The sequence below is a fragment of the Salvelinus namaycush genome, unplaced genomic scaffold, assembly GCF_016432855.1.
Source record: "Salvelinus namaycush isolate Seneca unplaced genomic scaffold, SaNama_1.0 Scaffold66, whole genome shotgun sequence".
Lineage (NCBI taxonomy): Eukaryota > Metazoa > Chordata > Actinopteri > Salmoniformes > Salmonidae > Salvelinus > Salvelinus namaycush.
The window spans coordinates 480-72,568 of NW_024061375.1; the positions used below are offsets into that span (position 1 = coordinate 480).

The 72,089-nt window shown below is 43.0% G+C and overlaps 1 protein-coding gene across 1 annotated transcript; it reads left to right on the plus strand.

The window, feature by feature from the left end:
- Positions 1-16,690: 16,690 nt before the first annotated feature.
- LOC120042347 (prostaglandin D2 receptor 2-like) lies at positions 16,691-23,063 on the plus strand. Its single transcript, XM_038987158.1, has 4 exons — positions 16,691-16,869; positions 18,881-18,993; positions 20,671-20,819; positions 22,149-23,063. Exons 1-4 carry the CDS (start codon positions 16,691-16,693, stop codon positions 23,061-23,063), a joined length of 1,356 nt encoding a protein of 451 aa, XP_038843086.1.
- Positions 23,064-72,089: the final 49,026 nt, after the last annotated feature.

The window sequence follows — 72,089 nt, forward strand, 5'->3', positions numbered from 1 at the left end:
ACAGTACTCCCCCCAGTGTCTCTCTAGCTACCTGTAGTGTGTACAGTACTCCCCCCAGTGTCTCTCTAGCTACATGCAGTGTGTACAGTACTCCCCCCAGTGTCTCTCTAGCTACCTGTAGTGTGTACAGTACTCCCCCCAGTGTCTCTCTAGCTACATGCAGTGTGTACAGTACTCCCCCCAGTGTCTCTCTAGCTACATGCAGTGTGTACAGTACTCCCCCCAGTGTCTCTCTAGCTACATGTAGTGGTGTACCGTACTCTCCCCCGTGTCTCTCTAGCTACATGTAGTGTGTACAGTACTCTCCCCAGTGTCTCTCTAGCTACCGTAGTGTGTACAGTACTCCCCCAGTGTCTCTCTAGCTACCTGTAGTGTGTACAGCTCCTCTCCCCAGTGTCCTCTAGCTACCTGAAATGTTTGCATATCCCCTCTTTCACCCCCCCCTCCTCCCCCTCTCTCTTCCTCTTACCTGTAGTGTGTGTAGTACTCTCCCCAGTGTTCTTGGCAGCCAGGAGTTCTCCTTTTGTCGTGACCTTGATGCTGGCCACCCCATCAGTGATAAGGCGCCGGCCCAGAGCAAACGCCTCAGAGTTGAAGTGATGGTCTGGGCTGTAGAATAAATATTATGATCAATTGGTTTTATATAGAAAACGACTGAAGGAGTGATATACCAAATGTTCACTTGGGCTGGCACATAATGACAATGATTAAATGTTTATATAGTTCAAATATTAGATACGCTAGAAGAAGGGTATAGGAGAGATGCACATCCTAAATGTTTACAATAATGAGCTTAGGAATACTAGTTAAAACTAGTTGAATTAAGATTTTAAAAAACGTAAAAAGAAACGTCAATTTTTTCAGGACCCTGTCTTTCAAAGATAATTCGTAAAAATCCAAATAACTTCACAGATCTTCATTGTAAAGGGTTTAAACACTGTTCCCATGCTTGTTCAATGAACCATAAACAATGACTGAACATGCACCTGTGGAACGGTCGTTAAGACACTAACAGTTTACAGACGGTAGGGCAATTAAGGTCACAGTTATGAGTTTATGCTGCTTTTCCTTTGCTACTTCCAAGCATTTTACATAATAAGGGAACCTCATCCTCTATCAATGTAGCACCAACCTGTTGACATAATAAGGGAACCTCATTCTCTATCAATGGAGCACCAACCTGTTGACAATAATAAGGGAACCTCATCCTCTATCAATGGAGCACCAACCTGTTGACATAATAAGGGATCCTCATCCTCTATCAATGGAGCACCAACCTGTTGACATAATAAGTGAACCTCATTCTCTATCAATGGAGCACCAACCTGTTAATAAAATAAGTAAACCTCATCCTCTATCAATGGAGCACCAACCTGTTGACATAATAAGGGAACCTCATTCTCTAAAAATGGAGCACCAACCTGTTGACATAATAAGGGAACCTCATCCTCTATCAATGGAGCACCAACCTGTTGACATAATAAGGGAACCTCATCCTCTATCAATGGAGCACCAACCTGTTGACATAATAAGGGAACCTCATCCTCTATCAATGGAGCACCAACCTGTTGACATAATAAGGGAACCTCATCCTCTATCAATGGAGCACCAACCTGTTGACATAATAAGGGAACCTCATCCTCTATCAATGGAGCACCAACCTGTTGACAAAGTCTCTGTCCACCTGAGCATTCTGTACGTAGATCTCGTTCAGGCAGATTTGAACTTAGCTGCTGACACTTCACCTGTTGCTTTGGGTCCCAGGCAGGCCTGGACCAGCTCCTCTGCAGAATTGCCCTACATCGAAAGGTCAGAGGTCAAAGAGTAGAGGTTAGAAATCAGCCAATCAGAATTGAGGGAAAGGTAGATAAAAGAAAATCTTAACACTCATTCTGACACACAACTTCCCTCTCTCTCTCTCTCTCTCTCTCACACACACACACATGCACACTCACACGCAGATGCACATGCACACACACACACACACACACACTTACCGTGGGGGTGAAGTCTCGTCGCTCTGACTCTGCGATGGCTCGGCACACCTCTGTGACCTTCTGTAGCACGGCTTTTTCTGTGATGCTGACGTGGGTGGAGGCTCCGTCCCCAATGGGAGAAAACGCCCAGGCTCCTCCTGATAGGACTAGGGCCAAGAAGGACATGCCTAGCACTGGTGACATCATCAGTCTGTGGGAGTGGGTGGTGGGTGGGGGGTGTGAGTGAGAGTGAGAGTGAGAGAGCAAGAGACAGAGAAAAAGAGAGAGAGTGAGACTGCCATCCTCATCATCATGAAGTGGGATTTCATTATCAACAACTGTAAGGAAATCCCTGACCCAGCCCCTGTTGTTAAATCTCTTGGCCACATCCCAATATATATCTACTATATTAAAGTTAGTAGACAGAAGCATCTTCACGAAACATGATTAAAATATAACAAGACATTGGCATACCTAATTAGAGACCGGTTTTTAGCCCCTGTCCTGGCACATAGTACATTCCCTGTTACCACACTTCAATCAGTGTAGATGAAGGGGAGGAAACAGGTTAAAGAAGCCTTGAGACAATTGAGACATGGATTGTGTATGTGTGCAAGACTAAGTGCCTTTGAACAGGGTATGGTAGTAGATGCCAGGTGCGCCGGCTTGTGTCAAGAACTGCAACGCTGCAGGATTTTTCACGCTCAACAGTTTCCGGTGTAAATCAAGAATGGTCCAACACCCAAAGGACACACCTTGACTTCTTAAGGCTGCTCTGAGGGCATCTCAGTATTCCTAATGTTTGGTTTTATCTGTGAATATCCTTTAGCTGAATAGCTATTTATTGATCACCTTTAGTTCCTCAAGGACTTGAACCCGATTGAACATCTCTGGAGAGACCTGACAGTTGCTGTTTAGTGACGCTCCCCATCCAACCTGACAGAGCTTGAGAGGATCTGCAGAGAAGAATGGGAGAAACTCCCCAAATACAGGTTTGCCCAGCTTGTAGTGTCATACCCAGGAAGACTCAAGGCTGTAATCGCTGCCAAAGGTGCTTCAACAAAGTACTGAGTAAAGTGTCTGAATACTTATGTAAATGTAATATTAAAGTTTTTTATTTTTAATAAAAGCTGTTTTTGCTTTGCCATTATGGGATATTGTTTATGGATTGATTGGGGGGGGGGACTATTTAATACATTTTAGAATAAGGCTGTAACGTAACATAATGTGGAAAAAAGTCAAGAGGTCTGAATACTTTTCGAATGCACTGTATGTATATATATATAGATACAGTACCAGTCAAAAGTTTGGAAACACCTACTAATTTATTATTTATTATTTATTTTTACTGTTTTCTACATTGTAGAATAATAGTGAAGACATCAAAACTATGAAATAACACATATGGAATCATGTAGTAACCAAAAAAGTGTTGAACAAATCATTTCATTTGTGAGATTCTTCAAAGTAGCCACCCTTTGCCTTGATGACAGCTCTGCACACTGTTACTCAGCTGTAAATCCATAGCAAGGTACATTTATGGTTTTAGTTTCACAGGAGGTCTGATGAGATTACTATTGATTTTAGAGAAACGGGATTACATTGATTATGAAGGGTATTTTTGTTGTTGTTGTCACGATGGTGACCAAACTAACTCTGGATGGTAACATCATTCTTCAACCAGGAAGTGGAGACCGATGACTAGGGAGTGGATGATTCCAACTTTATGGTGTAATATGGTTTCCTTTACTTCACAAGGCAGACGGTGACAGTATCAGAGGGTTCTGCCCCCTGAGTGAGGTGTATCTGTTATGTTGTCATGGTAACATAGTAGGACTCAAAGGGGATTTTATAAGGGATGGTGTTGGGCAGGTCACAGGGTCAGAGGTCACAGGGTCAGGGATAGCAGTTGATAACTGATAACAGTATATTCACTTGATACAGTGAAGCTACTAATAACCACCACTAGATGGAGTCAGAGAGGACATTTTTCCATTAGTTTCAGTGAAGCTACTGATAACCACCACTAGATGGAGTCAGAGAGGACATTTTTCCATTAGTTTCAGTGAAGCTACTGATAACCACCACTAGATGGAGTCAGAGAGGACATTTTTCCATTAGTTTCAGTGAAGCTACTGATAACCACCACTAGATGGAGTCAGAGAGGACATTTTTCTATTCAGTTGATACAGTGAAGCTACTGATAACCACCACTAGATGGAGTCAGAGAGGACATTTTTCCATTAGTTTCAGTGAAGCTACTGATAACCACCACTAGATGGAGTCAGAGAGGACCTTTTTCCATTAGTTTCAGTGAAGCTACTGATAACCACCACTAGATGGAGTCAGAGAGGACATTTTTCTATTCAGTTGATACAGTGAAGCTACTGATAACCACCACTAGATGGAGTCAGAGAGGACATTTTTCTGTATCATTATAATGGGCGTGGTGGTGCATGTTTTTGGTTGTTTTTTGGGGGGGATTTTCTGCTTCTTTCTAAACGACACATATAAATAATATGTTTAATTCATAACACATCCTTTTAATTTTAAACTCTTAAACTGTTGATGAACGTATTTCTTCCTGTGTATTGATTTTCAAATCTCCTGACCCTCATATTATCTGGTCTTGCATCGAATAAACATTTGTTCTGCCTATTTTCCATGCCTAGTACAACAACAGTGTGTGTACACATTACTGTTCCCATAATGTAAAGATGAGAACATTGAAAAGGGGACAACATTTAAGTTTAAAGCTAAATTCTGTGATTGGTACATCATCATGAGAATTACTTTAAATACGTTTTTTTTGTTTTTACAATGGCAGACTGCCCCTTTAATCTCATGAAACTGTCCCAGTATTTTGTTTCTGTACTGTAATGTGTCCTAGAGCAACAGGACTCAAGCCATATGACTGCAGTGCACTTTGGCATTCATATACAACATTGATTTTGACATTTGCAAAAACGCATGACGAGCATCATCTAACACAATTAAAATGAAATTATTCACACGGTCCTTATTTCTCCCTTCAAAAGACACGTGAAACCTGAAAACCCTCCTTCACACATGTACACGTTACACACCATCTGTCAGAATTAAAACATGTTCATTTTCCATCTTAAAATGCACAAACATTCATCCTTACCTTGTTTTTCACGCTTTTACTTCCTCTAAACCCCTTCAATCTCTACCCATCCCCACACACACAGACCACGCCCCCTCTTTCACACATACCACAGCCCCTCTTTCACACACCCACCCCTCACCCCTCTTTCACACACCCACCCCTCACCCCCATTTTCACACACCCACCCCCTCATTCTCTCATTGGTCTCTCTCCCTCCTTTCCTCTCTCCCCCTCCTTCCCTCTCTCGCTCCACCCCTTATGGTGACGAGCCCTGAAATAATGAGTGAGTGTCTGTGTGAAACGGGGTAAGAGAAAGAGACAGAGGTGTAGAAAGAGACAGAGGTGTAGAAAGAGACAGAGGAGTAGAAAGAGACAGAATAGAAAGAGACAGAGGAATAGAAAGAGACAGAGGTGTAGAAAGAGACAGAGGTGTAGAAAGAGACAGAGGAGTAGAAAGAGACAGAATAGAAAGAGACAGAGGTGTAGAAAGAGACAGAATAGAAAGAGACAGAATAGAAAGAGACAGGTGTAGAAAGAGACAGAATAGAAAGAGACAGAGGTGTAGAGAGACAGAGGAGTAGAAAAAGACAGAATAGAAAGAGACAGAGGTGTAGAAAGAGACAGAGGAGTAGAAAGAGACAGAGGTGTAGAAAGAGACAGAATAGAAAGAGACAGAGGTGTAGAAAGAGACAGAGGTGTAGAAAGAGACAGAGGAGTAGAAAGAGTCAGATGTGTAGAAAGAGACAGAGCAGGAACCATAGATGTCTGTGACAGAGCGAGCAGGATCATCATGCACTGAGGAGGGGGACGACTTTAATCAAACCACCTGAATACTGGAATGACTGAAAGAAGACAACATTCCTACAACTGAGAATACTACAGTTTGCTTGGTGAGTGTAACCAGAGCTAACTCATCATCAGTAGCTACAGGTACAGAGAGATAGTCTCAGAAGGTACAGTAGTTAGTATGACTACACTAGTTATTATTCCAGGTCTCAGTATCAACAGTAGTTAGTATGACTACACTAGTTATTATTCCAGGTCTCAGTATCAACAGTAGTTAGTATGACTACACTAGTTATTATTCCAGGTCTCAGTAGTAACAGTAGTTACTATGACTACACTAGTTATTATTCCAGGTCTCAGTAGTAACAGTAGTTAGTTGCCAGATAGCAGTATTATGACTAGCAGTGTTAAGGTGTTGTTTATAAGCAACCTTTAATCTGAACACTTTCATTCTACCTATTTAAAACAACATATAAACAAAGTGTAGATATAGAAAACACAAAGATGTAATATAAATCTGGTAGCATTTCCACCCTGGCCCGTTAGACACCCGGCTGCTCTTCTATAAACTGGTTGATACACTACTGATGACGGAATATAACCCTATTGTAATGAGAACCATGATGTTATGTAATAACTATTACATGATGCAATAATATCTGCCACTTAGCAGACGCTTTTATCCAAGGCGTACGTGTGGGTGGCCATGGGAATCCTGCCACAATCCTGCCATTGTAAGCTCACTACACCATGTGCAGTGCTGTATTCCGTCATCTGAAGTTCATTAGGGATGCCAGGCAGTGTACATTTTGCAGTAGCTTGGTGGTAGTTAAAATAGTCAATTAAAATCTAGTTAGTGTTTTCAGTAGTTAATTGCTTTATGGGTGAAGTAGGCAATAATTTCCTTTCAGACCTGGCAAATTCTCACTCGAATCATTGTTTTCAAGTTAAATAGGCTAAATTACACGTTCTGTTAACAGACGACCTCAAAGGGTTCTGTTCTTGCAATTTGAATAGTATGACATTTCAGATTTACATATGATAATCTTTCACTGAGTATTTTGGATGTAGTGAACTTCCTTTTCAGTGTAACTTCAGTTAAGGAAACTATACTGAACAAAAATGTAAACGCAACATGTAAAGTGTTGGTCCCATGTTTCATGAGCTGAATAAAAGATACCAGAATTTTTCCAAACGAACAAATAAGTTTACATCCCTGTTAGTGAGCATATCTCTTTTATCAAGATCATCCATCCACCTGACAGATGTAGCATATCAAGAAGCTGATTCAACAGCATAATCGTTACACAGGTGCAACTTGGGAGCATTGGTAGCCAGCAGCATCCCACCCTGCATCCCACTGCTGGCTTTCCTCTGAAGCTAAGCGGGGTTAGTCCTGGTCAGTCCCTGGATGGGAGACCAGATGCTGCTGGAAATGGTGTTGGTGGGCTGGTAGGTGCCACCCTTTCCTCTATTCTAAAATTAATATTCCAATGCCCTGGGACATTGCAAGGTGCTGTCTTTTGAATGGGACTTTAAACAGGTGTCCTGACTCTCTGTGGTCACTAAAGATACCATGGCACTTATTGTAAGAGTTGGGGTGTTAACCCTAGTGTCCTGGCTAAATTCCCAATGTGGCCCTCATACTGTCACCTTATCACCCCCAGCTTATGACTGGCTCATTCATCCCTCTCCCCTGTAACTATTCCCCAGGTTGTTGCTGTAAAGGAGAATGTATTCTCAGTCAACTTACCTGGTAAAATAAGGAATTTAAAAAAGTGGCTTATGGTAGAGAAATGAACATTCAATTCCCTGGCAACAATGTTGTTTTAGAGAATTTGGGAGTACGTCCAACCGACCTCACAACCGCAGACCAAGTGTAACCACGCAAGCCTAGAACCTCCACATCCGGCTTCGTCACCTGCTGGATCGTCTGAGACCAGCCACCCGGACAGCTGATGAAACTGAGAAGTATTTCTGTCTGTTATAAAGCCCTTTTGTGGGGAGAAACTCATTCTGGTCGGCTGGGTCTGGCTCCCCTGCCCAGTCATGAAATCTATAGATTAGGGCTTATGAATTTATTTCATTTGACTGATTTCCTTATATGAATTGCAACTCATTAAAATTGTTTCATGTTGCATTTATATTTTTGTTCAGTATACATTTTTCTTAAGGGTAGCTTTAGTGTAGCTTAACCTCTTCAAGTGTGAAGAAATTGGTAGCTTGGTAAACTATACTTTCAGAGTAGCTTCTCCAACAATGCTGCCAGGTTAGGAGAAGTGTGGATGATGGGATGTTACTCCCGAGTGGTGATGTCATGTTGTTCCAGAGTGGTGATCTCATGTTGTTCCCGAGTGGTAATGTCATCTTGTTCCAGAGTAGTGATGTGATGTTGTTCCACAGTGGGAATGTCATTTTGTTCCAGAGTGGTGATGTGATGTTGTTCCAGAGAGGTTATGTCATGTTGTTCCAGAGTGGTGATGTCATGTTGTTCCAGAGTGGTTATGTCATGTTGTTCCAGAGTGGTGATGTCATGTTGTTCCAGAGTGGTGATGTCATGTTGTTCCAGAGTGGTGATGGGATGTTGTTCCAGAGTGGTGATGTCATGTTGTTCCAGAGTGGTTATGTCATGTTGTTCCAGAGTAGTGATGTGATGTTGTTCTAGAGTGGTGATGGGATGTTGTTCTAGAGTGGTGATGGGATGTTGTTCCAGAGTGGTGATGGGATGTTGTTCCAGAGTGGTGATGGGATGTTGTTCCAGAGTGGTGATGTCATGTTGTTCCAGAGTGGTTATGTCATGTTGTTCCAGAGTAGTGATGTGATGTTGTTCTAGAGTGGTGATGGGATGTTGTTCCAGAGTGGTGATGGGATGTTGTTCCAGAGTGGTGATGTCATGTTGTTCCAGAGTAGTGATGTGATGTTGTTCTAGAGTGGTGATGGGATGTTGTTCTAGAGTGGTGATGGGATGTTGTTCCAGAGTGGTGATGGGATGTTGTTCCAGAGTGGTGATGGGATGTTGTTCCAGAGTGGTGATGTCATGTTGTTCCAGAGTGGTTATGTCATGTTGTTCCAGAGTAGTGATGTGATGTTGTTCTAGAGTGGTGATGGGATGTTGTTCCAGAGTGGTGATGGGATGTTGTTCTAGAGTGGTGATGTGATGTTTTTCCACAGTGGTGATGTCATGTTGTTCCAGAGTGGTTATGGGATGTTGTTCCAGAGTGGTGATGTCATGTTGTTCCAGAGTGGTGATGGGATGTTGTTCTAGAGTGGTGATGTGATGTTTTTCCACAGTGGTGATGTCATGTTGTTCCAGAGTGGTTATGGGATGTTGTTCCACAGTGGTGATGTCATGTTGTTCCAGAGTGGTGATGGGATGTTGTTCCAGAGTGGTGATGTCATGTTGTTCCAGAGTGGTTATGTCATGTTGTTCCAGAGTGGTGATGGGATGTTGTTCTAGAGAGGTGATGTGATGTTTTTCCACAGTGGTGATGTCATGTTGTTCCACAGTGGTGATGTCATGTTGTTCCAGAGTGGTGATGTCATGTTGTTCCAGAGTGGTTATGTCATGTTGTTCCACAGTGGTGATGTGATGTTTTTCCACAGTGGTGATGTCATGTTGTTCCAGAGTGGTTATGGGATGTTGTTCCAGAGTGGTGATGTCATGTTGTTCCAGAGTGGTGATGTCATGTTGTTCCAGAGTGGTGATGTCATGTTGTTCCAGAGTGGTGATGTCATGTTGTTCCAGAGTGGTGATGGGATGTTGTTCTAGAGTGGTGATGTGATGTTTTTCCACAGTGGTGATGTCATGTTGTTCCAGAGTGGTTATGGGATGTTGTTCCAGAGTGGTGATGTCATGTTGTTCCAGAGTGGTGATGGGATGTTGTTCTAGAGTGGTGATGTGATATTTTTCCACAGTGTTGATGTCATGTTGTTCCAGAGTGGTTATGGGATGTTGTTCCACAGTGGTGATGTCATGTTGTTCCAGAGTGGTGATGGGATGTTGTTCCAGAGTGGTGATGTCATGTTGTTCCAGAGTGGTTATGTCATGTTGTTCCAGAGTGGTGATGGGATGTTGTTCTAGAGAGGTGATGTGATGTTTTTCCACAGTGGTGATGTCATGTTGTTCCACAGTGGTGATGTCATGCTGTTCCAGAGTGGTGATGTCATGTTGTTCCAGAGGGGTGATGTCATGTTGTTCCAGAGTGGTGATGTGATGTTTTTCCAGAGTGGTGATGGGATGTTTTTCCAGAGTGGTGATGTCATGTTGTTCCACAGTGGTGATGTCATGTTGTTCCACAGTGGTGATGTCATGTTGTTCCAGAGTGGTGATGGGATGTTGTTCCACTGTGGTGATGTCATGTTGTTCCACAGTGGTGATGTAATGTTGTTCCAGAGTGGTGATGGGATGTTGTTCCACTGTGGTGATGTCATGTTGTTCCACAGTGGTGATGTAATGTTGTTCCAGAGTGGTGATGGGATGTTGTTCCACTGTGGTGATGTCATGTTGTTCCAGAGTGGTGATGTGATGTTGTTGTTGTTCCAGAGTGGTGATGTCATGTTGTTCCAGAGTGGTGATGTCATGTTGTTCCAGAGTGGTGATGTCATGTTGTTGTTGTTCCAGAGTGGTGATGTCATGTTGTTCCAGAGTGGTGATGTCATGTTGTTCCAGAGTGGTGATGTCATGTTGTTGTTGTTCCAGAGTGGTGATGTCATGTTGTTGTTGTTCCAGAGTGGTGATGTCATGTTGTTGTTGTTCCAGAGTGGTGATGTCATGTTGTTGTTGTTCCAGAGTGGTGATGTCATGTTGTTGTTGTTCCAGAGTGGTGATGTCATGTTGTTGTTGTTCCAGAGTGGTGATGTCATGTTGTTGTTGTTCCAGAGTGGTGATGTCATGTTGCTGCAGAGTAGGTGGATTTATTTAAGTCAACTAACCAGGATGTCTAGCTGTTCATGTACAGGCATGGCATGCTAACATGTATTTAGTCTGGGTACTTTACATCGCAATTTGACAGGATTGTGGGGGAGGTGTGTGAGAGAGATGAAAGACTTGTGTGACAGAATTAATGTTTATATGTTTTAATCTAAGTGAGATTTTTTTAAATATATACGCTGCCTTCAATGCTGATTGGCTGACATCTAACCTCTAACCTCGTGCGTACCTCCCATCCCATCCCCACCTCACCCCAAATGGACTTGCCATGGCACAGTTCTACTGTTGTTATCTTGATTTCATAGTCTGATTAAATCATTAAATGGTATCTTTAAACCACTGGCTTTCACCCCCCTGACTTTGGCTTTGGCATGCCTGTGTGTTTTTAACACTCCCTGTCTGTCGGAATTGCACAAGTGCTCAGTCATACCAAGACCTGGTCTGGTATGCAGCTAGGGGATATACTACAGCAACAAGTTCTGACATGTTGTTGCCACAGGAGGGAAAACCAAATGTTTTGACAGAGATCAGATCATCCACTGATATTCTACTCCTCATGAAGCGCTAGAGAAAACACGAGGAGGATATAGAGACAGGAAGTGGTGCTTCAACAGTAGTAAGAGGCTATATATAGTAGAGGGGTGGGATTCATATTCACACACTCCTCATGTTTTCTCTACTTCTACATCATCAGAGTTAACAGAGACCTAACAGCTGGGGAGAGTTAACAGCACATGTTTCATTTGCAGTGGGCATTACTGTCAGTCCTCAAAGATTAAATGACTCTACTGTTTGAGAATGTTTGACATTTTCATCACGTTTTCTCATCAAAGTAGATAAAAACCCCCACAGTCAGGATGATCTGATCTCTGTCAAAACAGACCTTTTTAAGGAGTTTTTGAAAAGATTTGTTTTTCCCCACTGTGACAACATGTCAAAACATGTCACACACTCCTTCCCTGCTTCCTCGGTAGCCAACAGTAAGACGTCACGACATAGAGAGAGATACAGAGTAATACAAATACTTGAATCACCTTTTACTGTCAAACTGATGTTCATTTCTTTGTCTGAGTAGATCTTTTTCCAGTTTGCATATTTCATGTTTCAGATTATTACATGATTTACATATTCAGGTTACTTGGTACAGTTGCAGACAGTTAGATGGGTCATGATTTACATATTCAGGTTACTTGGTACAGTTGCAGACAGTTAGATGGGTCATGATTTACATATTCAGGTACTTGGTACAGTTGCAGACAGTTAGATGGGTCATGATTTACATATTCAGGTTACTTGGTACAGTTGCAGACAGTTAGATGGGTCATGATTTACATATTCAGGTTACTTGGTACAGTTGCAGACAGTTAGATGGGTCATGATTTACATATTCAGGTTACTTGGTACAGTTGCAGACAGTTAGATGGGTCATGATTTACATATTCAGGTTACTTGGTACAGTTGCAGACAGTTAGATGGGTCATGATTTACATATTCAGGTTACTTGGTACAGTTGCAGACAGTTAGATGGGTCATGATTTACATATTCAGGTTACTTGGTACAGTTGCAGACAGTTAGATGGGTCATGATTTACATATTTAGGTTACTTGGTACAGTTGCAGACAGTTAGATGGGTCATGATTTACATATTCAGGTTACTTGGTACAGTTGCAGACAGTTAGATGGGTCATGATTTACATATTCAGGTTACTTGGTACAGTTGCAGACAGTTAGCTGGGTCATGATTTACATATTCAGGTTACTTGGTACAGTTGCAGACAGTTAGATGGGTCATGATTTACATATTCAGGTTACTTGGTACAGTTGCAGACAGTTAGATGGGTCATGATTTACATATTCAGGTTACTTGGTACAGTTGCAGACAGTTAGATGGGTCATGATTTACATATTCAGGTTACTTGGTACAGTTGCAGACAGTTAGATAGGTCATGATTTACATATTCAGGTTACTTGGTACAGTTGCAGACAGTTAGATGGGTCATGATTTACATATTCAGGTTACTTGGTACAGTTGCAGACAGTTAGATGGGTCATGATTTACATATTCAGGTTACTTGGTACAGTTGCAAACAGTTAGATGGGTCATGATTTACATATTCAGGTTACTTGGTACAGTTGCAGACAGTTAGATGGGTCATGATTTACATATTCAGGTTACTTGGTACAGTTGCAGACAGTTAGATGGGTCATGATTTACATATTCAGGTTACTTGGTACAGTTGCAGACAGTTAGATGGGTCATGATTTACATATTCAGGTTACTTGGTACAGTTGCAGACAGTTAGATGGGTCATGGACACTCAAGGTCATGGACATTTTTACATCGTACAAAGGCAGTGTTTCTCAATCCTGGTCCCGGGGACCAAAAGGGGTGCGCGCACCTCTGCCTCCGTCCCGCCACACACCCAACCTCAATGAAAGGCTTTAGGATTAGTAGAATAGAGAGTGTGAGATGTGTAAATATAATCAATTCGTCTCAAAGTTTATGAGACAAAATCAAATGTTTTCAAAGACAGAATAAAACAAATGTTTTGACAGAGATCAGATCATCCACTGACTGTGGGTTTGTTTTTACTTTGATGAGAAAACATGATGAACATTTCAAACATTCTCAAACAGTAGTCATTTCATCTTTGAGGACTGACAGTAAAACTGATATTTGAAAATAAAAGAAACCTTAACCTGACAACAAATGAGATATTGGCAAAACAAACTTGTGAACTTGCAAATGAAACATGTGCTGTTAACTCTCCTCAGCTGTTAGGTCTCTGTTAACTCTCCCCAGCTGTTAGGTCTCTGTTAACTCTCCCCAGCTGTTAGGTCTCTGTTAACTCTCCCCAGCTGTTAGGTCTCTGTCAACTCTCCCCAGCTGTTAGGTCTCTGTTAACTCTCCCAAGCTGTTAGGTCTCTGTTTACTCTCCCCAGCTGTTAGGTCTCTGTTAACTCTCCCCAGCTGTTAGGTCTCTGTTAACTCTCCCCAGCTGTTAGGTCTCTGTTAACTCTCCCCAGCTGTTAGGTCTCTGTTAACTCTCCCCAGCTGTTAGGTCTCTGTCAACTCTCCCCAGCTGTTAGGTCTCTGTTAACTCTCCCCAGCTGTTAGGTCTCTGTTAACTCTCCCCAGCTGTTAGGTCTCTGTTAACTCTCCCCAGCTGTTAGGTCTCTGTTAACTCTCCCCAGCTGTTAGGTCTCTGTTAACTCTCCCCAGCTGTTAGGTCTCTGTTAACTCTCCCCAGCTGTTAGGTCTCTGTTTACTCTCCCCAGCTGTTAGGTCTCTGTTAACTCTCCCCAGCTGTTAGGTCTCTGTTAACTCTCCCCAGCTGTTAGGTCTCTGTTAGGTCTCCCCAGCTGTTAGGTCTCTGTTAACTCTCCCCAGCTGTTAGGTCTCTGTTAACTCTCCCCAGCTGTTTGGTCTCTGTTTACTCTCCCCAGCTGTTAGGTTTCTGTTAACTCTCCCCAGCTGTTAGGTCCCCGTTAACTCTCCCCAGCTGTTAGGTCTCTGTTAACTCTCCCCAGCTGTTAGGTCTCTGTTAACTCTCCCCAGCTGTTAGGTCTCTGTTAACTCTCCCAAGCTGTTAGGTCTCTGTTTACTCTCCCCAGCTGTTAGGTCTCTGTTAACTCTCCCCAGCTGTTAGGTCTCTGTTAACTCTCCCCAGCTGTTAGGTCTCTGTTAACTCTCCCAAGCTGTTAGGTCTCTGTTTACTCTCCCCAGCTGTTAGGTCTCTGTTAACTCTCCCCAGCTGTTAGGTCTCTGTTAACTCTCCCCAGCTGTTAGGTCTCTGTTAACTCTCCCCAGCTGTTAGGTCTCTGTTAACTCTCCCAAGCTGTTAGGTCTCTGTTTACTCTCCCCAGCTGTTAGGTCTCTGTTAACTCTCCCCAGCTGTTTGGTCTCTGTTAACTCTCCCCAGCTGGTAGGTCTCTGTTAACTCTCCCCAGCTGTTAGGTCTCTGTTTACTCTCCCCAGCTGGTAGGTCTCTGTTAACTCTCCCCAGCTGTTAGGTCTCTGTTTACTCTCCCAAGCTGTTAGGTCTCTGTTAACTCTCCCCAGCTGTTAGGTCTCTGTTAACTCTCCCCAGCTGTTAGGTCTCTGTTTACTCTCCCCCGCTGTTAGGTCTCTGTTTACTCTCCCCAGCTGTTAGGTCTCTGTTAACTCTCCCAAGCTGTTAGGTCTCTGTTAACTCTCCCCAGCTGTTAGGTCTCTGTTAACTCTCCCCAGCTGTTAGGTCTCTGTTTACTCTCCCCAGCTGTTAGGTCTCTGTTTACTCTCCCCAGCTGTTAGGTCTCTGTTAACTCTCCCCAGCTGTTAGGTCTCTGTTTACTCTCCCCAGCTGTTAGGTCTCTGTTTACTCTCCCCAGCTGTTAGGTCTCTGTTAACTCTCCCCAGCTGTTAGGTCTCTGTTTACTCTGTCTTCTTCTCTGACTATCGGTCTGTCTCTGAGCGTGCGGACGTGCAGATGTGCATGACTGTGTCTGTCTCACTGACTCACTAAATTAAATCAACTCACTGGTGCAATTAGGCAACAATCTCTGTCTTCCAATGAATTAAAATGTTACATTCAATTCTGTTCAAAATCCGTCAAGACAGAAATTCCAATGATTCCAGCAGCAAATAATTTGTAAAAGTATGGATGTCACCAGTTCTGGTCAGTCAGTACACAGTTGTCCAAAATAAATAATCCACATGATGAAACCACAAATATATTGAGCCACCGTAGCAACAGCATAGCCAGAAATAGCCAGAAACAGCATAGCCAGAAGCACTTCCTCAAAATTAATCTAAGCTAAATCAAGAAATCTGGAATTAATTTGGATGTTTTTGCCGAAAAGGTCTTAGTTGCGCAATTTTACATCGAGGTAACACTTCATGTTCCCCCACTTCTACTAGGAGTAGTACTGCTGACCAATCACCAATGACTTCGGTTACCTAACCCTAATCCTAACGAAAAAAATGTAAGTGCACGAACAGCGGAAGACCAAAACTAACAAAAACGTCACAAAATGTTATCATAATACATGCCCAAACTGTTTCAAATGTAAAGCAGACGGTAAGCTTAAGAAACAGCCATCCAAACTTGCAGTAACAGTAACAGGTGTGAGCAATCAGTTGGCAAAGTCATTCCCATGAAGGACTACAATACTTGCCATTGTTTTCGAGTACAGTATTTTTCCCAGTAAGGTTTTGCAAGCAGGATAATAAGGGTTCCAAGGTTTCCAAAACACATGAACAGGAAAAGACTTGGTCCACCCCACATCAATGATGAGGATCTTAAAGTTGTTAATACTGTAGATGAATGTTATCACAGTTAATGTCGTGAGTCATGAGTACCCTATTTACAAGCCACAAGTGGATTATTTCATGTAATGGAAAAAATATAGGCCCAGTAGTGGCTTTCTGCCCACTACAGTACCTGTATGGTACCTGTCTGTCTGTCTGTACATGGAAAAGACTCATGGTTAATGTCACCAGATGCCACAATGACATTACATGTCACTCATCTAATTCTCCCTCCCACCTCTTTCTGTCACTCTCTCTCTCTCACTATTTCTCTCTTTCTGTCACCCTTTATCCTTATCTGTGTCTCTCTCTGTCTCTCTGTCTCTCTGTCTCTCTCTCTCTCTCTCTCTCTCTCTCTCTCTCTCTCTCTCTCTCTCTCTCTCTCTCTCTCTCTCTCTCTCTCTCTCTCTCTCTCTCTCTCTCTCTCTAGAGCCTTACTGTCTAGCTCCTCCTCCTCTCTGGTCTGCCCTTTCTACAACAGCATATATACCACCCATTCATCCCTCCCTCCCTCTTTCTTTCCCTCCAGAGCCAAGACTTCAAACTCTCCTCCACTTCCTCATCACTCTCCTCCAGGATGTTCAACTCCTCCTCCTCTGCGGTCTGTCCTCTCCTCCAGACCATGCTGAACCACTCTCTAAACAACAACACGGGGGTCAACCTGGTGGTGGTGTGTGTCCATGGCCTGGTCTCCTGTCTGGGTATCCTGGAGAACGCTCTGGTCCTCTGGGTGGTCGGCTTCCGCCTGCACCGCCGGTAGGTTGGCTGGTGGTGTGTGGTTGCTGTGTGTGTGTGGTGGGGGGTTTCTTTATGTGTGGGGGCTTGCTGTGTGTGTGTGGTGGGGGGTTTCTTTGTGTGTGTGGGGGCTTGCTGTGTGTGTGTGGTGGGGGGTTTCTTTGTGTGTGTGGGGGCTTGCTGTTTGTGTGTGGGGGGCTTGCTGTGTGTGTGTGGTGGGGGGTATCTTTGTGTGTGTGGGGGCTTGCTGTTTGTGTGTGGGGGGCTTGCTGTGTGTGTGTGGTGGGGGGTTTCTTTGTGTGTGTGGGGGCTTGCTGTTTGTGTGTGGGGGGCTTGCTGTGTGTGTGTGGTGGGGGGTTTCTTTGTGTGTGTGGGGGCTTGCTGTTTGTGTGTGGGGGGCTTGCTGTGTGTGTGTGGTGGGGGGTATCTTTGTGTGTGTGGGGGCTTGCTGTTTGTGTGTGGGGGGCTTGCTGTGTGTGTGTGGTGGGGGGTTTCTTTGTGTGTGTGGGGGCTTGCTGTTTGTGTGTGGGGGGCTTGCTGTGTGTGTGTGGTGGGGGGTTTCTTTGTGTGTGTGGGGGCTTGCTGTTTGTGTGTGGGGGGCTTGCTGTGTGTGTGTGGTGGGGGGTTTCTTTGTGTGTGTGGGGGCTTGCTGTTTGTGTGTGGGGGGGGGGTTTCTTTGTGTGTGTGGGGGCTTGCTGTTTGTGTGTGGGGGGCTTGCTGTGTGTGTGTGGTGGGGGGTTTCTTTGTGTGTGTGGGGGCTTGCTGTTTGTGTGTGGGGGGCTTGCTGTGTGTGTGTGGTGGGGGGTTTCTTTATGTGTGGGGGCTTGCTGTGTGTGTGGGAGGGGGGCTTGCTGTGTGTGTGTGGGGGGCTTGCTGTGTGTGTGTGGGGGGCTTGCTGTGTGTGTGGGGGGCTTGCTGTGTGTGTGTGGGGGGCTTGCTGTGTGTGTGGGGGGCTTGCTGTGTGTGTGTGGTGGGGGGTTTCTTTGTGTGTGTGGGGGCTTGCTGTTTGTGTGTGGGGGGCTTGCTGTGTGTGTGTGGTGGGGGGTTTCTTTGTGTGTGTGGGGGCTTGCTGTTTGTGTGTGGGGGGCTTGCTGTGTGTGTGTGGTGGGGGGTTTCTTTGTGTGTGTGGGGGCTTGCTGTTTGTGTGTGGGGGGCTTGCTGTGTGTGTGTGGTGGGGGGTTTCTTTGTGTGTGTGGGGGCTTGCTGTTTGTGTGTGGGGGGCTTGCTGTGTGTGTGTGGTGGGGGGTTTCTTTGTGTGTGTGGGGGCTTGCTGTTTGTGTGTGGGGGGCTTGCTGTGTGTGTGTGTGGGGGGTTTCTTTATGTGTGGGGGCTTGCTGTGTGTGTGGGGGGGGGCTTGCTGTGTGTGTGTGGGGGGCTTGCTGTGTGTGTGTGGGGGGCTTGCTGTGTGTGTGGGGGGGGGGCTTGCTGTGTGTGTGTGGTGGGGGCTTGCTGTGTGTGTGTGGGGGGCTTGCTGTGTGTGTGTGGGGGGCTTGCTGTGTGTGTGTGGGGGCTTGCTGTGTGTGTGTGGGGGGCTTGCTGTGTGTGTGTGTGTTGGGGGGTTTCTTTGTGTGTGTGGGGGGCTTGCTGTGTGTGTGTGGGGGGCTTGCTGTGTGTGTGTGGGGGGCTTGCTGTCTGTGTGTGGGGGGCTTGCTGTGTGTGTGTGGGGGGCTTGCTGTGTGTGTGTGGGGGGCTTGCTGTGTGTGTGTGCATGTGTGTTCACAGCAGGGTTTGGCTCAATTCTAAAGGAAGGCAGTCAGTTCAGGAAGTGATTTGAATAAACAATGCAGAAATGTAAATCCTTTTGAAAGAAATAGCTTCTGCTTTTCAGTTTATTGAGAAGTTACTGAAAATAAATGTCCTTATTTTATACTATTGAATTGTAATTTTAGTTGACTTCCTGAATTGGCTGCTTTCTACCCTGGTTCACAGGTAGTCTCAGTGTAGTGTTTTCTGCTTAGACAGTGTGTGTGGCGTCCGGAGGGACCAGAATAATGTTGGCAATAACGTGAATCCCCTTCTTTTTTCTTCACAGGACCGTGGCCTCTGTCTGGGTTCTCAACCTGGCCCTGTCAGACTTCCTGGCTACGCTGACTCTCCCTCTCTTTACACACTACCTGCACTCCTCTCACAGCTGGGAGCTGGGAGGTAGGCCCATAGACCATATATCAGTCACCATTGCCAACAACCAGTTTTCAGGGATATAACCTAGTTTCCTTTTCTGCTCAAATCCAGAGGTGGGAACTCTGCTCAGGCATTTTATTCTATAACCGCTGCGTTGGGTAGATGTGAATTCTACTTCTATGTGACGTCCTAATAATAGCGGGTCCCAGATAAAATGGCTGACAAATTCTGCCATTCTGATGACTAGGGGCTTTATGACATCAGCCTCTCCATTGTTGTGTCTATAGGTACGCCTACGTTGAAATACATGAACAGCAATACGTAGGAGCTAAACTAGTAAGCCACTGACAGTGTGCATTAAATATATATGTATACTGTATGTACAAGATATGTATGGCATGGGTATTGGTAATGGGACACTACATACACAAAAGTATGTGGACACCCTTTCAAATTAGTGGATTTGGCTATTTCAGCCACACAGGTTTATAAAATCAAGAACACAGCCATGCAATCTCCATAGACATTTGCATTAGAACGGCCTTACTGAAGAGCTCAACGTGGCAACGTCATAGGATGCCACCTTTCCAACAAGTCAGTGTCACATTTCTGCCCTGCTAGAGCTGCCCCGATCCACTCTAAGTGCAGTTATTGTGAAGTGGAAACGTCTAGGAGCAACAACGGCTCAGTCACAAAGTGGTAGGCCACACAAACTCACATAACGGGACTGCTGAGGCGCGAAGCGCATAAAAATTGCCTCTGGAAGCCACTTCAGCACAAGAACAGTTAGTCGGGAGCTTCATGAAATTCGTTTCCATGGCAAAGCAGCCGTACACAAGCCTAAGATCACCATGCGCAATGCCAAGCATCGGTTGGAGTGGTGTAATGCTCGCTGCCATTGGACTCTGAAGCAGTGGAAACGCTTTCTCTGGCCTTATGCATCACGATTCAACATCTGGCAGTCTGATGGACGAATCTGTGTTTGGCAGATGCAAGGAGAACACTACCTGCCCCAATGCATTGTGCAAACTGTACAGTTTGGTGGAGGAGGAATAATGGTCTGGGGCTGTTTTTCATGGTTCGGGCTAGGCCCCTTAGTTCCAGTGAAGGGAAATCTTAACGCTACAGCGTAAAATGACATTCTAGATAATTCTGTGCTTCCGACTTTGTGGCAAATGTTTGGGGAAGGCCCTTTGCTGTATCAGCATGACAATGCCCCCGTGCGAGCGGAGGATGTTATAGCAGCAAATAGGGAACCAACTCCATATTGATGCCCATGATTTTGGAATGAGATGCTTGATGAGCAGGTGTCCACATACCTTTGGTCATGTAGTGTATAGATAGATATGCAAAATAATAGTGTATGTGTCACATTTTTTATTTAACCTGTATTTAACTAGGCAAGTCAGTTAAGAACAAATTCTTATTTACAATGACGGCCTACACCAACCAAACCCTCCCCTAACCCGGACGACGCAGGGCCAATTGTGCGGCGCCCGATGGGACTCCTGATCACGGCCGGTTGTGATACATCCCGTGATCGAACCCGGGTCTGTAGTGACGCCTCTAGCACTGCGATGCAGTGCCTTAGACCGCTTCGCCACTCGGCCCCACATGAGATACGCCATTGTTGTTTACTATACAGCAGTATAGCAGTACTGTTTTCCCTTCAGGAACAATAAAGTTGATCCTATCCTCTAGGTCCGCTGTGCACCGCCCAGTCCTCAGTCTTCTTCCTCAACATGTTTGTGTCAGCCTTCCTCCTGGCGGCCATTTCTCTGGACCGCTGTCTCCTGGTGGCGCGGCCCGTCTGGAGCCAGAACCACCGCTCCATTAACGCCGCCTGGAAGGTTTTACTTTCTGTTTTGTTACGTCATAAGTTCTGTTACGTCATTAGTTCTGTTACGTCATTAGTTCTGTTACGTCATTAGTTCTGTTACGTCATTAGTTTTGTTACGTCATTAGTTCTGTTACGTCATTAGTTCTGTTACGTCATTAGTTCTGTTACGTCATTAGTTTTGTTACGTCATTAGTTTTGTTACGTCATTAGTTCTGTTACGTCATTAGTTCTGTTACGTCATTAGTTTTGTTACGTCATTAGTTCTGTTACGTCATTAGTTCTGTTACGTCATTAGTTGTGTTACGTCATTAGTTCTGTTACGACATTAGTTCTGTTACGTCATTAGTTGTGTTACGTCATTAGTTGTGTTACGTCATTAGTTGTGTTACGTCATTAGTTCTGTTACGACATTAGTTCTGTTACGACATTAGTTTTGTTACGTCATTAGTTTTGTTACGTCATTAGTTCTGTTACGTCATTAGTTGTGTTACGTCATTAGTTCTGTTACGACATTAGTTCTGTTACGACATTAGTTTTGTTACGTCATTAGTTTTGTTACGTCATTAGTTCTGTTACGTCATTAGTTGTGTTACGTCATTAGTTCTGTTACGACATTAGTTCTGTTACGTCATTAGTTTTGTTCCGTCATTAGTTCTGTTCCGTCATTAGTTCTGTTACGTCATTAGTTCTGTTACGTCATTAGTTCTGTTACGTCATTAGTTCTGTTACGTCATTAGTTGTGTTACGTCATTAGTTCTGTTACGACATTAGTTTTGTTACGTCATTAGTTCTGTTACGTCATTAGTTCTGTTACGTCATTAGTTCTGTTACGTCATTAGTTCTGTTACGTCATTAGTTTTGTTACGTCATTAGTTCTGTTACGTCATTAGTTTTGTTACGTCATTAGTTCTGTTACGTCATTAGTTCTGTTACGTCATTAGTTCTGTTACGTCATTAGTTTTGTTACGTCATTAGTTTTGTTACGTCATTAGTTCTGTTACGTCATTAGTTCTGTTACGTCATTAGTTTTGTTACGTCATTAGTTCTGTTACGTTATTAGTTCTGTTACATCATTAGTTCTGTTACATCATTCGTTTTGTTACGTCATTAGTTCTGTTTTCGTACGTTGATGATGTAATTATATAATGTATTATGATGACCTGTGAGCGTTTCCAGTGTCTCTGTGTTTAATCATCAATAGGGTGTTGCCCGTTGTTGTAATATTGTGGACACTTTAATAATAACTATGTCTAAGGGGCATAAAGCAGAAGACGTTCTGTTAGACATCCATGCACTGGACAATAAAGTCATCTTCTAATCTTCTTTCTCTTCTTCCAAGGTGTGTGCTTTGGGCTGGTTGTGGGCGGCGGCCAACACCTTCCCTTACTTCCTGTTCCGGGCGGTGACGGAGAAGACGGACGGAAGGAAGCTCTGCTACCACCATTTTGGATTGTACTCGTCGCCAGGGACGCTAGAGAGGGACTGTAGGGTACGGCAGGCGGCAACCGCCGTGTCCAAGACGTTCCTGGCGTTCCTACTCCCCCTAGTGGTGATTGCAGGGAGCTACGCTCTCTTTGGCATCAGTCTGAGCCAGAGGAGGAAGAGGAGGAGGAAGGACAGCAGTAGTAGACTCACCGGGGCTTTGATTGTTACCAATGTGGAACGCAGAGAGTCAAAACCCAACACAAACACAAACACCAAACGCTCCACCCCCAACCCAAAAGGCTCCACCCCTACCTCCACTTCCGAGCCCGGCCTATCCCGTGGCTTCACCAAAATGGTGACATCAGTCATCGCGACGTTCGCCCTCTGCTGGGCGCCCTATCACGTGTTCTGCCTCATCGAGGTTGCCGCCCAGTACTGGCCGACCAAGGTCGTGTTGGTGGAGGTGGGGTTGCCAATGGCGACGACCTTTGCCTTCCTGAACCCGGTGTTAAACCCGGTGCTGTACGCGTTCAGCTGTCCCAACTTCTGCGTCCGGATCAGACAGAGTCTGGGGGCGCTGATGGAAGGACTGGTGGAGGAGGGAGGGATGGGTGGAGCAGGAGGAGGGGGGCTGGGGCTGAGTATCAGGAAAGGGTGGAGGAAGGGAAGGGGGAGCCTGGGGGGGAACTCATCATCGTCTCCAAGCTGTCTGGGGACTCCAGGTTCTCCGTGTCTCCAGGTAGACCATCTGCCCTCGTCTGCCTCCATCAACCACAACTCCAAAGCCAGTTGTGGACACCTGGAGCAAGGAGAGGACACTCTGAACTGACTATATACTCTGAATGAGAAAACGTTATTGACATCAACTGAGACAATAAGAATCACCTCTGTTGTTCTGTTGGCCTCCAGGAGTCCTTCCTGTGCTGTATGTTACTACATCCTGTCCTAATGTTTAACTGGTCCTCAACAACTGTGAGTGTTTAACTAGTTGTTTCTGTTTAACTTGAATTCGATTTTTTTTGTGACCGTTTATAGAATATTAATATGATAACTAAATGATCTGGCACTTCACAAAGAGTTCATTCTCTGAAATCATTTTGGTGGATATTGTGTGTGTGTGCGTTCTTGAAAGCAGTTGTCTATCAATAAAGGAATCAATCAGAATGTGATAATCAATCCCTTTTAACATCAGCAGTTTCACTCTCCAGAGCGGTCTGTTTTCTGTATTTATATTGTGTATGATGCTGTTGACCATGTTGACTGCGTGTCTGTATTCTGTCTGTGCATTGTCTGTTGCTGGCAGCACCTGGCCACTAAGTCACATTCTGGGTTTGTGTTAATGTTCTTGGCAAATAAAGTGATTGTGATTGTATCACACCCAGAGAGCAGTAGATACATACAAGTAGGACCTGTCACATCCCAGACCTGTAGGCTAACAACACTCACTGATTGTGATTGTATCACACCCAGAGAGCAGTAGATACATACAAGTAGGACCTGTCACATCCCAGACCTGTAGGCTAACAACACTCACTGATTGTGATTGTATCACACCCAGAGAGCAGTAGATACATACAAGTAGGACCTGTCACATCCCAGACCTGTAGGCTAACAACACTCACTGATTGTGACTGTATCACACCCAGAGAGCAGTAGATACATACAAGCAGGACCTGTCACATCCCAGACCTGTAGGCTAACAACACTCTCAGTTCAAACAGATGAACCTTTCATCACATTTCAGCACCGTTGGTTTGGATCAATTAAATATATGATCCTCTTTAGCTCTTACCTGTTTCATCCTGCAATTGCTTTCTGCTTCACCTCTAGATAATGTAAAACATGTTTTGATAAGGTATTGAATTTGGCCTTTACTACTAAAGCCTATAGACACACATTAAATAATCCATTCATCTTGTCAAAACAGAAGGTTTTAATGTGTCTGTCCTATATCTAGGAGATGTAAGAAAGCTCAGGGAATACAGTACCAGCCAAATGTTTGGACACACCTACTCATTCCAGGGTTTTTCTTTATTTTTACTATTTTCTACATTGTAGAATAATAGTGAAGACATCAAAACTATGAAATAACATATATGGAATCATGTAGTAACCAAAAAAGTGTTACACAAATCAAAACATATTTTATATTTGAGATTCTTTAAAGTAGCCACCCTTTGCCTTGATGACAACTTTAGACACTTGGCAAAGAGTCTGGTTTTGGGGATGTCTTCTAGTCTGATTAACAGCGCTGTAGCTCTGCTATTTTCCACCTCAGATGTGAAGGCCGGTACAGGATTGAGACGTATTCCAAACCCCTGATATGTCTAGTTTAAACTGACAGATTTTGATGGGGATTGTTGCATTATGTTCAATAGATTCTTCATCAACACTATCGCTTCTCTCTCTCCGCCTCTCTCTTTCTGTCTCTCTCTGCCTCTCTCTCTCCGCCTCTCTGTCTCTCTCTGCCTCTCTCTCTCCGCCTCTCTGTCTCTCTCTGCTTCTCTCTCTCCGCCTCTCTGTCTCTCTCTGCCTCTCTCTCTCCGCCTCTCTGTCTCTCTCTGCCTCTCTCTCTCCGCCTCTCTGTCTCTCTCTGCCTCTCTCTCTCCGCCTCTCTGTCTCTCTCTGCTTCTCTCTCTCCGCCTCTCTGTCTCTCTCTGCCTCTCTCTCTCTGTCTTTCTCTGCCTCTCTCTCTCCGCCTCTCTCTCTCTCCGCCTCTCTGTCTCTCTCTGCCTCTCTCTCTCCGCCTCTCTCTCTCTGTCTCTCTCTGCCTCTCTCTCTCCGCCTCTCTGTCTCTCTCTGCCTCTCTCTCCGCCTCTCTGTCTTTCTCTGCTTCTCTCTCTCCGCCTCTCTGTCTCTCTCTGCCTCTCTCTCTCCGCCTCTCTCTCTCTGTCTCTCTCTGCCTCTCTCTCTCCGCCTCTGTCTCTCTCTGCTTCTCTGTCTCTCTTTGCCTCTGTCTCTTTGCCTCTCTCTCTCCGCCTCTCTCTCTCTGTCTCTCTGCCTCTCTCTCTCCGCCTCTCTGTCTCTCTCTACTTCTCTCTCTCTCTCTCTCTGTCTCTCTCTCCGCCTCTCTCTCTCTGCCTCTCTCTCTCCGCCTCTCTCTCTCTGCCTCTCTGTCTCTCTCTGCCTCTCTGTCTTTCTCTGCCTCTCTGTCTCTCTCCGCCTCTCTCTCTCCGCCTCTCTGTCTCTCTCTACCTCTCTCTCTCCGCCTCTCTCTCTCTCTACCTCTCTCTTGCGCCCCTCTCGTGCTCTCTTCCTTTCTCTTTCTCTATACAAGTAGTGCACCATTGAGGGAATAGGGCCATTTAGGACACAGGCAGACAGAGAGTGGAATCTCTAATCCCTGTGGAGGCAAGCCAGGTCAACACAACACAGAACCATGTTCACTCCACTCTGCTTTCACCCAGCATGGACAGATTATCCTCTCTCTCTCAATTCAATTCAATTTCAATTCTCTCTCTCTCTCACATGCCCTCTCTCTCTCTCCCTCTTTCCTTCCCTCCCTCCCTCCCTCTCCCTCTTTCTTTCTCTCTCTCCCCATCACCCCTTCTTTCTCTCTATTATCCACCACATGCACACAATGATCACTCGTTCAAGGAAAGAAGTAATTTCTAGTCGATATCATATTTCTGGGTTCCAGGAAAGAGCTAGGGATGACAGAGGAGTATGTTGTTATGAAGCCAGTCTCTCGTGACAGAGGGGAACATGCAGAGATTATTAAAACAACGGCAGTAAAACTCTTCCAGACCCTGGGGGTTGTCTGTTCCTAGGGGTGTGAGGTTGAGGGCAAGAGCTTACTCAAGGGTCTGTTACGAAACCACTCAGCCAGCCGACTGATGAACCCAGCCTTACTATGTATAGATCTTAGTATTGGACAAAGAATAAACACTTTCAATGGAGAATCTGCTTTGAACATGCTTTTTAGTCTAGGATTAGGTTTAAATCTGGGAGACCCTAGGTATCCTAGCCCTTTTTACATCGACAACCGCCGAAACATCTACTCTATAACAACAGTGCTGAATGTCACTCTGAACTACCCATTCTAACCATGGCAGAGACAGAGAGAGGGCGGACAAACTCTCCAACAGAAACTAACTTTCCAACAGAGATCAGGATGAAAAACTGAGCGTAAATATATATATTGATTGCAATTATTCCCGAATGAGTGAGCGTTCATGTGCAAAGGATTAGCATTTAAATTGTTATAATTATCAACTTTGTAGTGTCTCATCTCAGTCGACCCCCACTTCCCTTTTGTTCACCAAGCCGCGATGCCGGTTTAGCCCACTAGGGCACATTCCCCTATCATTTCCTTGTAAGCATATCTACTGTTTGATTGTGCATTCCTGTGATTATTTTGTTAGTAAATAAATTATTTAAGACAATGGTATTGATGACTCATAGTGAAGACTGGGTTCGTGCAGATAACCAACAATTTACGACGTTTGGAATGAGACTAACGTGAGGTAAAGAATAATTCATTAATGAGAAGACTAATTGATCAGATATTAAAATATCTGAAAGTTATATTAGGAAGATTATAACTTTGTAATCTGAATATTTTCCTTGGTGCCCCAACTTCCTAGTTAATTACATCTACCTGATTAGTTAATCACGTAATAATAATTACAGAGAATTGATTTGATAAACTACAAATAAGTCTTCAGTTTAATGATGCCAAAGACATGACAGAAGTTAACTAGTTATGAGCTCTAGTTAGTTAACTAGTTATGAGTTCTAGTTAGTTAACTCGTTATGAGCTCTAGTTAGTTAACTAGTTATGAGTTCTAGTTAGTTAACTAGCTATGAGTTCTAGTTAGTTAACTAGCTATGAGCGCTAGTTATTTAACTAGCTATGAGTTCTAGTTAGTTAACTAGCTATGAACTCTAGATATTTAACTAGCTATAAGCTCTTGTTAGTTAACTAGTTATGAGTTCTAGTTAGTTAACTAGCTACAAGTTCTGTTAGTTAACTAGCTATGAGCTATTGTTAGTTAACTACTTATGAGCTCTTGTTAGTTAACTAGCTATGGGCTCTTGTTAGTTAACTAGTTATGAGCTCTAGTTAGTTAACTAGTTATGAGCTCTAGTTAGTTAACTAGTTATGAACTCTTGTTAGTTAACTAGTTATGAGCTCTAGTTAGTTAACTAGCTATGAGATCTAGTTATTTAACTAGTTATGATCTCTTGTTAGTTAACTAGTTATGAGCTCTTGTTAGTTAACTAGCTATGATCTATTGTTAGTTAACTAGTTATGAGCTATTGTTAGTTAACTAGTTATGAGTTAGTGTTAGTTAACTAGTTATGAGCTCTTGTTAGTTAACTCGTTATGAGTTCTAGTTAGTTAACTAGTTATGAGCTCTAGTTAGTTTACTAGTTATGAGCTCTTGTTAGTTAACTAGTTATGCATTCTAGTTAGTTAACTAGTTATGAGCTCCTGTTAGTTAACTAGTTATGCGCTCTAGTTAGGTAACTAGTTATGAGCTCTTGTTAGTTAACTAGTTATGAGCTCTTGTTAGTTAACTAGTTATGAGCTCTTGTTAGTTAACTAGTTATGAGCTCTTGTTAGTTAACTAGTTATGAGCTCTTGTTAGTTAACTAGCTATGATCTCTTGTTAGTTAACTAGTTATGAGCTATTGTTAGTTAACTAGGTATGAGTTAGTGTTAGTTAACTAGTTATGAGCTCTTGCTAGTTAACTAGTTATGAGTTCTAGTTAGTTAACTAGATAGTAGTTATAGTCAGTTAACTAGTTATGGGCTCTTGTTAGTTAACTCGTTATGAGCTCTAGTTAGTTAACTAGTTATGAGCTCTTGTTAGTTAACTAGCTATGAGCTTTTGTTAGTTTACTAGTTATGATCTCTTGTTAGTTAACTAGTTATGCATTCTAGTTAGTTAACTAGTTATGAGCTCTTGTTAGTTAACTCGTTATTAGCTCTAGTTAGTTAACTAGTTATGAGCTCATGTTAGTTAACTAGTTATGAGCTCTTGTTAGTTAACTAGTTATGAGAATTTGTTAGGTAACTAGTTGTGAGCTCTAGTTAGTTAACTCGTTATGAGCTCTTGTTAGTTAACTAGTTATGAGCTCTTGTTAGTTAACTAGCTATGATCTCTTGTTAGTTAACTAGTTATGAGCTCTTGTTAGTTAACTAGTTATGAGCTCTTGTTAGTTAACTAGTTATGAGCTCTTGTTAGTTAACTCGGTCATCTCTTGTTAGTTAACTAGTTATGAGCTCTAGTTAGGTAACTAGTTGTGAGCTCTTGTTAGTTAACTAGTTATGAGCTCTTGTTAGTTAACTAGTTTTGAGCTCTAGTTAGGTAACTAGTTGTGAGCTCTTGTTAGTTAACTAGTTATGAGCTCTTGTTAGTTAACTAGTTATGAGCGCTTGTTAGTTAACTAGCTATGATCTCTTGTTAGTTAACTAGTTATGAGCTCTTGTTAGTTAAATAGTTATGAGCTCTTGTTAGTTAACTAGTTATGAGCTCTTGTTAGTTAACTCGTTATGATCTCTTGTTAGTTAACTAGTTATGAGCTCTAGTTAGGTAACTAGTTGTGAGCTCTTGTTAGTTAACTAGTTATGAGCTCTTGTTAGTTAACTAGTTATGAGCTCTTGTTAGTTAACTAGCTATGATCTCTTGTTAGTTAACTAGTTATGTGCTCTTGTTAGTTAACTAGTTATGAGCTCTTGTTAGTTAACTAGTTATGAGCTCTTGTTAGTTAACTAGCTATGATCTCTTGTTAGTTAACTAGTTATGAGCTCATGTTAGTTAACTAGTTATGAGCTAGTGTTAGTTAACTAGTTATGAGCTCTTGTTAGTTAACTAGTTTTGAGTTCTAGTTAGTTAACTAGATAGTAGTTATAGTCAGTTAACTAGTTATGGGCTCTTGTTAGTTAACTCGTTATGAGCTCTAGTTAGTTAACTAGTTATGAGCTCTTGTTAGTTAACTAGCTATGAGCTTTTGTTAGTTTACTAGTTATGATCTCTTGTTAGTTAACTAGTTATGCATTCTAGTTAGTTAACTAGTTATGAGCTCTTGTTAGTTAACTCGTTATTAGCTCTAGTTAGTTAACTAGTTATGAGCTCATGTTAGTTAACTAGTTATGAGCTCTTGTTAGTTAACTAGTTATGAGAATTTGTTAGGTAACTAGTTGTGAGCTCTAGTTAGTTAACTCGTTATGAGCTCTTGTTAGTTAACTAGTTATGAGCTCTTGTTAGTTAACTAGCTATGATCTCTTGTTAGTTAACTAGTTATGAGCTCTTGTTAGTTAACTAGTTATGAGCTCTTGTTAGTTAACTAGTTATGAGCTCTTGTTAGTTAACTCGGTCATCTCTTGTTAGTTAACTAGTTATGAGCTCTAGTTAGGTAACTAGTTGTGAGCTCTTGTTAGTTAACTAGTTATGAGCTCTTGTTAGTTAACTAGTTTTGAGCTCTAGTTAGGTAACTAGTTGTGAGCTCTTGTTAGTTAACTAGTTATGAGCTCTTGTTAGTTAACTAGTTATGAGCTCTTGTTAGTTAACTAGCTATGATCTCTTGTTAGTTAACTAGTTATGAGCTCTTGTTAGTTAACTAGTTATGAGCTCTTGTTAGTTAACTAGTTATGAGCTCTTGTTAGTTAACTCGTTATGATCTCTTGTTAGTTAACTAGTTATGAGCTCTAGTTAGGTAACTAGTTGTGAGCTCTTGTTAGTTAACTAGTTATGAGCTCTTGTTAGTTAACTAGTTATGAGCTCTTGTTAGTTAACTAGCTATGATCTCTTGTTAGTTAACTAGTTATGAGCTCTTGTTAGTTAACTAGTTATGAGCTCTTGTTAGTTAACTAGCTATGATCTCTTGTTAGTTAACTAGTTATGAGCTCATGTTAGTTAACTAGTTATGAGCTAGTGTTAGTTAACTAGTTATGAGCTCTTGTTAGTTAACTAGTTATGAGTTCTAGTTAGTTAACTAGTTATGAACTCTTGTTAGTTAACTAGATATTAGTTATAGTCAGTTAACTAGTTATGGGCTCTTGTTAGTTAACTCGTTATGAGCTCTAGTTAGTTAACTAGTTATGAGCTCTTGTTAGTTAACTAGCTATGAGCTCTTGTTAGTTTACTAGTTATGCTCTCTTGTTAGTTAACTAGTTATGCATTCTAGTTAGTTAACTAGTTATGTGCTCTTGTTAGTTAACTAGTTATTAGCTCTAGTTAGCTAACTAGTTATGAGCTCTTGTTAGTTAACTCGTTATGATCTCTTGTTAGTTAACTAGTTATGAGCTCTTGTTAGTTAACTAGTTATGAGCTGTAGTTATTCATACGCTACAACTAGGAGCCAGATCAAGTAAAAACTCCTGGCCTGGTGTTTAGTTTGTTTGCTTTCATTGTATTATTGACTTGACTGTATTTGTTAACCAGCTAGGTGTGGTCACTGACGTGTGTGGTTACTGACGTGGAGCTAAGGTGGATTGAGACAGAAAACCGCATGACGAAAGAAATGGAGTGGGGGCAATCAGATATATATATATAGAGAGAAATATATATATACAGAGAGAGAGGTAAAGGGAGACAGAGAGAGAAAAAATGGAGTGAGAGAGAGACCTGGACCTGCTAGAGGAGTACTGGCAGACCTGGGCCCTGGCAGTAAACCCCAAAAATACTAAAATAAAGATTTTCCAGAGAAGATCTAGATCTCAGGGAATTAGACCAAAGTTCTCAAATGGTACAAAATATATAGAGTACTGCAAACACTACAATTACTTAGGTTTAAAAATAAGCTCAACTGGACACCTTAATGAGGCAGTGAATGAACTGAGAGAGAAAGCATGCACGGCATTCTACGCCATTAAAAAGCCAATTCAAATTGAAATACCTAAAATTTGGCTAAAACGAATTGAATATGTCATTGAACCAATTGCACTTTATGGCAGCGAGGTGTGGGGTCCACTTGCAAAACAAGATTTCACCACATGGGACAAACACCCCATTAAAACCCTGCATGCAGAGTTCTGTAAGATTCTCCTACATGTCCAGAGGAAAACTACAAACTATGCATGCAGGGCAGAATTAGGCCAATATCCACTAATAATAAAAACTCAAAAAGAGCAATTCCGTTCTGAAAATGTCTAAAATACAGTGACCCCCTCTCATATCATTACCAGGACCTGCAATGCAAAGACCTGAGCAAAGAAAAGAGTCCCCTCATCCAGCTGGTCCTGAGTTCACAAACCAGTTCTACTAACACACTGAAGCCTGAAGACCAAAACATCAAATCAATCAGGATAAACCAAATTATAAGACAGTCAAAACAAAACTACATTGCTTATTGGAAAACACAAGCACAAGCACAAAGCAAAATGCAGTGCTATCTGGCCCTAAATCGACAGTACACCGTGGCTAACTATTTGGGGAGAAGCAGAGAGCTGTGGGTTGGCAGCGCACTACATTGCTGCCTGCCACAAGATGAGGGACAGTGTCTGACAGACCAACCAACCTGCACATGTCCTCTATGCTTATTGTTATTGTTCAATGTATGGTTATTTTGACCCTTGGTTACTGTTGTTACTGTTGTCCCATTGACAATTTTGATTCTTATTATTTGAATATTGTAGATATCTAAAGTAAGAGAGAGAGAGAGAGAGATAGAAAAAAGGGAGTGAGAGAGAGAGAGATAGACAAAAGGGAGTGAGAGAGAGACTGAAAAAGAGAGGAAGGAAAGTGATATAGAGGGAAAGGCAGAGACAGAGAGGAGAGAGAGAGAGAGAGAGAGAGAGAGAGAGAGAGAGAGGGGAAGGAAAGTGATATAGAGAGGGAAAGGCAGAGACAGAGAGGAGAGAGAGAGTAAAGGGAGACAGAGAGAGAAATAGGGGTTAATGCAGAGGGTTCACTTACTTATAGACAGACAGATGCATATGTGGTATTAAGGCTGAGTCGTGTGTCAGAGATACCGCTTAGATCACACACACACACACACACACACACACACACACACACACACACACACACACACACACACACACACACACACACACACACACACACACACACACACACACACACACACACACACACACACACACACACACACACACGTTTGATTCATGATTTGGAATGGCCTGAACCATCTCTAACTCCATCAGTTGGAAAACAATTTGAGTGTTTACATGCTCCAAATGTTAAATACGCAAGAGTATACGCATGCGCATGTGTGTGAGTGTGTGTTGGCACGCACGTGTGTGACTGTCTGTGTGTGCGTGCATTGTGTGGATTGACAAACAAAAAAAAAAAATCTGCAAAATAACAATACACAGGAGTATGGAAATGTAAGAGGATTGGGGACAAATGAAGAGCGACAGAAAGCACCACTGCAACACAGAAAATAAGGGATTAATAGTGACATGTCACAGAGAGAGAGAGAGAGAGAGAGAGAGAGAGAGAGAGAGAGAGAGAGAGAGAGAGAGAGAGAGAGAGAGAGAGAGAGAGAGAGAGAGAGAGAGAGAACAGGGGAGAGAGAACAGTCTTTTTTTAATCTAACATGTCTACAGATGTCTTACTGACTCATTTGACTCCGACTACAACACCATTATCATTATGTTACAACATTTACATGACAACATAACACTTCCCATATATCATCAGGAGTCATGTAGAGAATAGACAGTGTTCTCACTGAGTCACTATAGTTATTTTATAGTTAACACTTCCAGACATAGTAGGGTGACGCAAAAATAAACAGAGACAGAAGTCAGATACACACCATGATGAGATGGAAGTGAAGAGGAGGAAGAGATGAAGAGGACTTGAACGAAGACACACATTGACAGAGGTAAGGGATTAGTTCATTCGTTGATATAAACTATGACATTCTGCTAAGCTGAGTGGTGAGAGAGAGACCGAGAGGGTGAGAGCGGGGCAGAGAGAGAGACAAAGAGAGAGAGAGACAAAGAGAAAGAGAGAGAAAGAGAGAGAGAGAAAGAGAGTGACAAAGAGAGAGCGACAAAGAGAGAGCGAGAGCGAGAGAAAGACAGAGAGAAAGACAGAAAGAGAAAGTGAGAGATACAAAGAGAGAGAGACAAAGAGAGCGAGAGAGAGAGAGAGAGAGAGAGAGAGAGAGAGAGAGAGAGAGAGAGAGAGAGAGAGAGAGAGAGAGAGAGAGAAAGGAGGGAGGGAGGGACAGGTGACAGAGATGGGAGAGATGCTCCACAGATGATCAACAGTGGCAGATGTACAGGGAGCGATATAGACGGAGTGGACAGAAGAACGAGAGAGTGACAGAGAGAGTGACAGATGAGACAGAAAGACATAGAGTGAACAAACGAATGTGAGTGAGAGTGACAGAACGAGACAGAGAAACACTATTTGAGTGATAGATGAAGTTAGCCTGATATTTGTATTCGTTTGTTTAGAAGGATGAGTGAAGCCGGAAGCATCTTAACCCTGGAAGACATCCCTGAAGGAAGGTTGGAGAAAAAGGTAAGAGAGTGTGTCTGTATGTCATTTATGAAGTAGAGTCATTTGGACACTCCAATCATATCCATCTCCCACAAAACAAAGCTCAACGCCTTATTTGAAATGCCAAGCCAATGATTCCATTTAAATGGTCATCTCTGTTAAGGTCATATACTGTCATGGAACATTTCCCATATTTCATTCCGTAATCCTTGTTAGACACTGAATTGTTCTGTGTTTGTGTTTAAAGCTAGAATCTTCATCTGAAACAATAACAAAGTGTATTCCCCGCCCCTGTTTTGCTAAAAAGCTAAGGGATGGGGCTGGAGAAATGTAACCACTCTCAAATTCATAGACAGAGCTATGGATGCAGGGGACTGAGAGTTCATAACATAACAATTATAGTTTTAACCATGTCTTGAGGCCGTTTGTTTACATTTATGTTGTTGAAAAACAGAGATAACAGGCTTACTTTGGGTTCTGATGGGGTACGACAGTTGAACTGAGCTCATGAGGCATTTCTAAGTTATATTCTTCAACAATCACTGGGTATTTAGAATATCATTACTTTATACATCCCAAAACATATGTAGAAACTAAGGATTCTATCTTTAAGATTAAAAAACATGCACTATCCTGTTTGAATGCATGAAATAACTAGCAACTTCTAGTACAGTAGTATAGTGCCCTATCGTGAGTCTTCTAGTACAGTAGTATAGTGCCCTATTGTGAGTCTTCTAGTACAGTAGTATAGTGCCCTATTTTGAGTCTTCTAGTACAGTAGTATAGTGTCCTATTGTGAGTCTTCTAGTACAGTAGTATAGTGTCCTATTGTGATTCTTCTAGTACAGTAGTATAGTGCCCTATTGTGAGTCTTCTAGTACAGTAGTATAGTGCCCTATTGTGAGTCTTCTAGTACAGTAGTATAGTGTCCTATTGTGATTCTTCTAGTACAGTAGTATAGTGCCCTATTGTGAGTCTTCTAGTACAGTAGTATAGTGCCCTATTGTGAGTCTTCTAGTACAGTAGTATAGTGCCCTATTGTGAGTCTTATAGTACAGTAGTAAAGTTCCCTATTGTGAGTCTTCTAGTACAGTAGTATAGTGCCCTATCGTGAGTCTTCTAGTACAGTAGTATAGTGCCCTATCGTGAGTCTTCTAGTACAGTAGTATAGTGCCCTATTGTGAGTCTTCTAGTACAGTAGTATAGTGCCCTATTGTGAGTCTTATAGTACAGTAGTAAAGTTCCCTATTATGAGTCTTCTAGTACAGTAGTAAAGTGCCCTATTGTGAGTCTTCACTCACACCTACTACATCACTGGAGGCTATATACTTTCTGTATCAGAACATACAGCACTGTCAGTTAATAACTCTCAGTTTGGATCCTGTATCAGAACATCAGTTAACTCTGTGTTTGGGTCCTGTATCAGAACATCAGTTAACTCTCTGTTTGGGTCCTGTATCAGAACATCAATTATCTCTGTGTTTGGGTCCTGTATCAGAACATCAGTTACCTCTCTGTTTGGGTCCTATATCAGAACATCAGTTAACTCTCTGTTTGGGTCCTGTATCAGAACATCAGTTAACTCTCTGTTTGGGTCCTGTATCATACGGTATCATGAACTTATCTCCATCTCTGTCTGTGTGTCTTTACCCAAGACACATACATGTCAACGTTCGTCTGTCTTTGTCTCTGTCTCCAGGACAGATGTGCTATCTTAATTTGACCCTGCTTCTCACAGCAGAAAACTAATCCTGCAGCAACAGGAAATGTATTAACTAATGGACATGGGTAGGGATTGATACATTAAAGTGGAAATTACAAACTTTAGAAGCCTTTTAAAACCTTGAATACACTACAATTTGCATTTTGCTGAGCAGGAAAATGATCTGGGACAACAGAGTGATCAAATTAAGATAGCGCATCTGTATATTCTAACATCTCAGTCTGAGCGTCTTTACCAAGGACATACACTGTATCCTAACCATCTCTTTATCTCTCCATCTGAGCGTCTTTACCAAGGACATACACTGTATCCTAACCATCTCTTTATCTCTCCATCTGAGTGTCTTTACCAAGGACATACACTGTATCCTAACCATCTCTTTATCTCTCCATCTGAGCGTCTTTACCAAGGACATACACTGTATCCTAACCATCTCTTTATCTCTCCATCTGAGCGTCTTTACCAAGGACATACACTGTATCCTAACCATCTCTTTATCTCTCCATCTGAGCGTCTTTACCAAGGACATACACTGTATCCTAACCATCTCTTTATCTCTCCATCTGAGCGTCTTTACCTAGGACATACACTGTATCCTAACCATCTCTTTATCTCTCCATCTGAGCGTCTTTACCAAGGACATACACTGTATCCTAACCATCTCTTTATCTCTCCATCTGAGCGTCTTTACCTAGGACATACACTGTATCCTAACCATCTCTTTATCTCTCCATCTGAGCGTCTTTACCTAGGACATACACTGTATCCTAACCATCTCTTTATCTCTCCATCTGAGCGTCTTTACCTAGGACATACACTGTATCCTAACCATCTCTTTATCTCTCCATCTGAGCGTCTTTACCAAGGACATACACTGTATCCTAACCATCTCTTTATCTCTCCATCTGAGTGTCTTTACCAAGGACATACACTGTATCCTAACCATCTCTTTATCTCTCCATCTGAGCGTCTTTACCAAGGACATACACTGTATCCTAACCATCTCTTATCTCTCCATCTGAGCGTCTTTACCTAGGACATACACTGTATCCTAACCATCTCTTTATCTCTCCATCTGAGCGTCTTTACCTAGGACATACACTGTATCCTAACCATCTCTTTATCTCTCCATCTGAGCGTCTTTACCAAGGACATACACTGTATCCTAACCATCTCTTTATCTCTCCATCTGAGTGTCTTTACCAAGGACATACACTGTATCCTAACCATCTCTTATCTCTCCATCTGAGCGTCTTTACCAAGGACATACACTGTATCCTAACCATCTCTTATCTCTCCATCTGAGCGTCTTTACCAAGGACATACACTGTATCCTAACCATCTCTTTATCTCTCCATCTGAGCGTCTTTACCAAGGACATACACTGTATCCTAACCATCTCTTTATCTCTCCATCTGAGTGTCTTTACCAAGGACATACACTGTATCCTAACCATCTCTTTATCTCTCCATCTGAGCGTCTTTACCAAGGACATACACTGTATCCTGATTCACATACGTCTCTGTCTCTGTCTTGGTCTGTGTCTGTCAGGGCTCCATCAAGAAGAAGATAGAGAAGTTGAGGAGATGGAGCTCCTGCAGCATAAAGAGGCCTTCTAAGAAGACTACGACCAGAAGCCTGTCCTCCGCTACAGAGGCACCAGAGGAGACCTGGGGGCTCAAGACCCCCGAGAGGAGGAGGCTCAAACCCATCATCGCCTCCGTCTTCGGACAGGTAAAATACTGGGACAGGTGGAGCGACTCAACTGTTGGAGTCTTTACCTGGGGGAGTCCTTACCTGAGGAAGTCCTTACCTGGGGGAGTCCTTACCTGGGGGAGTCCTTACCTGGGGGAGTCCTTACCTGGGGGAGTCCTTACCTACAGACGTACTTGCCTGAGGAAGTCCTTACCTGGGGGAGTTCTTACCTGGGGGAGTCTTTATCTGGGGGAGTCTTTACCTGGGGGAATCCTTACCTGGGGGAGTCTTTATCTGGGGGAATCCGTACCTGGGGGAGTCTTTATCTGGGGGAATCCGTACCTGGGGGAGTGCTAGCCTGGCAGTGTACTTGTCAAGGCATTTACTTGTAGGTCACTTGACTTGTGAGAGTCCATATACTTCTGGGACATCTTAACTGTTGGTCTGTCTCTGTACCTTTGGGTCTCTTTTCTTGTGACTTCTTTCAGTCTGGTTTCATGTGGTCGTATAGAAAAGTTGTGATAAAATTAAATGAGAGAAGACACTCACACACAAATAACAATTGTTTAGTCTGTTCAAACACTTTTCCTGGGTTTAGTTCCCAGATGTGGAGTACCTTTACCAAGACCAGAGACAGAGAACAAGAGAACGAGAGCAATATAGAGACGGGGAAATAAAGAGAAAGAGAAGAGACAGAATGAATGTCAGTGTCACTGACCCATTGTTCCCTGGGCCCAGTTGTCTGCAGGATTAAATGCATTGAACATTTTTGAATAGAACAGGCATCCCCATTGAAGTCAATGATACGACCGTTCCATTAATTATATTTCTAATCATCTAATCCTATCAGTGACCTCTTGTTCTCAGGGCATAATGAGTCAGACAAAAGTAATCACCCCAGTGTTGGGATGCCGCTAAATCAGACCTAATCAAATGCTCTCCGCACCCAACTGCCAGATTGGGAAAAAGCTGCCGCAATAAAAAATTCTGATTATGACACCAGGGTTGACCTTACGTAAGGAAGTCTGGTCATCTTATGTAAGCACTGTTCTTAGAGTTTATAGACAGAGAAAGCAGTATAGTGTTTATAGACAGAGGGAGCAGTATAGTGTTTATAGACAGAGGAAGCAGTACAGTGTTTATAGACAGAGGAAGCAGTATAGTGTTTATAGACAGAGGAAGCAGTATAGTGTTTATAGACAGAGGAAGCAGTATAGTGTTTATAGACAGAGGAAGCAGTATAGTGTTTATAGACAGAGGAAGCATTATAGTGTTTATAGACAGAGGAAGCAGTATAGTGTTTATAGACAGAGGAAGCAGTATAGTGTTTATAGACAGAGGAAGCAGTATAGTGTTTATAGACAGAGGAAGCAGTATAGTGTTTATAGACAGAGGAAGCAGTATAGTGTTTATAGACAGAGGAAGCAGTATAGTGTTTATAGACAGAGGAAGCAGTATAGTGTTTATAGACAGAGGAAGCATTATAGTGTTTATAGACAGAGGAAGCAGTATAGTGTTTATAGAGGAAGCAGTATAGTGTTTATAGATAGAGGAAGCAGTAGAGTGTTTATAGACAGAGGAAGCAGTAGAGTGTTTATAGACAGAGGAAGCAGTATAGTGTTTATAGACAGAGGAAGCAGTAGAGTGTTTATAGACAGAGGAAGCATTAGAGTGTTTATAGAGGAAGCAATATAGTGTTTATAGATAGAGGAAGCAGTATAGTGTTTATAGACAGAGGAAGCAGTATAGTGTTTAAAGAGGAAGCATTATAGTGTTTATAGACAGAGGAAGCAGTATAGTGTTTATAGACAGAGGAAGCAGTATAGTGTTTATAAACAGAGGAAGCAGTAGAGTGTTTATAGACAGAGGAAGCAGTATAGTGTTTATAGACAGAGGAAGCAGTAGAGTGTTTATAGACAGAGGAAGCATTAGAGTGTTTATAGAGGAAGAAATAAAGTGTTTATAGATAGAGGAAGCAGTATAGTGTTTATAGACAGAGGAAGCAGTATAGTGTTTAAAGAGGAAGCATTATAGTGTTTATAGACAGAGGAAGCAGTATAGTGTTTATAGACAGAGGAAGCAGTATAGTGTTTAAAGACAGAGGAAGCAGTATAGTGTTTATAGAGGAAGCATTATAGTGTTTATAGACAGAGGAAGCAGTATCGTGTTTAAAGAGGAAGCATTATAGTGTTTATAGACAGAGGAAGCAGTATAGTGTTTATAGACAGAGGAAGCAGTATAGTGTTTAAAGAGGAAGCATTATAGTGTTTATAGACAGAGGAAGCATTATAGTGTTTATAGACAGAGGAAGCAGTATAGAGTTTATAGACAGAGAAAGCATTATAGTGTTTATAGACAGAGGAAGCAGTATAGTGTTTATAGACAGAGGAAGCAGTATAGAGTTTATAGACAGAGGAAGCAGTATAGTGTTTATAGACAGAGGAAGCATTATAGTGTTTATAGACAGAGGAAGCAGTATAGTGTTTATAGACAGAGGAAGCAGTATAGTGTTTATAGACAGAGGAAGCAGTAGAGTGTTTATAGACAGAGGAAGCAGTAGAGTGTTTATAGAGGAAGCAGTATAGTGTTTATAGACAGAGGAAGCAGTATAGTGTTTATAGAGAAAGCAGTATAGTGTTTATAGACAGAGGAAGCAGTAGAGTGTTTATAGACAGAGGAAGCATTATAGTGTTTATAGACAGAGGAAGCAGTATAGTGTTTATAGACAGAGGAAGCATTATAGTGTTTATAGACAGAGGAAGCAGTATAGTGTTTATAGACAGAGGAAGCAGTATAGTGTTTATAGACAGAGGAAGCAGTAGAGTGTTTATAGACAGAGGAAGCAGTAGAGTGTTTATAGAGGAAGCAGTATAGTGTTTATAGATAGAGGAAGCAGTATAGTGTTTAAAGAGGAAGCATTATAGTGTTTATAGACAGAGGAAGCAGTATAGTGTTTATAGACAGAGGAAGCAGTATAGTGTTTAAAGACAGAGGAAGCAGTATAGTGTTTATAGAGGAAGCATTATAGTGTTTATAGACAGAGGAAGCAGTATAGTGTTTAAAGAGGAAGCATTATAGTGTTTATAGACAGAGGAAGCAGTATAGTGTTTATAGACAGAGGAAGCAGTATAGTGTTTAAAGAGGAAGCATTATAGTGTTTATAGACAGAGGAAGCAGTATAGTGTTTATAGACAGAGGAAGCAGTATAGAGTTTATAGACAGAGAAAGCATTATAGTGTTTATAGACAGAGGAAGCAGTATAGTGTTTAAAGAGGAAGCATTATAGTGTTTATAGACAGAGGAAGCAGTATAGTGTTTATAGACAGAGGAAGCAGTATAGTGTTTATAGACAGAGGAAGCATTATAGTGTTTATAGACAGAGGAAGCAGTATAGAGTTTATAGACAGAGAAAGCATTATAGTGTTTATAGACAGAGGAAGCAGTATAGTGTTTATAGACAGAGGAAGCAGTATAGAGTTTATAGACAGAGGAAGCAGTATAGTGTTTATAGAGGAAGCATTATAGTGTTTATAGACAGAGGAAGCAGTATAGTGTTTAAAGAGGAAGCATTATAGTGTTTATAGACAGAGGAAGCAGTATAGTGTTTATAGACAGAGGAAGCAGTATAGTGTTTAAAGAGGAAGCATTATAGTGTTTATAGACAGAGGAAGCAGTATAGTGTTTATAGACAGAGGAAGCAGTATAGTGTTTAAAGACAGAGGAAGCAGTATAGTGTTTATAGAGGAAGCATTATAGTGTTTATAGACAGAGGAAGCAGTATAGTGTTTAAAGAGGAAGCATTATAGTGTTTATAGACAGAGGAAGCAGTATAGTGTTTATAGACAGAGGAAGCAGTATAGTGTTTAAAGAGGAAGCATTATAGTGTTTATAGACAGAGGAAGCAGTATAGTGTTTATAGACAGAGGAAGCAGTATAGAGTTTATAGACAGAGAAAGCATTATAGTGTTTATAGACAGAGGAAGCAGTATAGTGTTTAAAGAGGAAGCATTATAGTGTTTATAGACAGAGGAAGCAGTATAGTGTTTATAGACAGAGGAAGCAGTATAGTGTTTATAGACAGAGGAAGCATTATAGTGTTTATAGACAGAGGAAGCAGTATAGAGTTTATAGACAGAGAAAGCATTATAGTGTTTATAGACAGAGGAAGCAGTATAGTGTTTATAGACAGAGGAAGCAGTATAGAGTTTATAGACAGAGGAAGCAGTATAGTGTTTATAGAGGAAGCATTATAGTGTTTATAGACAGAGGAAGCAGTATAGTGTTTAAAGAGGAAGCATTATAGTGTTTATAGACAGAGGAAGCAGTATAGTGTTTATAGACAGAGGAAGCAGTATAGTGTTTAAAGAGGAAGCATTATAGTGTTTATAGACAGAGCAAGCAGTATAGTGTTTATAGACAGAGGAAGCAGTATAGAGTTTATAGACAGAGAAAGCATTATAGTGTTTATAGACAGAGGAAGCAGTATAGTGTTTATAGACAGAGGAAGCAGTATAGAGTTTATAGACAGAGGAAGCAGTATAGTGTTTATAGACAGAGGAAGCATTATAGTGTTTATAGACAGAGGAAGCAGTATAGTGTTTATAGACAGAGGAAGCAGTATAGTGTTTATAGACAGAGGAAGCAGTAGAGTGTTTATAGACAGAGGAAGCAGTAGAGTGTTTATAGAGGAAGCAGTATAGTGTTTATAGATAGAGGAAGCAGTATAGTGTTTATAGACAGAGGAAGCAGTATAGTGTTTAAAGAGGAAGCATTATAGTGTTTATAGACAGAGGAAGCAGTATAGTGTTTATAGACAGAGGAAGCATTATAGTGTTTATAGACAGAGGAAGCATTATAGTGTTTATAGACAGAGGAAGCAGTATAGTGTTTATAGACAGAGGAAGCATTATAGTGTTTATAGACAGAGGAAGCAGTACAGTGTTTATAGACAGAGGAAGCAGTATAGTGTTTATAGACAGAGGAAGCAGTAGAGTGTTTATAGACAGAGGAAGCAGTAGAGTGTTTATAGAGGAAGCAGTATAGTGTTTATAGATAGAGGAAGCAGTATAGTGTTTAAAGAGGAAGCATTATAGTGTTTATAGACAGAGGAAGCAGTATAGTGTTTATAGACAGAGGAAGCAGTATAGTGTTTAAAGACAGAGGAAGCAGTATAGTGTTTATAGAGGAAGCATTATAGTGTTTATAGACAGAGGAAGCAGTATAGTGTTTAAAGAGGAAGCATTATAGTGTTTATAGACAGAGGAAGCAGTATAGTGTTTATAGACAGAGGAAGCAGTATAGTGTTTAAAGAGGAAGCATTATAGTGTTTATAGACAGAGGAAGCAGTATAGTGTTTATAGACAGAGGAAGCAGTATAGAGTTTATAGACAGAGAAAGCATTATAGTGTTTATAGACAGAGGAAGCAGTATAGTGTTTAAAGAGGAAGCATTATAGTGTTTATAGACAGAGGAAGCAGTATAGTGTTTATAGACAGAGGAAGCAGTATAGTGTTTATAGACAGAGGAAGCATTATAGTGTTTATAGACAGAGGAAGCAGTATAGAGTTTATAGACAGAGAAAGCATTATAGTGTTTATAGACAGAGGAAGCAGTATAGTGTTTATAGACAGAGGAAGCAGTATAGAGTTTATAGACAGAGGAAGCAGTATAGTGTTTATAGAGGAAGCATTATAGTGTTTATAGACAGAGGAAGCAGTATAGTGTTTAAAGAGGAAGCATTATAGTGTTTATAGACAGAGGAAGCAGTATAGTGTTTATAGACAGAGGGAGCAGTATAGTGTTTAAAGAGGAAGCATTATAGTGTTTATAGACAGAGGAAGCAGTATAGTGTTTATAGACAGAGGAAGCAGTATAGTGTTTAAAGACAGAGGAAGCAGTATAGTGTTTATAGAGGAAGCATTATAGTGTTTATAGACAGAGGAAGCAGTATAGTGTTTAAAGAGGAAGCATTATAGTGTTTATAGACAGAGGAAGCAGTATAGTGTTTATAGACAGAGGAAGCAGTATAGTGTTTAAAGAGGAAGCATTATAGTGTTTATAGACAGAGGAAGCAGTATAGTGTTTATAGACAGAGGAAGCAGTATAGAGTTTATAGACAGAGAAAGCATTATAGTGTTTATAGACAGAGGAAGCAGTATAGTGTTTAAAGAGGAAGCATTATAGTGTTTATAGACAGAGGAAGCAGTATAGTGTTTATAGACAGAGGAAGCAGTTATAGTGTTTATAGACAGAGGAAGCAGTATAGTGTTTATAGACAGAGGAAAGCAGTATAGTGTTTATAGACAGAGGAAGCAGTATAGTGTTTATAGACAGAGGAAGCAGTATAGAGTTTATAGACAGAGGAAGCAGTATAGTGTTTATAGAGGAAGCATTATAGTGTTTATAGACAGAGGAAGCAGTATAGTGTTTAAAGAGGAAGCATTATAGTGTTTATAGACAGAGGAAGCAGTATAGTGTTTATAGACAGAGGAAGCAGTATAGTGTTTAAAGAGGAAGCATTATAGTGTTTATAGACAGAGCAAGCAGTATAGTGTTTATAGACAGAGGAAGCAGTATAGAGTTTATAGACAGAGAAAGCATTATAGTGTTTATAGACAGAGGAAGCAGTATAGTGTTTATAGACAGAGGAAGCAGTATAGAGTTTATAGACAGAGGAAGCAGTATAGTGTTTATAGACAGAGGAAGCAGTATAGTGTTTATAGACAGAGGAAGCAGTATAGTGTTTATAGACAGAGGAAGCAGTATAGTGTTTATAGACAGAGGAAGCAGTAGAGTGTTATAGACAGAGGAAGTAGTATAGTGTTTAAAGAGGAAGCATTATAGTGTTTATAGACAGAGGAAGCAGTATAGTGTTTATAGACAGAGGAAGCATTATAGTGTTTATAGACAGAGGAAGCAGTATAGTGTTTATAGACAGAGGAAGCAGTATAGAGTTTACAGAGAGTGTAGCAGAGCAGCATAGATAGTAGGAATGATTGTTCAAATCAAATCAAATCACATTTTATGGTTTGCAGATGTTAATGCGAGTGTAGCAAAATGCTTATGCTTCTAGTTCCGACCATGCAGTAATATCTAACATGTAATCTAACCTAACAATTTCACAACTACCTTATACACATACATTTTTCCATTATTAAAGTGGCTAGAGATTAAGTCAGTATGTTGGCAGCAGCCACTCAATGTTAGTGATGGCTGTTTAACAGTCTGATGGCCTTGAGATAGAAGCTGTTTTTCAGTCTCTCAGTCCCTGCTTTGATGCACCTGTACTGACATCGCCTTCTGGATGATAGCGGGGTGAACAGGCAGTGGCTCGGGTGGTTGTTGTCCTTGATGATCTTTTTGGCCTTCCTGTGACATTGGGTGGTGTAGGTGTCCTGGAGGGCAGGTAGTTTGCCCCCGGTGATGCGTTGTGCAGACCTCACTACCCTCTGGAAAGCCTTACGGTTGTGGGCGGAGCAGTTGCCGTACCAGGCGGTGATACAGCCCGACAGGATGCTCTCGATTGTGCATCTGTAAAAGTTTGTAAGTGTTTTTAGTGAGAAGCCGAATTTCTTCAGGCTCCTGATGTTGAAGAGGCGCTGCTGCGCCTTCTTCACCACGCTGTCTGTGTGGGTGGACAATTTCAGTTTGTCCGTGATGTGTACGCCGAGGAACTTAAAACTTTCCACCCTCTCCACTACTGTCCCGTCGATGTGGATAGGGGGCTGCTCCCTCTGCTGTTTCCTGAAGTCCACTATCATCTCCTTTGTTTTGTTGACGTTGAGTGTGAGGTTATTTTCCTGACACTACACTCCGAGGGCCCTCACCTCCTCCCTGTAGGCCGTCTCGTCGTTGTTGGTAATCAAGTCTACCACTGTAGTGTCGTCTGCAAACTTGATTATTGAGTTGGCATGGCCACGCAGTCATGGGTGAAAAGGGAGTACAGGAGAGGGCTGAGAACGCACCCTTGTGGGGCTCCAGTGTTGAGGGTCAGCGGGGTGGAGATGTTGTTACCTACCCTCAACACCTGGGGGTGGCCCGTCAGGAAGTCCAGGACCCAGTTGCACACGGCGGGGTCGAGACTACGATATGTTCCGCATAGCATCAAACAACAACATTGATGAATACGCTGATTCGGTGAGCGAGTTCATTAGTAAGTGCGGTGATGTCGGTGATGTTGTACCCACTGCGACTATTAAAACATTCCCAAACCAGAAACCGTGGATTGATGGCAGCATTCGCGCAAACTGAATGCTCGGACCACTGCTTTTAATCAGGGCAAGGTTACCGGAAACATGACCGAATACAAACAGTGTAGCTATTTCCACCGCAAGATAGTCAAACAAGCTAAGCGTCAGTATAGAGACAAAGTAGAGTCGCAATTCAACGGCTCAGACACGAGAGGTATGTGGCAGGGTCTACAGTCTATCACTGACTACAAAAGGAAAATCAGCCCTGTCGCGGACCATGATGTCTTGCTCCCAAATGTTACGCACACCTCTGTGAAGAGGGAATGCAACACCCTGCTACAACTCAACTCTCCGTGAAGTGAAAGAGGTATGGACTGTAGGTGGAGGTAAAGAGGTATGGACTGTAGGTGCGAGTAAGGATGACAAAGGCAGACAGAGTGGTACCGTTTACAAGAAATGTATTCCTTTACACGGTAATATATAATATATATATATAATAAAAGGGGCTGGACGGAACCAAAGCAAATAAAGTAAATGTCAAAGCCCCCTCTCCTACGTTACCTGCCTACCCACTACTTACCTAATTTAGCACCACCTGGTGCCCTAACCAAAATACAGGGGGTGGTCGGCCCAGGTCTTACCTAGTGTGCCTAGACAGTATACTATGGGTTATGTATGCCCGCGGGCCTCTTGCCTAAGCACTCCCTAGGTGCCTTCCCCTTCCCCCCTGGGAACAAACGAAACAGAATTTTACAAACAATTTCAATAATCAAAACACTGCGTCCTATTGACACACAACAGACATCACCAATCAGCTCTCTCACTCAACCAATACAGGACACACTAATACACTCCCTCTGAGAACAACCAACACAGTATATCACCCTCAACCATCAGCCTCCTCTCTCAGCAATCATCTCCCTCTGAGAACAACCAACACAGTATATCACCCTCAACCATCAGCCTCCTCTCTCAGCAATCATCTCCCTCTGAGAACAACCAACACAGTATATCACCCTCAACCATCAGCCTCCTCTCTCAGCAATCATCTCCCTCTGAGAACAACCAACACAGTATATCACCCTCACAGCCATCAGCCTCCTCTCTCAGCAATCATCTCTCTCTGAGAACAACCAACACAGTATATCACCCTCAACCATCAGCCTCCTCTCTCAGCAATCATCTCCCTCTGAGAACAACCAACACAGTATATCACCCTCACAGCCATCAGCCTCCTCTCTCAGCAATCATCTCTCTCTGAGACCAACCAACACAGTATATCACCCTCACAACCATCAGCCTCCTCTCTCAGCAACATCTCCCTCTGAGAACAACCAACACAGTATATCACCCTCACAGCCATCAGCCTCCTCTCTCAGCAATCATCTCCCTCTGAGAACAACCAACACAGTATATCACCCTCACAACCATCAGCCTCCTCTCTCAGCAATCATCTCCCTCTGAGAACAACCAACACAGTATATCACCCTCACAACCATCAGCCTCCTCTCTCAGCAATCATCTCCCTCTGAGAACAATCAACACAGTATATCACCCTCACAACCATCAGCCTCCTCTCTCAGCAATCATCTCCCTCTGAGAACAATCAACACAGTATATCACCCTCACAACCATCAGCCTCCTCTCTCAGCAATCATCTCTCAGTTATGATCTCTCTCTTTCTGCATTATTTTTCTCCTGAACAGAACACTGGCTTTTATATAGCTTCAGAAGGAGTCTAATCGGATACAGCTGTAACTTGACGAGGGGGCGGGGTCAGCTCCAATCATCAATGGGGCTGACCAATCAGCTCCTTGGGGAGAATTCAGGAAGCCATCTCCTGAAACACACATACTCAAATACACAAACTACAACACAGAAACTGGGGAACGTAACACCAAACAAACTAAACAACTTCTTTTCTCGCTTTGAGGACAATGCAGTGCCACCGACACGGCCCGCTACCAAAACCTGCGGGCTCTCCTTCACCGCAGCCAACGTGAGTAAAACATTTAAATGTGTTAACCCTCGCAAGGCTGCAGGCCCAGACGGCATCCCCAGCCGCGTCCTCAGAGCATGCACAGACCAGCTGGCTGGTGTGTTTACGGACATATTCAATCAATCCTTATCCCAGTCTGCTGTTCCCACATGCTTCAAGAGGGCCACCATTGTTCCTGTTCCCAAGAAAGCTAAGGTAACTGAGCTAAATGAATATCGCCCCGTAGCACTCACTTCCGTCATCATGAAGTGCTTTGAGAGACTAGTCAAGGACCATATCACCTCCACCCTACCTGACACCCTAGACCCACTTCAATTTGCTTACCGCACCAATAGGTCCACAGACGACGCAATTGCAATCACACTGCACACTGCCCTAACCCATCTGGACAAGAGGAATACCTATGTAAGAATGCTGTTCATCGATTACAGCTCAGCATTTAACACCATAGTACCCTCCAAACTCGTCATTAAGCTCGATCTTTCTGTTGTAATCGCTGTTCATCAGCCCTTCATGTTAACACACCGTACACTGAGAAACAACAGATTACGTGGTGGTGGAGGAAATAAACCATAATGCTTTGACCATGAAAAATAAAGCTTTGAATAAAATACAATGTCAATGTTCAATGTTCACTGAAAGAAGGAAGGAAGAAACCAGGATATAATATGATGCTCTTCAGCTCTTTATGTTCAAACTCCAGAGTGAAGATGAATGGACAGACACCTGAAGTAGATGGAACAGAAGATGAGATGAATGGACAGACACCTGAAGTAGATGAAACAGAAGATGAGATGAATGAACAGACACCTGAAGTAGATGGAACAGAAGATGAGATGAATGGACAGACACCTGAAGTAGATGGAACAGAAGATGAGATGAATGGACAGACACCTGAAGTAGATGGAACAGAAGATGAGATGAATGGACAGACACCTGAAGTAGATGGAACAGAAGATGAGATGAATGGACAGACACCTGAAGTAGATGGAACAGAGGATGAGATGAATGGACAGACACCTGAAGTAGATGGAACAGAAGATGAGATGAATGGACAGACACCTGAAGTAGATGGAACAGAAGATGAGATGAATGGACAGACACCTGAAGTAGATGGAACAGAAGATGAGATGAATGGACAGACACCTGAAGTAGATGGAACAGAAGATGAGATGAATGGACAGACACCTGAAGTAGATGGAACAGAAGATGAGATGAATGGACAGACACCTGAAGTAGATGGAACAGAAGATGAGATGAATGGACAGACACCTGAAGTAGATGGAACAGAGGATGAGATGAATGGACAGACACCTGAAGTAGATGGAACAGAAGATGAGATGAATGGACAGACACCTGAAGTAGATGGAACAGAAGATGAGATGAATGGACAGACACCTGAAGTAGATGGAACAGAAGATGAGATGAATGGACAGACACCTGAAGTAGATGGAACTGAAGATGAGATGAATGGACAGACACCTGAAGTAGATGGAACAGAAGATGAGATGAATGGACAGACACCTGAAGTAGATGGAACAGAAGATGAGATGAATGGACAGACACCTGAAGTAGATGGAACAGAAGATGAGATGAATGGACAGACACCTGAAGTAGATGGAACTGAAGATGAGATGAATGGACAGACACCTGAAGTAGATGGAACAGAGGATGAGATGAATGGACAGACACCTGAAGTAGATGGAACAGAAGATGAGATGAATGAACAGACACCTGAAGTAGATGGAACAGAGGATGAGATGAATGAACAGACACCTGAAGTAGATGGAACAGAAGATGAGATGAATGAACAGACACCTGAAGTAGATGGAACAGAAGATGAGATGAATGGACAGACACCTGAAGTAGATGGAACTGAAGATGAGATGAATGGACAGACACCTGAAGTAGATGGAACAGAAGATGAGATGAATGGACAGACACCTGAAGTAGATGGAACAGAAGATGAGATGAATGGACAGACACCTGAAGTAGATGGAACAGAAGATGAGATGAATGGACAGACACCTGAAGTAGATGGAACTGAAGATGAGATGAATGGACAGACACCTGAAGTAGATGGAACAGAAGATGAGATGAATGGACAGACACCTGAAGTAGATGGAACAGAAGATGAGATGAATGGACAGACACCTGAAGTAGATGGAACTGAAGATGAGATGAATGGACAGACACCTGAAGTAGATGGAACAGAGGATGAGATGAATGGACAGACACCTGAAGTAGATGGAACAGAAGATGAGATGAATGGACAGACACCTGAAGTAGATGGAACTGAAGATGAGATGAATGGACAGACACCTGAAGTAGATGGAACAGAAGATGAGATGAATGGACAGACACCTGAAGTAGATGGAACTGAAGATGAGATGAATGGACAGACACCTGAAGTAGATGGAACAGAAGATGAGATGAATGGACAGACACCTGAAGTAGATGGAACAGAAGATGAGATGAATGGACAGACACCTGAAGTAGATGGAACAGAGGATGAGATGAATGGACAGACACCTGAAGTAGATGGAACAGAAGATGAGATGAATGGACAGACACCTGAAGTAGATGGAACAGAAGATGAGATGAATGAACAGACACCTGAAGTAGATGGAACAGAAGATGAGATGAATGAACAGACACCTGAAGTAGATGGAACAGAAGATGAGATGAATGAACAGACACCTGAAGTAGATGGAACAGAAGATGAGATGAATGGACAGACACCTGAAGTAGATGGAACAGAAGATGAGATGAATGGACAGACACCTGAAGTAGATGGAACAGAATATGAGATGAATGGACAGACACCTGAAGTAGATGGAACAGAAGATGAGATGAATGCGAAACACTGGGAGAGAGAGAGAAAAAGAGGGAGGGAGAGAGAAAAAGAGAAAGAAAGAGAGAGAGGAGAGAGAGAGAACGAGAGAAAGGGGGAGAGAGAGCGAGGGAGAGGGAGAGAGAGAGAAAGAGAAAGAACGAGAGAGAGAGAGAACGAGAGAAAGGGGGAGAGAGAGCGAGGGAGAGGGAGAGAGAGAGAAAGAGAAAGAACGAGAGAGAGAGAACGAGAGAAAGGGGGAGAGAGAGCGAGGGAGAGGGAGAGAGAGAGAGAGAAAAAGAGAAAGGTAGAGAGAAAGAGAAAGAGGGAGAGAGAGAGAACGAGAGAAAGGGGGAGAGAGAGCGAGAGAGAGGGAGAGAAAGAGAGAGAGAGAGAGGTGGGAGAGAGAGAGGGAGAGTAGTCATGTTCTTTATCTAGCATGTCCACAGATGTTCTACTGACTCATTTGACTCCAACAACAATATCATTATCATTATGTTTCTACATTTACATGACAACATAAGACTACCCATATATCATCAGGAGTCATGTAGAGAATAGACAGTGTTCTCACTGAGTCACTGAAGTTATTTAACACTTCCAGATCTAATAGGGTGACACACACATAAACAGAGAGAGAGATGGACAGTTGTCATTCAGAGAGAGAGAGATGGACTGTTGTCATTCAGAGAGAGAGAGATGGACAGTTGTCATTCAGAGAGAGAGAGAGATGGACAGTTGTCATTCAGAGAGAGAGAGATGGACTGTTGTCATTCAGAGAGAGAGAGAGATGGACAGCTGTCATTCAGAGAGAGAGAGATGGACAGTTGTCATTCAGAGAGAGAGAGAGAGAGATGGACAGTTGTCATTCAGAGAGAGAGATGGACAGTTGTCATTCAGAGAGAGATAGATGGACAGTTGTCATTCAGAGAGAGATAGATGGACAGTTGTCATTCAGAGAGAGAGAGAGAGAGATGGACAGTTGTCATTCAGAGAGAGAGAGAGAGAGATGGACAGTTGTCATTCAGAGAGAGAGATGGACAGTTGTCATTCAGAGAGAGATAGATGGACAGTTGTCATTCAGAGAGAGATAGATGGACAGTTGTCATTCAGAGAGAGAGATGGACAGTTGTCATTCAGAGAGAGATAGATGGACAGTTGTCATTCAGAGAGAGATAGATGGACAGTTGTCATTCAGAGAGATAGATGGACAGTTGTCATTCAGAGAGAGATAGAGAGAGAGAGATGGACAGTTGTCATTCAGAGAGAGAGAGAGAGAGAGAGATGGACAGTTGTCATTCAGAGAGAGAGAGAGAGAGATGGACAGTTGTCATTAAGAGAGAGAGAGAGAGAGATGGACAGTTGTCATTCAGAGAGAGAGAGATGGACAGTTGTCATTCAGAGAGAGAGATGGACAGTTGTCATTCAGAGAGAGATAGATGGACAGTTGTCATTCAGAGAGAGAGATGGACAGTTGTCATTCAGAGAGAGATAGATGGACAGTTGTCATTCAGAGAGAGAGAGATGGACAGTTGTCATTCAGAGAGAGATAGATGGACAGTTGTCATTCAGAGAGATAGATGGACAGTTGTCATTCAGAGAGAGAGAGAGATGGACAGTTGTCATTCAGAGAGAGAGAGAGATGGACAGTTGTCATTCAGAGAGAGATAGATGGACAGTTGTCATTCAGAGAGAGAGAGAGAGAGATGGACAGTTGTCATTCAGAGAGAGAGATGGACAGTTGTCATTCAGAGAGAGAGAGAGATGGACAGTTGTCATTCAGAGAGAGAGAGAGAGATGGACAGTTGTCATTCAGAGAGAGAGATGGACAGTTGTCATTCAGAGAGAGATAGAGATGGACAGTTGTCATTCAGAGAGAGAGAGATGGACAGTTGTCATTCAGAGAGAGAGAGAGATGGACAGTTGTCATTCAGAGAGAGAGATAGATGGACAGTTGTCATTCAGAGAGAGAGAGATGGACAGTTGTCATTCAGAGAGAGAGAGAGATGGACAGTTGTCATTCAGAGAGAGAGATGGACAGTTGTCATTCAGAGAGAGAGATGGACAGTTGTCATTCAGAGAGAGAGAGAGAGATGGACAGTTGTCATTCAGAGAGAGAGATGGACAGTTGTCATTCAGAGAGAGAGAGAGATGGACAGTTGTCATTCAGAGAGAGATAGATGGACAGTTGTCATTCAGAGAGAGAGAGAGATGGACAGTTGTCATTCAGAGAGAGAGAGAGATGGACAGTTGTCATTCAGAGAGAGATAGATGGACAGTTGTCATTCAGAGAGAGATAGATGGACAGTTGTCATTCAGAGAGAGAGAGAGATGGACAGTTGTCATTCAGAGAGAGAGAGATGGACAGTTGTCATTCAGAGAGAGAGATGGACAGTTGTCATTCAGAGAGAGAGAGAGAGAGAGAGATGGACAGTTGTCATTCACAGAGAGAGAGAGAGAGAGAGATGGACAGTTGTCATTCAGAGAGAGAGAGAGAGAGATGGACAGTTGTCATTAAGAGAGAGAGAGAGAGAGATGGACAGTTGTCATTCAGAGAGAGAGAGAGAGAGATGGACAGTTGTCATTCAGAGAGCGAGAGAGAGAGAGAGATGGACAGTTGTCATTCAGAGAGCGAGAGAGAGATGGACAGTTGTCATTCAGAGAGAGAGAGAGATGGACAGTTGTCATTCAGAGAGAGAGATGGACAGTTGTCAGTAATACTATGACTCCTGAGACTTCTCCTGAATGGATACAATGCTAGGGGCCTGCCAGCAATACGGACAATCAGACTGAATGGTACCATTAAAGGTATGTTGTTATGGTAACAGTCATGGGTCCAGATTAGTGTTTTAGTGAGGGCTAGGAGAGTGTCTCAAATGGCTCCCTATTCCCTACATAATGCACTACTTTGAAGGAGATCCCATAGGGCTCTGGTCAAAATTAGTGCACTATGTAGGGAATAGGGTGCCATTTGGGACACAGTTAGGTCAGTATAGATTTACAGCAAAAAAACACATTTCAAAACATGATTTCAGAAAAGGGTGATTTCTTACTTTCATTCTTTCATTCTGCCTGTTGCTCTGCAAGTCATTGATCTCCATGGCAACAGACATATTGACAGAAGGACAAAAACAGGAAAAATGGACAGAAAAGCTTTACATTGACATTTTAGTCATTTAGTAGACACTCTTATCCAGAGAGACTTAAAGGAGCAATGAGGGTTAAGTGCCTTGCTCAAGGGCACATCGGCTGATTTTCCACCTAGTCGGCTCCGGGATTCAAACATTCTCAACCGCTAGGCTACCTGCTGCCCTGGGATGAGGGAGAGGTGAGAAAGGGAGGATAGATTGATTGGGAAACATTGTGAGGGATGGAGGGAGGGTTATGGTGGTGAAATTAAACCACTCAGAGGATAAAATGATCTCTTTACAGACAGATTCACTCTCAGCTGAGACTAGGAGATGGTAATAGACTAGTCTTAGGACCTAGCATAGGAAAAACTACAGGAAATAGTTCAAATTAACACTTAGGGCCAACTACAGGAAATAGTTCAAATTAACACGTAGGATCAACTACAGGAAATAGATCAAAATAACACTTAGGAAAAACTACAGGAAATAGTTCAAATTAACACCTAGGAAAAACTACAGGAAATAGTTCAAAATAACACTTAGGAAAAACTACAGGAAATAGTTCAAAATAACACTTAGGATCAACTACAGGAAAAGTAACATTAAGAAAGGAGATGGTTAAAATCTTTAAGAGTCGATTGACACACTTGTCTGTTTAAGCTGGAGATATCTAACATGATGGGGTTCTCTGTTTTGCTCTAAGACCCGGGACAGGACTCGTCTGAAGGTAACCTGAAGGTAAACTTCCATTCAAATTATGAATGGAAGTATGGAAGTAACACAAATAAGGAGATAACGATGTGTCGAAAAAATAAATATACACAGTATTTCCTGAGCTTCCTTATGTCTCATAGATATAGGACAGACACTTCAAAACCTTATGATTCATTTTTGGACTGTTTGTTTTGCCTTTTTATGAATGTGTTAATTAATGTGTTTCTCTGGGTTATAGTAGTAAAGGCCATAGCTGTGGGAAGTACGGGTGCTGAAGGTGCTGTAAAAATAAGATAAATCATAAATATATACAGACAGACAGACAGACAGACAGACAGACAGACAGACAGACAGACAGACAGACAGTTGAAACAAGCTGAGCTGATCTGACATAGTCGTTTGACAGCTGTCATACAGAATATAAGTGATTATCTCTCTCTATTTCTCTATCCCTCCCTCCCTCTCTCTCACTATCTTGTCTATCCCTCTGTTTCTCTATCCCTCCCTCCCTCTCTCTCACTGTCTTTCTATCCCACTGTCTTTCTCTCTGGTCTCGCTCTCCTTCTGTCATTGTGGCCCTATTGTAATCCATTCCAATCATTCTAGAACATACCAGACAACCCAAATCTCATATACAGTAGATAAAGAAAACACAATCATACGACACACTACAGGTCTACAGGTCTACAGGTCTACAGGTCTACAGATCTACATGTCTATAGGGAATTATGGAGAATGTGGGAGTATCAATGGGAAATATGGAACAATCCAGTGAGAGAGAGGGAGAGAGTGAGGGAGAGAGAACGAGAAATAGAGAGTGAGAGAGAGAGAAATAGAGAGAGAGAGAGAGAGAAAGAAAGAGAAATAGAGAGTGAGAGAGAGAGAAAGAGAGAGTGAGAGAGTGAGAGAGAGAAATAGAGAGAGAGAGAGAGAGAGAGAAAGAAAGAGAAATAGAGAGTGAGAGAGAGAGAAAGAGAGAGTGAGAGAGAGAGAGAGAGAGAAATAGAGAGTGAGAGAGAGAGGGAGAGAGAGGGAGAAAGAAAAAGAGAGAGATAAATAGAGAGAGCGAGTGAGATGGAGATAGAATAGATAAGAAGAGAGAGAAAGACAGGAAGAGGGACCAAATTGTTCAAAAGTAACAGACTAGATCAGGGGTACGTAACCCTGTACCAGGAGTGCTGCAGGAACTGCAGGGTTTTGTTCCATCTAGGCTCCACACCTGACCAACTGAGCTAATTGATCAATTCAGTGATTGCCTAAATTCAACACAAATAACTACATAACCTAGACATGTACAACATTAGGAAAACACATCACTGTTGTGCTACAGCTTCCATCCACAATGGACATCTTTCACATCGTCTACATGTAAATAGATAGATAAACACATGGGAGGGATATCCCAGTGTGTTAACAGTGTATATATTAAACCTGCCCAGAGTGTACAAAGCTATACATGCATGTACCTACACATGCAAGAACAAACACAATATATATATATATTGTGTTTCGATGCTGTTATCCTCTGTGATGACAATCGCCTCAATTACTCAATTACTATACTATATGTGTGTGTGTTTGTTTCACAGTTCATTCTGAGATATCTGATGCCTGGATATGTGTACTAGAGAGAGGAGAGGTAGGAGAGGAGGAGACGAGAGCAAGGAGAGGAGGAAAGAGAGGAAAGGTAGGAGAGGAGAGGAGAGAAAGGAGAGAAGGAGAGAGAGGAGAGGGGAGGAGGAGAGAGAGGAGAGAGAGGAGAGGAGGAGAGAGGGGAGAGGTAGGAGAGAGAGGAGAGGGGAGGAGGAGAGAGAGGAGAGGTAGGAGACAGAGGAGAGGAGGAGAGAGGGGAGAGGAGGAAAGATCGGGGAGATGAGATGTATCTTGCTGTGGAAAATATATGAATGTGTATTTTGATGTAAAACCCATGAGACAGATGAACTAGTGAATGAATGAGTGATGTGTGAGTCAGTAGGACTAGACAGATGATGACTAGATGTTACAACAGATGACACACACACACACACACAAAACACAGCAGACTATTGCATTTAACTTGATTAAAGTTCCGCTCAACCTTCAAGAGGCTCAGAGGAAAGGGTCAGGAAGCAGTCACACACGCAGACAGACCCAGGCTCACACACGCAGACAGACCCAGGCTCACACACGCAGACAGAGGCAGGCTCACACACGTAAGAACACACACACACATAGTTACGCAAGCACACACACACACACACAGACCCAAGCTCTCTGTCTCTCTCTCTCACACACACACACTCACACTCACACACACACACACACACACCTCTGTACCTTTCCAGCATTGTGATCCAGAGTCCAGGTTGAACCAGGGTCAGGATGGTGTGTTGGGGATCCTTTCTTCTGAACACCGTCATAAAGTTGTTGACTCTGCAATATGAGAGTGTTATTAAAATGTGTTTCTACCCTCTCTCCCATCATCCTACTATGTCTAAACCTGCGTCCCATTCTGGCACCCTATTCTCTACATAGTGGACTATTGGGCCCTGGTTAAAAGTAGTGCACTATATAGGGAATAGGGGTGCCTTTTGGGATACACACTAAGACATCTGGTGTGTTTACTGCCGTTGAAAATAGGAGACACTCACATTTCCTCAGCTGTTTGATCCGGGGTTACATGTGTTGTTACTTGACTGTAGGCTTTTTCCTCAGCTGTGAACACAACATGAAATTACACTGAGAGTCCGAGGACTCTGGTTTTACATGTTCTCTGCTGTTTGATGAATGTGGACTTTCTTTCCGTGTTCTGTATGTAGCCCTTCAGTTATCGGACATTGTAATTCAGGGGTCGTTCCACAAAGAGTACCTTTTGTCTCGCTTTGATATTTTAAGTAGAAGTGATGCACCAATATTGAATTTAATATAGACCACATGGAGAATTCAATAAATCAGATTTCTTTCTACGAATACAGACTTGCTCCGTGCACCCTCTGTGACCTCGAGGAAGATTTTAACCCACCTAACCCCAACAATTCTCCAAGTTTTCAGCATCATTGTAAAAGCCCTATTTATTTGTTGCTTTGAGACAGTAATTTCTGAATATTATTATTTATTTGATGTGATTAGTGATTAATTTACATCTGTCTCTCATTTTAAAATCAACACCGTTACGTGAACTGAACTCTCCTTTTAATAAGGTGAAACGATTCTCTTCCTTTTCAAAAGAAACGAGAAACGATCGTGTAAAAGCAGGTGAACTGGTTCTACTCTTCCTGGTCATTTTCTGCTGTTTTGTTTTGTCGAGCGTCAACCTGTAAACCATTAGATAGATAGAAATGCTTGATGAATGTAATGAAGAAAATACATATAGTGGGTTTAGTTGTCACTCCCTGTTGCACACAACACACTTCCATTCCTCCTGTCACAAGGAGATTTAGGGCAGACGAAACCGTCAACCCTGTTACAGTCAACCCTGTTACGGTCAACCCTGTTACGGTCAACCCTGTTACGGTCAACCCTGTTACGGTCAACCCTGTTACGATCAACCCTGTTACGGTCAACCCTGTTACGGTCAACCCTGTTACGGCCAACCCTGTTACGGTCAACCCTGTTACGGTCAACCCTGTTACGGTCAACCCTGTTACAGTCAACCCTGTTATTTTATTTGACACTTACTAAAGTCATTTTTTTTAGTTAACCCCCATGAGATGGAAAACATGTTTTTTTTATGAAGTTGAACATGTGCTCTTTACAGTGGAGGCTGCTGTGGGGAGGACGGCTCATAATATAGGCTGGAAAACATGTGTTGGATGTTGTTGATACCGTTACACTTATTCCGCTCCAACCATTACCACGTGATCGTCCTCCCCAATTAAGGTGCCACCAGCCTCCTGTGGCTCTTTATGACAGAATGTTAAAATGAAATCTGATCAAAAGTGTTTTTGGGACCAAAAAGCTACAATTGTCAAAAGGTCCTGAACTGGTGCAACGATCTTTACTTCAGGCAGGCTACCCTAAGAATGGGTCAACAGCATTCACTATGATCTGACAGAGCTGGCCTGGTTGGAACCCAAGCCTGCACACTCAGTAGTCCTCAACCGGAGAGTCAGCCGGTGACCATTGATCTTCTGATTGTGTTAGACTGCCATCTAGTGGGGATTCTCTAGAATGACTGCCTTTAGTGGTCTAGATTGAGTACTGCAGCCTCTCATGCAAAACTGGGCTTGGTGCTGTAGTTAGTGTTGGGACGTTCCATTGCAGTTTGCTATAGATTGATACAGAGAGGGGGAGATGGAGGGAGAGAGCTTCTATCAAAAGATGGAGATACAGAATACAGGAAGGGAGAGAGAGAGAGGCAGAGAGAGTGAGACAGAGGGAATGATAGAGGGAGAGAGAAGTGACAAGGGGGTGAGAGAGAGAGAGAGAGAGAGAGAGAGAGAGAGAGAGAGAGAAGAAAGAGAGAGGAGGTTATACAAAAAGCGATAGAATGAGAGAGAGAGAGATACAGAGGGAGTGATAGAGGCATTGATAGAGGGAGAGAGAGAGAAGAAAGAGAGAGGGGGTGATACAAAGAGCGATAGAACAAGACAGAGAGATACAGAGGGAGGAGTGTGTGATTGCCTTTCCAATGTGACAATAGGGATTAGTGTTGTGGTGCCCAGCTCTACTCTAATGGCCTGGACACACAGCTACTCTCTACTGTAGTCACCACACTGCTGGGGGAGCACACACACACACACACACACACAAACACACACACACACATACACACACTTTCAGCACAAACTCACACTTACACAAATTACATTTACGAGGAAAAATATTTACCATTTCTCAAATGATCACAATGTACAACTTGAACATATTCCAGCAGCAATTTCAGTGCTTATTTGATCATGAAGATATGAAGTACATAATCGTTTTTCATAATACAACTATTACATCATAATTCACTGTGACATTTTCACCCTAATATTCTTCATCCATTTCTCATAATGCTGATAGCATCTGTCTCATTTGTGCCGGAATCTTCTTCCCAATCATCCAAGGCAAAACGAGACAATGTTGGCTTCTAACTTTTCCTTGACATTGCATTCTAAATGTTCCTTGACATTCTAAATGTCCCTAGACATTCTAAATGTTCCTAGACATTCTAAATGTTCCTAGACATTCTAAATGTTCCTAGACATTCTAACTGTTCCTAGACATTCTAAATGTTCCTAGACATTCTAACTGTTCCTAGACATTCTAAATGTTCCTAGACATTCTAACTGTTCCTAGACATTCTAAATGTTCCTAGACATTCTAAATGTTCCTAGACATTCTAAATGTCCCTAGACATTCTAAATGTTCCTAGACATGCTAACTGTTCCTAGACATTCTAACTGTTCCTAGACATTCTAAATGTTCCTAGACATTCTAAATGTCCCTAGACATTCTAAATGTTCCTAGACATTCTAAATGTTCCTAGACATTCTAACTGTTCCTAGACATTCTAAATGTTCCTAGACATTCTAAATGTTCCTAGACATTCTAACTGTTCCTAGACATTCTAAATGTTCCTAGACATTCTAAATGTTCCTAGACATTCTAAATGTTCCTAGACATTCTAAATGTTGCTAGACATTCTAACTGTTCCTAGACATTCTAAATGTTCCTAGACATTCTAAATGTTCCTAGACATTCTAACTGTTCCTAGACATTCTAACTGTTCCTAGACATTCTAACTGTTCCTAGACATTCTAAATGTTCCTAGACATTCTAACTGTTCCTAGACATTCTAAATGTTCCTAGACATTCTAACTGTTCCTAGACATTCTAACTGTTCCTAGACATTCTAACTGTTCCTAGACATTCTAAATGTTCCTAGACATTCTAAATGTTCCTAGACATTCTAACTGTTCCTAGACATTCTAACTGTTCCTAGACATTCTAACTGTTCCTAGACATTCTAAATGTTCCTAGACATTCTAAATGTTCCTAGACATTCTAACTGTTCCTAGACATTCTAAATGTTCCTAGACATTCTAAATATTCTAAAGCAGTAGTCTCATGTAACCCCTGCTGGTTTAAGCAGTATTTAAACTGTATTACTACGGTGGTTGTTTAAATCCAAGTAATGACTTTACCTTCTCTTGGAACCCAAGTCCTGCTGGGTAGATCCACACAGAAAGAACAGCAGGCCAAGAACCCAAAACATCTGCAAGAGGAGAATATAGAAATAGAAAAATGAGGTGTGAGGTTGACCATGAGGTTAGATTTTAACAGTGAGGAGTCAAAGTGAGTTGTGAGATTGACCATAAGGTTAGATTTTAACAGTGAGGAGGCAAAGTGAGTTGTGAGATTGACCATGAGGTTAGATTTTAACAGTGAGGAGGCAAAGTGAGTTGTGAGATTGACCATGAGGTTAGATTTTAACAGTGAGGAGGCAAAGTGAGTTGTGAGATTGACCATGAGGTCATATTTTAACAGTGAGGAGGCAAAATGAGGTGTGAGATTGACCATGCAGTTCGATTTTAACATTGAGGAGGCAAAATGAGGTGTGAGATTGACCATGCGGTTAGATTTTAACAGTGAGGAGGCAAAATGAGGTGTAAGGTTGACCATGCGATTAGATTTTAACAGTGAGGAGGCAAAATTATGTGTAAGGTTGACCATGAGGTTAGATTTTAACAGTGAGGAGGCAAAATGAGGTGTAAAGTTGACCATGCGATTAGATTTTAACAGTGAGGAGGCAAAATTATGTGTAAGGTTGACCATGAGGTTAGATTTTAACAGTGAGGAGGCAAAATGAGGTGTAAGGTTGACCATGAGGTTAGATTTTAACATTGAGGCAAAATGAGTTGTAAGGTTGACCATGCGATTAGATTTTAACAGTGAGGAGGCAAAATGATGTGTAAGGTTGACCATGAGGTTAGATTTTAACAGTGAGGAGGCAAAATGCGGTGTAAGGTTGACCATGAGGTTAGATTTTAACATTGAGGAGGCAAAATGAGGTGTTAGATTGACCATGAGGTTTGATTTTAACATTGAGGATGCATAGGAGGAAGATGTGCTTTATCTTGCCAATGTGAGGCTTTTTATTTGCAAAGTGAGGATAAACGAGCCGGGGAACTGTACAATTACTTACAAAATCAAGTAGGACGATGAACAGAAAGGCAGGTCTGATAAACTGACATGATTAACATAAAACTCTAACAGAAGACCACCTGGGCTTCAATGCCTATAAAGCCAGCAGCATGCCGCCCATTTGTCTGTCTGTCTGTCTGTCTCTCTCCAACAATGGCTTGCTTCTTGTAGCAATACCCATTAAACAGAATGCATCGCAAACCCTACCAATTACCTAATTGACAATCAACTTCAATAAAGGTATGAAAATGGTACACAAACACGTTCAGGTCATAAACATACATGTTACCATCAAACCACACTTTCAATAATGGTGTTCCCATGCTGTAAACAACATCAACAACATACGTCCCCCGGGAATAAGCTACTACCGCAATAACCCTTACCGTAATAACCCTTACCGTAATAACCCTTACCGTAAAAACCCTTACCGTAAAAACCCTTGCGCCCCATTTGACGTCACAACTATGACCAGGAAATGGACCAAACCCTCTTGCGTCAATGAGTCAATAAAAGGTCATGGTTTACATTTATTTTGATCTACTATGCATGCAACTTGTGATCACTGAATGCACCCACAGAAAGGGTTATATTAACTGGAGATGCACCCGCTCAACTTTGGTTTTAGAAATGGGGGGGCATAACTGCTCTCTGAGGCATCTGCATGGTCCTTAAGCACACCGGAGCCATGTTTTGTATCACAATGCAATGATAAAACTGGGGGGGACAAACATGCAATTTGAGAATGCCCCTGTGGAGATGCACAACAAAAGGTTTCAGCTCCAAACCAATAATCCTGACGCTCCAAAGTCAAACTCATAACAGGCAGGTTTCTTTGACAGGTGATCAACAATAACATGACTAACCCCACATTATTACAATAAATACATGTGATTCTCAACCCCTACACCATGTCTGGTCATTTATAACAGCAAGTCTTTAGATCAAGTGACGTATGACATTATGACAATAGTCACATGAGGATTGTTATCAAAAGGCTTTAGGAAAGGCAAAACGCTTGTTCACTGAAGTAGCTACAACAGTATTTGTGTAGAGGACCATCAGCCTCACCTTTCTCCCATCCAATCTACAATGAACTCATCTCATATCCTTTCTTTCCTTTCCACTTTCTTTTTCTTCTTCCTGGTGAATTCACTCTTCCTATAGCGTATGTCCTGTTAGTATCTCTACATGTCCTTCCCCTCCTCTCTGATAGGTTACACTACCTATCATCCCCTCGTCTCCAACCCTGTGTTGCTCTCTTCTCAGGGCCAACCCCTCACTTTACCTCCCCCTCTTCTCTATCCCTCCCTTTCCTCTTTCTAGCATCCCCTCCTCTCTATCCCTCCCTTTCCTCATTCTAGCATCTCCTCCTCTCTATCCCTCCCTTTCCTCTTTCTAGCATCCCCTCCTCTCTATCCCTCCCTTTCCTCTTTCTAGCATCTCCTCCTCTCTATCCCTCCCTTTCCTCTTTCTAGCATCCCCTCCTCTCTATCCCTCCCTTTCCTCATTCTAGCATCCCCTCCTCTCTATCCCTCCCTTTCCTCATTCTAGCATCTCCTCCTCTCTATCCCTCCCTTTCCTCTTTCTAACATCCCCTCTTCTCTATCCCTCCCTTTCCTCTTTCTAGCATCCCCTCCTCTCTATCCCTCCCTTTCCTCATTCTAGCATCCCCTCCTCTCTATCCCTCCCTTTCCTCATTCTAGCATCTCCTCCTCTCTATCCCTCCCTTTCCTCTTTCTAGCATCCCCTCCTCTCTATCCCTCCCTTTCCTCATTCTAGCATCTCCTCCTCTCTATCCCTCCCTTTCCTCATTCTAACATCCCCTCTTCTCTATCCCTCCCTTTCCTCATTCTAGCATCTCCTCCTCTCTATCCCTCCCTTTCCTCATTCTAACATCCCCTCTTCTCTATCCCTCCCTTTCCTCTTTCTAGCATCCCCTCCTCTCTATCCCTCCCTTTCCTCATTCTAGCATCCCCTCCTCTCTATCCCTCCCTTTCCTCATTCTAGCATCTCCTCCTCTCTATCCCTCCCTTTCCTCTTTCTAACATCCCCTCTTCTCTATCCCTCCCTTTCCTCTTTCTAGCATCCCCTCCTCTCTATCCCTCCCTTTCCTCATTCTAGCATCTCCTCCTCTCTATCCCTCCCTTTCCTCTTTCTAGCATCCCCTCCTCTCTATCCCTCCCTTTCCTCATTCTAGCATCCCCTCCTCTCTATCCCTCCCTTTCCTCATTCTAGCATCTCCTCCTCTCTATCCCTCCCTTTCCTCTTTCTAGCATCCCCTCCTCTCTATCCCTCCCTTTCCTCATTCTAGCATCTCCTCCTCTCTATCCCTCCCTTTCCTCATTCTAACATCCCCTCTTCTCTATCCCTCCCTTTCCTCATTCTAGCATCTCCTCCTCTCTATCCCTCCCTTTCCTCATTCTAACATCCCCTCTTCTCTATCCCTCCCTTTCCTCATTCTAACATCCCCTCTTCTCTATCCCTCCCTTTCCTCTTTCTAGCATCCCCTCCTCTCTATCCCTCCCTTTCCTCATTCTAGCATCTCCTCCTCTCTATCCCTCCCTTTCCTCTTTCTAGCATCCCCTCCTCTCTATCCCTCCCTTTCCTCATTCTAGCATCCCCTCTTCTCTATCCCTCCCTTTCCTCATTCTAGCATCTCCTCCTCTCTATCCCTCCCTTTCCTCTTTCTAACATCCCCTCTTCTCTATCCCTCCCTTTCCTCTTTCTGGCATCCCCTCTTCTCTATCCCTCCCTTTCCTCTTTCTAACATCCCCTCTTCTCTATCCCTCCCTTTCCTCTTTCTGGCATCCCCTCTTCTCTATCCCTCCCTTTCCTCTTTCTAGCATCTCCTCCTCTCTATCCCTCCCTTTCCTCTTTCTAGCATCCCCTCCTCTCTATCCCTCCCTTTCCTCTTTCTAACATCCCCTCTTCTCTATCCCTCCCTTTCCTCTTTCTGGCATCTCCTCCTCTCTATCCCTCCCTTTCCTCTTTCTAACATCCCCTCTTCTCTATCCCTCCCTTTCCTCTTTCTAACATCCCCTCTTCTCTATCCCTCCCTTTCCTCTTTCTAGCATCCCCTCCTCTCTATCCCTCCCTTTCCTCTTTCTAGCATCCCCTCCTCTCTATCCCTCCCTTTCCTCATTCTAGCATCTCCTCCTCTCTATCCCTCCCTTTCCTCATTCTAGCATCCCCTCCTCTCTATCCCTCCCTTTCCTCTTTCTGGCATCCCCTCCTCTCTATCCCTCCCTTTCCTCTTTCTAGCATCCCCTCCTCTCTATCCCTCCCTTTCCTCTTTCTAACATCCCCTCTTCTCTATCCCTCCCTTTCCTCATTCTAGCATCTCCTCCTCTCTATCCCTCCCTTTCCTCTTTCTAACATCCCCTCTTCTCTATCCCTCCCTTTCCTCTTTCTGGCATCCCCTCCTCTCTATCCCTCCCTTTCCTCTTTCTAGCATCCCCTCCTCTCTATCCCTCCCTTTCCTCATTCTAGCATCTCCTCCTCTCTATCCCTCCCTTTCCTCTTTCTAGCATCCCCTCTTCTCTATCCCTCCCTTTCCTCATTCTAGCATCTCCTCCTCTCTATCCCTCCCTTTCCTCTTTCTAACATCCCCTCTTCTCTATCCCTCCCTTTCCTCTTTCTGGCATCTCCTCCTCTCTATCCCTCCCTTTCCTCTTTCTAGCATCTCCTCCTCTCTATCCCTCCCTTTCCTCTTTCTGGCATCTCCTCCTCTCTATCCCTCCCTTTCCTCTTTCTAGCATCTCCTCCTCTCTATCCCTCCCTTTCCTTTTTCTGGCATCTCCTCCTCTCTATCCCTCCCTTTCCTTTTTCTGGCATCCCCTCCTCTCTATCCCTCCCTTTCCTCTTTCTGGCATCTCCTCCTCTCTATCCCTCCCTTTCCTCTTTCTGGCATCTCCTCCACTCTATCCTTCCCTTTCCTCTTTCTGGCATTCCCTCCTCTCTATCCCTCCCTTTCCTCTTTCTGGCATCTCCTCCTCTCTATCCCTCCATTTCCTCTTTCTGGCATCTCCTCCTCTCTATCCCTCCCTTTCCTTTTTCTGGCATCCCCTCCTCTCTATCCCTCCCTTTCCTCTTTCTGGCATCTCCTCCTCTCTATCCCTCCCTTTCCTCTTTCTGGCATCTCCTCCACTCTATCCTTCCCTTTCCTCTTTCTGGCATTCCCTCCTCTCTATCCCTCCCTTTCCTCTTTCTGGCATCTCCTCCTCTCTATCCCTCCCTTTCCTCTTTCTGGCATTCCCTCCTCTCCATCCCTCATTTTCTACTAGTCCCATCGCTCTATTCCTTTAATCTGAAATGTTGAGGATTAAAAAGGCATCCCGTTTTCCCCTCTAATTCTCCCCCCCCCCCCCCCTCCCTCTCAATTCTGTCAAACTGGTGATTTGCAGAGTGAGTGAGTGAGGAAAAGAACGGTAAAGGGCTGATATGGACTACATTGAAGGGTAATCAAGGGAAAATAAATGGAGTGAAAGAGTGAGAGAGAGAGAGAGAGAGAGAGAGAGAGAGAGAGAGAGAGAGAGAGAGAGAGAGAGAGAGAGAGAGAGAGAGAAATAAACTGACAATAGAATCACCTTGCTCTCCTAACTTATCCTGCCAGTAGCACCATGTGTGAGGGTTTCCATCAATTCAAGGAGCTTTGACCAGAGACACATGTCGACCGCATGGCAACATAGTCTCTCAATAGACCAATTGGATCTTTGATTCAGCATTTAGGAGGACCTCATTGGCTGGATTATCATCTTCATTATCATCAACATCAGTAGTGTTCTGTTGGTGGCTGAAGAGCTCAATTCTGGGATAGATTAGAACTTTAGGTTTGGACCGGGACTTTGTCTGGAGAGGTTATGTAATAGCTAACTGGAGAGAGGGAGGGAGAGAGGAAAGGAGAGGGACAGGACAGAGGGAAAGAGAGGGGGAGGAGAGGAGGACTCAGATATAAAGAAAAACTGATGGGAAATAAGAGAAGCAAAATGAGGAAGGTAAGGGATTATTCCTCAATTATTTATTGTCGTTTAGATTATTTGGGGATTTAGTATTGGAGATCTATTGATTCTATAGATGTGTGCGAGACAGACGTATGTTTTCTTTTCTTTTTTTACTGTAGGCGGTGTAAAAGTAACGTTTCTAAGACTTGCAATGTGCATGACTTAAAAAAATCGACATTGTTTCTTGTACATTGACTTTTAGCTGAATTTTAAATGTTATTAGCATTGACGACACTGAGTTAACTGTACAGAATACTGGTTCATACACACTGCTAGGAATGACTGAAACCAGGAAGCATTGCTACTTTAGTGACAGCATACTGGTTCATACACACTGGTAGGAATGACTAACACAAGGAAGCATGACTACTGTAGTGATCTAGTCTACCGCCTAGTGTGTCTTAGAACAATAAGGAACAGGGTTGAAGAACTACTTCACTCACCTGCCATTTTTATTGGCTAAACACACCTTTTCTGATCATTCTGATTGGTTGGCATGTGGTTGGTTAATCGATTTGATTGGTTCCCCTCCCTAAGGGTGTATTGCCCTCGGAGGGGAGCGGAGCCCCATTGGCTGCGGCGGCAATGCTGGGGGGTGTGGGGGCCCTGGAGGAAGAAGAGGAGGAAGATGAAAGGAGAAGAGTGTTTGAGGAGCCGTTGTGTGCTGTGGTCCAGAACTGCACCGTTCTACACAACATCGTGGGCCCCGCCTGCATCTTCCTCAGAGAGGCGTTCATTCAGAGCCAGCTCGTATGTAACACACACACACACACACACACACACACACACACACACACACACACACACACACACACACACACACACACACACACACACACACACACACACACACACACACACACACCCTCTCTCTCTCTCTCTCTCTCACACACACACACACACACACATACACTAATGTAAACAACATACTATACTGATATAATAGTCATCCATTTATCGATTTCAGACATTTTGTCTGAACAAATCACCAGTTTTCTGTGGTCCTTGACTAGCTTTTACAAGAGTGTAACACCATATGAGCTTGTACGTTCACCAAGACCTTACATCCATCCCATAATATCATTACCATCATGATCACTTCATCAAACATCACCCTGTCCACAGCTCTGATCCTATCCACTCACCACCATGTCCACAGCTCTGATCCTGTCCACAGCTCTGATCCTATCCACAGCTCTGATCCTGTCCACAGCTCTGATCCTGTCCACTCACCACCCTGTCCACAGCTCTGATCCTATCCACTCACCACCCTGACCACAGCTCTGATCCTATCCACTCACCACCCTGTCCACAGCTCTGATCCTATCCACTCACCACCCTGTCCACAGCTCTGACCCTATCCACTCACCACCCTGTCCACAGCTCTGACCCTATCCACTCACCACCCTCTCCACAGCTCTGATCCTATCCACTCACCACCCTGTCCACAGCTCTGACCCTATCCACTCACCACCCTGTCCACAGCTCTGACCCTATCCACTCACAACCCTGTCCAGAGCTCTGATCCTATCCACTTACCACCCTGTCCACAGCTCTGATCCTATCCACTCACCACCCTGTCCACAGCTCTGACCCTATCCACTCACCACCCTGTCCACAGCTCTGATCCTATCCACTCACCACCCTGTCCACAGCTCTGACCCTATCCACTCACCACCCTCTCCACAGCTCTGATCCTATCCACTCACCACCCTCTCCACAGCTCTTATCCTATCCACTCACCACCCTGTCCACAACTCTGATCCTATCCACTCACCACTCTGTCCACAGCTCTGATCCTATCCACTCACCACCCTCTCCACAGCTCTGATCCTATCCACTCACCACCCTGTCCACAGCTCTGACCCTATCCACTCACCACCCTGTCCACAGCTCTGACCCTATCCACTCACCACCCTGTCCACAGCTCTGACCCTATCCACTCACCACCCTGTCCACAGCTCTGATCCTGTCCACAGCTCTGATCCTATCCACTTACCACCCTGTCCACAGCTCTGATCCTGTCCACAGCTCTGATCCTATCCACTTACCACCCTGTCCAGAGCTCTGATCCTATCCACTTACCACCCTGTCCACAGCTCTGATCCTATCCACTCACCACCATGTCCACAGCTCTGATCCTGTCCACAGCTCTGATCCTATCCACTCACCACCCTGTCCACAGCTCTGATCCTATCCACTCACCACCCTCTCCACAGCTCTGATCCTATCCACTCACCACCCTGTCCACAGCTCTGACCCTATCCACTCACCACCCTGTCCACAGCTCTGACCCTATCCACTCACAACCCTGTCCAGAGCTCTGATCCTATCCACTCACCACCCTGTCCACAGCTCTGATCCTATCCACTCACCACCCTCTCCACAGCTCTGATCCTATCCACTCACCACCCTCTCCACAGCTCTTATCCTATCCACTCACCACCCTGTCCACAGCTCTGATCCTATCCACTCACCACCATCTCCACAGCTCTGATCCTATCCACTCACCACCCTCTCCACACCTCTGATCCTATCCACTCACCACCCTGTCCACAACTCTGATACTATCCACTCACCACCCTCTCCACAGCTCTGATCCTATCCACTCACCACCCTCTCCACAGCTCTGATCCTATCCACTCACCACCCTCTCCACACCTCTGATCCTATCCACTCACCACCCTCTCCACAGCTCTGATCCTATCCACTCACCACCCTCTCCACAGCTCTGATCCTATCCACTCACCACCCTCTCCACAGCTCTGATCCTATCCACTCACCACCCTCTCCACACCTCTGATCCTATCCACTCACCACCCTGTCCACAACTCTGATACTATCCACTCACCACCCTCTCCACAGCTCTGATCCTATCCACTCACCACCCTCTCCACAGCTCTGATCCTATCCACTCACCACCCTCTCCACACCTCTGATCCTATCCACTCACCACCCTGTCCACAGCTCTGACCCTATCCACTCACCACCCTGTCCACAGCTCTGATCCTATCCACTCACCACCCTCTCCACAGCTCTGATCCTATCCACTCACCACCCTCTCCACAGCTCTGATCCTATCCACTCACCACCCTCTCCACAGCTCTGATCCTATCCACTCACCACCCTCTCCACAGCTCTGATCCTATCCACTCACCACCCTCTCCACAGCTCTGATCCTATCCACTCACCACCCTATCCACAGCTCTGATCCTATCCACTCAATATCAGGTTCTATTTCTATGACACCAGCATCTCCCCTGTGACATCCTCATCACCTTTACAATCCCGAGCAGCTTGGTTGGATTGGAGTCATCTCCACCAAAGATCATCTGCTATCTCTGTGAGTGTCCCATATCCATTGATGCTGCTATACATTGTTTTTAGTGATGACTTACTGTATTTACTTTACATATAGAGCACCGTACAACATTATTTTAGCAAGCAAAACTTTCTACGATAGACCACATCCTGCTGTTTTTTATATTATAATCTCCCATCATGAGGTTGGAATAATACTGTGAAATTGTAACAATTACGATATTGTCCTATTAGTGTAAGAGCTGTTTGAAAAGAGCACCTGAAAATGCAGCTTGTTTTGCATGGGTGGATTTTTGGCCTGCCTGGCGACATCACCAGTTGATTTCAGTTAATTAACCAATAGCAAAGGGAGTTTCAAACCTCACTGCCAATAACAGCTATTTTTCAGGTTACATATCCCTCCCTTTTGCCTCAATTATACCCCTTGCTCAGACCACTCCCAGACATTTCTAGCAAAAGTATTGCTTGATAAATGTAATTTTGCTAAAAAGCCACTTTTGTTTATTTTAGATCATTTTAATTAAAACCAATTACAGTAAGGGATACTTCGGGATTTTTGCACTTCCCAAGAGTTAGATGAACTTGTGTATACCATTTGTATGTCTGCATGCAGTTTGAAGAAAGTTGTTAACTACCGTTAGTGCAATGACTGCATGCTAGCTGTACCTGTAGACTTCCAGCCATTGCTCTAACACTACTTAGCATTGGCTCGCAAAACTACCTCTAACTTCCTTAATACTGGACGCAGAGACATACAAAAAAAGGTATCAACGAGTTGATCTGACTCTGGGGAAGTAGATACAGGCAACATTGCCAACATCTCGAAGGATCCCTTTAATTGATACCCAGAAAGGATTTGATCGGGATAAAATCCTTTACAGTTTCTACGTTTTGAATAGAACAAAGAAAGATAAAAGAGAAGGACGGCCTAGAACAGAATGTACTGTAGATGTTGTCGAAGACAGAGTGTGTGGCGATGGCATGGTCAGTGCTCAGCCTGTTCCTCAATGTTGTCATTTAGACGATGGATTCGTCTCCTGCTCACCGAGCAAGCAGCGTCTGATATGGCCTCCTATTCCAGATTAATGTCTTTGTACGAGTGAGAAGAGATCATATTGGATTTGCCCCAAGTGGCACCCTATTCCCTATTTAGTGCACTACTTTTAACCAGGGCTCTGGTCAAAAGTAGTGCACTACATAGGGAATATGGTGCCATTTTATACACGGCCATAATCACACACATAGGGGAGTAATTTCCTGATAGCAGCTATGCTAGGCTAATGCTAAGCGCTATTAGCTGGGTGTTTTGCCATTTGGGCCAGGTACTTAGAGTGACTGTGACTGACGAGCTAGCACTTGATAGTGGATCTGTCCTTAGATGGACTGTTGAGGAGAAATATCACATTGTGTGGGGAGATGGTGTGGTTTTGATTCCGTCATTGTGAATTGGAGATGCTTATTAGTGGTGGGTATTTTGTGAACTAACGGCCTTTTTTGAACGGCTCTTTTTGATGAACGTTGGAAATCGAATCGCATCAGTGAAAGAGCTGTTCATTTGGCGCCCTGATTTGCATACTGCTGCTACTGCTTTATGAGCTCAAAACAATGATTATCTGCAGATACGTTACAGCAACATTATCTAACGTTACAACATTATCTAAAGAAGGCGAATCCTCACTGGAGAAACAATACATAGTGGGGAGAGCATGTCATTCTGGTCGCTCATTTTAGCAATGCGTTAAAAAAATTGCAGCAGATCTACGTTAACACTTTGGCCAGGTAAAAATGCATTTGAATATGTATATAACGGTCTGATATAATGGTAGCATACTTTTTTGACTTTACGTTAGAGATTTTCAATGTGTTCACGGTTCTAGAATTTTCAAGCATTTTTGAATGAAGAGCCGTTCGGCAGCCAAACGATGCGACTCACAGAAACGTTTCAGGAACGCCCATCACTCATGTTTATGGGAGGCCAGCATAGAGGCATGTGGGCAGTGATTGGTCAATTTGAAAGCGTTGGACCATTTGAACCAATCATAGAGTGTAGTACTGCTATCTATACAGGGCTGCCAATCAATCAGATCATTAGAACGTATTCTACACAGGTTTGACCTAAAAGCTACAAAGGCGAGGAGGGTAAATGGCAGGGTATTGGACCATTTGACCCACTCATGGAATTATGAGTTAGAATGGCATAAGGGTTAATAGTCTATTGATATGGAACACAAAGTACTGGTTATGTAATCCTACAATCCTCTGTTCTCTGAAATGGAGATGAAAGCTGATCTCATGTCTGAGACCAGTTGGAGGTGTCTGTAGGTCCAGAGTGGACTAAGAGCTGTGATGATGCATGTTGCTGGGGATATAAACCTACAGTATAAGAGCTATGATGATGCATGTTACTGGGGATATGAACCTATAAGAGCTATGATGATGCGTATTGCTGGGGATATGAACCTATAAGAGCTATGATGATGCTTATTGCTGGGGATATAAACCTATAAGAGCTATGATGATGCGTATTGCTGGGGATATGAACCTATAAGAGCTACGATGATGCATATTGCTGGGGATATGAACCTATAAGAGCTGTGATGATGCATATTGCTGGGGATATGAACCTATAAGAGCTATGATGATGCGTATTGCTGGGGATATGAACCTATAAGAGCTACGATGATGCGTATTGCTGGGGATATGAACCTATA

What these genes read in the sequence shown, in the direction of transcription:
- LOC120042347 (XM_038987158.1), top strand. Translation starts at nt 16,691, where the DNA reads ATGTTCAACTCCTCCTCCTCTGCGGTCTGTCCTCTCCTCCAGACCATG. An exon ending in GGCTTCCGCCTGCACCGCCG is followed by an intron (nt 16,870 to 18,880) that starts GTAGGTTGGCTG and finishes TTTTCTTCACAG; the next exon opens with GACCGTGGCCTCTGTCTGGG. An exon ending in TCACAGCTGGGAGCTGGGAG is followed by an intron (nt 18,994 to 20,670) that starts GTAGGCCCATAG and finishes CCTATCCTCTAG; the next exon opens with GTCCGCTGTGCACCGCCCAG.